Below are 58,862 nucleotides of genomic sequence, written 5' to 3'. Positions count from 1 at the left end.
GCATTTTGGTCCTCAAATTTTCAAATTGACCCTACACTTTTTCATAAATTATAATTTGACCCCTCAAAATTTTTGCAAATTTATCCCTAATTTCAATTTTCAAATTTGGTCCAAAAATGATGACAATGAAATTTTTTATTACTTCATCCAAACAAAAGTATTGATAAATGAAAGTAATTTAATTGAATCATTTGAATTACCTAAAATTCCAAATTCTTTAAAATTTCTCAATTACATAATCCAAACACACTCTAAGAGTCTAACTCTGTTTTCTAATTGTTTAGACATTTGATTGTATATCAACTGTAAAACTGAACAATCTTTTATTTGGTTAAGTTAGATTGTTAGAAGTTCTTACTTGTGTGCTTGAGCATTTGGAAGTTTCTTGTTTGTGTACTTGAGCATAATTTGTAATTTTAGTGATTATAGAGAAAATCTCTTGGAGGTGCTAGGGGATTGTACTACTCTCGGTTTGTGAGAGAAACCAATATAAATAGGAAATATTTATAGTAGTTACTATTATGTTACTACAAAATTTCAAATTAACAATAATCATCAAATCAATATCCCGATAATAAAAAAAATAAAATAAAAATAAAATAAAAAATTGAACCAATCAAATTTTGCAATCCCAAATTACAAACTCATATCAACCTTTACTATAATGATTTTTTTTTTAAGGAACCTTACTATAATGATTGATAACTTGGCATAGAAAACTCTTTTATTTCTATTTATTTTCACGTAAACATAAATCATTTTAAATAGAAAATCATTGAAGTAACTCTTATGTTACGACAAAAATTCAAATTACAAATTGTCATCAAATCAATAACTCTTATCTGCACATAAGTATCTAAGTTATATTTGAAAACGCACACTGTTAGGGTTTCTAGTAGGAGCGCCGGTCTTCAAATTTCATCGGGTTATTGATGTCTTCCATAGATTGTGTGCCATTCATTTGACGTTTTCATTTTGTGCCATTCAAACGTGATGAATTTTTTCAAATTTCATCACGTTTTCATTTGACGTTTTGAAATTGGACGTGTCAATTTCATCTCCAAAATTGAATTACGGTGGAGGCTTTTTCCATTGATCTTTCAAATTTGGATAAGCTTTCGGTGCTTATTCAATTTGCATCGTGAAACATAATTCTGGTATCGCGAAGCATTGTTGGATACGCTTCACTTCATCATTCGTATCGTATCTGACCATACATATTCAATAAGGGTTTCATCTTAGGCATGGCTTTCGCCTATTCCTTAGCCATGTGTAGCAGATAGCACCACAACTCTCGTTTGCTCAGGTGGTTAATAGTTAATACCCTTCAGCGGATCCTCTACCCCTCCCAGCCGTAAAAGTGATGCCTTATGTATTAAAATCACTCAGGATATGTCAAAGGTCTCGAAGCTTGCAAGCGCAACGTGCGTGGAAGACAATTTTTGAACAAGGGAGACAAGCCTTGTTCTTCTAGGGATATTAGAGAGAAACTTTTGAAACAATGGAAAACGTCTGGCCCCAGGAAGATGATCTCACTAGGACTCATCTTCCTAGGCAGGCCCGGCCCTGGGGGTGCAAACAGCTCAACAGAGCTGGGCCTCCCCCAGTCATGGGCCTCAATTTTTTTTTAATACCCCCAGCCATTTTCTGTCTCTTGTTTTAGCCTTTTAGGCCTATTAGAATTAGGTTCTCTTGCTTTTGGTGTTAAGTGGGGGTATACGGTAGTCATTTTCACCTTTGGGTGTACCGCATATATACAGCACCTTGTATTTATCTTTTAAAAAATATAAATAGAACATTGCTCTTTTAAAAAAAAAAAAAATACGTTTTGATTTTATCACTGGCCTCTTTTCATTCCCAGAGTCGAGCCTCCGAATTCTTAGGGACGGCCCTGTTCCTAGGAGTCCTCCGCGCCTTTCCCAAAGGACGAATGACTTCAATGCCTGTATTCAATGTTAGACGCATGCTCAGGTATGGATTCGTTTAATGTAATTACCCCAGGAATATTGGCGGGAGCACACTTTGTGTGAGATTGCAAGTGTTGTATGTACACTATTCATCATTGATAGCGTCACTCAAAATAGATTATTTGGTCACTACATGTGCATGCATGTAGATATGTATCTCTCACGTCGCCTATTTTATGAAATACTTGTGGAAAGAGATGGTTTTGCTTTTAATGTGGAGGTTTAATATGAACGGTAGCCGGATTTTTGTTTTCATTGCAAAAATATTTGCCACAACGTTTCTAAATGGTGTTGGCTGCATCCTCAGCAAAACGAAAAGGTCGACAATGAAAAATCACTGAAATTGGACAAAGGGAAACAACAAGAAAAAATTCAGATGCAACCAATTCAGGTTTAGCAAGAAAAGGATAATCTCACAGGCATCAGTTCATATGAAAAACCGATTGATAGCAATGACGATGTGATTCTGTCAAAAACAAAAGGAATGATTATGTGAATTCTCAAGTGACCATTTACTCTAAAATTTATCAATTATTTCCTTTTTTGAATCCTTAACAAGTACTCTAGGAACACTTATTAGCAAGACCCTTTTATCAAACATCTTAACTTTACATTCATAGGACCAACAACTATTAGATATGAGAGAATTCAAATTGAAACAAATTAGCTAGGGTTATAAAACTATGAAATTAGCACCTAGAAACTTAACAGAAGAAGCTGATAGATTCATCATCTTTGCTTCAGCACAAACAATGCTTCGAAATATATTTAATTTCATTCTTCTTCCGTAAACATGAATGATACTATTTTTCTTCTAATGTCTTCAAAGCACTCTCAAGATAAGAGAGTTAAAAAAAATGTATTTTTCAACCTCAAATAAAATTTACCTTGTTTCATTTGCTTCAGTTCCCATTTTATAAATTTTATTTTATTGTTTTGGAAAATTTCAAACTAAATATATATAGTTAATGATTAAAACATATCTCTTGTCTCAGCCAACAAATCTAATAGAAAAATCTGCATATTATCTCTTCCAAAATTTATCAAAACATTGATCCTATTTATTACACGATTTTAGCATAGATAACTTTGAAAGAATATATTATAGGATTATATTATACAACATCTATTGTTTATGTTGATCTCTTTTTAAACGACATTCTTCATTTATTTTTATAAATGAAGATGATCTTTATTCGAAGATAGACGCGCATGGAGAGTTTGGACACATTACTTCCTGATTCTGACATGGAGATAACTGTAGAGAGAAGAGAACACCGTTCCTCGTTTGAGGTTAGACAGACCCTCGCGCATGTCACGCTACTTGTGAACAAACACACCGTAACAAAAATACAACCTCAATCAATGTCACCTGATTCAGCATGAAAATTGGGTCCCTCACCGTTCAAATCATAACATGTGGGTCCCATAAGAAACTTCCCTGATCAACGGCATTAGCTGGCCGGCAGTAGTAGTACGACAAAACTTGCAGCACAACACACACCACAGTATAGTACCCTCACACACATACCACGTGGTCTCTTTTCAAGGATTGTTCTTTTCTTTCTATTTATTTTTTTGGAAATGAAAGTTATGTTTTAATAATCAATTTCGAGTTTATTTCTAATACATTAAAATATAATTTTGTGAAAACAAAATAGAACACGAACTAACAAAGTGATTGAACTAACTTGTTTGGGTTTGTATGATAGGGTTGATTTTAGACTTGGTAGTGTGCTCTCTTAAAGTTCCAGTTTTGATTTCACTAGTGTCAATTTTAGTGAACTAGTTTAACTTCTTAAAAAGAACAAAATGAAAATGATTGAGCCCAAGTGGTGTTATCGATTTTCATGTATGAGGAGGACTTCACGAAACTAACTTCGATTCCCACATCGAGAGTCATGAACCTGATGTGTGGGTTTATGTAGCATTGAGCAATCCTCCTCTTTGAGCTATAATTTTGAGATGAAGTTAGGTTCAATTTGTATCAAATGGTTAATGAATTTGGCTAAAAGGCGGATTGTTTGAAGGAAAAAAAAACCATATAGAATACTCCATCCGTCTCATTTTAATAGTTGTTTTAGAGCTATATACGGTTTTTAAGGAAATAATAAGTTGATAAATTTTAATAATAAAATTAGTATAGTTTACTAAAACACCCTTATTAACTGTAATTAGTGGGGTGAAATTCAATAAATAAGGATATATTAATAGAGAAAAATAATAAATGTTGTATTTATATTCTTATATTACAATTATTTTAAGACATTGAAATATTGATAAAGTGGTCGTTAAAATAGTACAGAAGGAGTAATTTTTGATCAGACTTTTCTTAAACTCTAGGTTATTAGGATTTCTTAACCTAATCCCTCAAAAAAAAAAGGATTTCTTAACGTAGTGAAAATAGTTATCACATGAAAATATGAGTTTGCAAGGGTTACGTTAGACTCAATCAAAATCCGTATTTTTACGATACCAAATGCAAATGCAAGATTCATTATGATATGACAAATTTAGTGTGATACCAAATACGTATGTAATGTGTTATATAAGTTTTCATTCATGCAACATGGTATGAACCATGAATTTCATGGGAAAGATCGTATATTTATCTAGCTTACACGTTATAATTTTTTTTAGGGGAGCTTACACGTTATATTGTATCATCAAACAAAAGATAAATCATTTTTAACTTTGCCATTACAATTTCATAAATATATTTACAAATTAAGAGATTAATGCTATGTAATGAAATGAATGCTAATTGAAACAACCAAGCTGTTAACATGTGCGTGTGAGAAGCATGCAACAATGGAGAATAATGTATTACCTTGTTCTTTAATTTTAGAACCACACCAAACTTACTTGTGAGATAAGGACTCTATCTATTTATAGGCCATCTTATTTTTAATGTACTCTTAACACATTCTTTTACGTTCAATATTATTGGGTTGATGTTTGGACATAAATGGTAAGTGACCCGATATTAGAAACTTGGTCGTATATGCTCTAATGTATCTTAGAAGATGTTTTAATATTATATATTAAAATTTGTAGCTGAATCTAATACAACTTCACAAAACCAACTTATAGGATAAAAATTATCTTTGTTTATAAATATTCATTCATGATCTCTTAACATCTTTACAATACACTAAAGTTTCTCATTTTAGGTATCTAAACGTGTCACATGTGTCAGACTAAATACTATGGTGCATGGACACACTAGAAATGAGTCACAAATAAACATGCTTAAATTGATCTGATGATGTCGATTAAGAACATTAGCGTGTGTTCTTCCTTAAGGTTTCACGGTTTACTCTCATGCGAAGAAAAAAAAGTGAGTCACATGGAAAGCTCCACACAATATATAAATATATAACTCTCCAATATATAAATACTGAAAATAAACCAAAAACGTGGACTCAACGGTCCCTTTTCACTCTCTCTCTCTCTCTCTCTCTCTCTCTCTCTCTCTTTCTCTCCCTTCAATGTAGTTAGTTCATCGGAGAATGGCAAACTATCACCGGAACAACGTCGGAAACCTCATTCTCGGCCACCACCACCACCACCACCGTTCCACCAAAACACCAACATTCTCCCACCACTTCCGTCTCTGGAACTCTCTCTCCATCGCCTCCCTCCGTCGTCTCATCTTCCACGCCGTCAGCTGCGGTGGCACCACCTCCCGTTACAATCACCGCCGCCGTAGAACCTTCAACGAATATGACACTGAAGACTTCTCTTCCTCAGCTTCCTCCTTCGACAAACGGCAACAGAATCAAACTTCAAAACCGAATGTGAAATCGGAGAAACTCTCCGATCTTCTGAACATGGCGGAGATGGAGACAGAAGAGGAAGCGAAGAAGAAGGAAGAAGCTCTAGAGAAACTTAAGAAGCTTGTGAAGGATTTGCATGAGGAAGATGATTCGGTGAAGCGGCGTGAAGCTGCGACCACCGTGAGAATGCTCGCTAAGGAGAATTTGGAAGTAAGAGGAACACTTTCAATGCTCGGAGCGATTCCACCGTTAGTCGCAATGCTCGATTCAAAAGACGTTGATTCTCAGATCGCTTCTCTCTACGCATTGCTCAATCTTGGAATCGGAAACGATGCGTGAGTTTCTTCATCTTCTTCGCTTTATTTTTATTTTTTTTTGTTTTTATATGTAGACAAAGTGATAAACATCGCATGAAACTCATATATACATACAACTGTAAGATCACGGGTTCGAAGTCGAGTTTAGCAATATAGACATTGTCAGTTGAATTTGTGTGTTATATTGTTAACTTTCTTTTTTTGTGGTTAGGTAATTTTGGTGGTAATTTTGATTGATTATGTCATTTTCATTTAATAATTATTTGATTATGATTATTCTCTTTGTATTAAATTGTTAAAATGACAAGCATGTGATTTTAATTTTGGTAGTTATATATCATTTTTGTTTTTATTATTATTAATAAAGTTGTTCTGTTTTGTAATTTTTTTTTAATGTTAATGTCTATTTCTACACATGATGATGATGTGTGTTTTCATTGTTTCTTGCATATGTATGATTGTGATGTTAGGAGAATAGTGGTAAAAAGTTCATTTTTTTTATTTGGGTTTTTTTTTTGTTATTACAGAAATAAAGAAGCCATTGTTAAAGTTGGTTCTGTACACAAGATGCTTAAGCTTATTGAATCTTCAGATGGTATTGATTCGGCGGTTTCTGAAGCGATTGTTGCGAATTTTCTTGGATTAAGTGCTTTGGATTCGAATAAACCGATAATTGGGTCTTCAGCTGCAATACCCTTTTTAGTTAGAACTCTTCAGAATAAGAATTTAGATAAGAAAAGTAGCAATCAAGTTAAGCAAGATGCTCTTAGAGCACTTTACAATCTTTCAATCTTCCCAGCCAATGTTCAGTTTATTTTGGAAACTGATTTGGTACCGTTTCTGATAAACTCGATTGGCGACATGGGAGTAACTGAAAGAAACCTTTCAATCCTTAGCAATTTGGTATCAACTAGAGCAGGTAGAAAGGCAATAAGTGCTGTCCCGGATGTGTTTCCTATCTTGGTCGATGTATTGAATTGGAATGATTCACCTGAATGCCAGGAAAAGGTTTCGTATGTTTTGATGGTTATGTTGCATAAATCTTATGGTGACAAGCAGGCCATGATCGAGGCAGGGATTGTGTCGTCGCTTCTTGAGTTGTCGCTTATTGGTACTACTTTGACTCAGAAACGGGCGTCGAGGCTATTGGAAAGTTTGAGAATAGATAAAGGGAAACAGGTTTCAGGGAACTACAACGGAAATTTAGGTGCAACTGTCTCTGCCCCAATTTGCGGAACTTCATCGTCGTGTGCAAAACCAGATGGAGGAGGAGGAGGAGGAAAAGAGTGTTCGGAAGAAGATGAAGATATGATGAGCGAAGAGAAGAAAGCAGTGAAGCAATTAGTCCAATTGAGTTTGCAAAACAACATGAGGAAAATTGTGAAGAGGGCCAACTTGCCTCAAGATATAGTCCCATCAGATCATTTTAAGTCACTCACTTCAAGTTCAACTTCAAAGAGTTTACCATTCTGAAGAATTTTCGATGTGCAGTGAGTCTAGGTTGAAGAGAATAAACCATAATGTATGTTAGTCTTTATATCATAGTTTTATTTAGCTTTTAAGCTTGTATTGTATGTAGTAGTAGTTAACTTCTTTACTATTAGACATTGCTTGTCAAAATCTTAATAGATAGTTGTAAAAATATATTTCTAGTTTAGGTTTCTTGATAATAAGATTGCATTGTTTCTGGTTAATATTTTGTTTCTTTTACATTGAGTAGGCTCAATCTTTCTAAAATGAAAATGAGAACAAGATTCCATGCTAAAGAAATGGACACTCCCAACTGAACTATATCAGTTTTATGTCTATAATGTATGTACTATCATTGTGTAAGGATGGCTGGCTTCCAAGGGCATGACATGCAAAATTGGTTAATCTTAGGGATGCTAAGGTCAAAACATTGTCATGAGTGTCCCTACATTCATGGAGTCACTTTCAAACTATAGTACAAATTTGTCTTCATTTGGGTCCTACATCATGTTTTATTATGCTTTAATCATCTTATTGGATCTAATGTGAAAGAGGGTTGTCGGTCGTTTTCATCTCTCGTTTATATAAACAACAGGGACTATTCATTGTTATTTTCTATTTGAGAATCTTTCCCCTGTTGGTATGTCAATTCCAATTTCCATGTGTTGTGTTTCAAGATTCTAATTTGGGTGAGTGAGTTTATTGAAGTTTTGTTATAGTATGAATTTGTAGTGAGATTGTTATGTACTTAGCTGTTAAACTCAATTTTTTTGGTAGTTAAAATGAATTTATTAATTACCATGTGTGTTTAATTAATGCCACATGCATTAGTTTACTGAATTGTTTTTATTTTTCAACTAGTCATACAGATCCAAATGAGAATGGAAGGATTAAACTTAGATCTAGTTTGGCATGGAAAGCTTAGCTGTTAGTTGCAGATAAGGGCATTTTGACCCCACTATGTAAATGCTGTATCATGTCCCTTGTAGGGTACTATAATATTTGTAATGTTATCTTCTGGTGATTCCTTTAATTATATTGACTTTAGTGTAAATATTCTAATGTTAATGAAGTTTTGTTTTTTAAAATCTAGTAACAATTAGGTCACTCTTCCATCATGTACCAATTAAGGGTTGATTTTCTTTATTTTGCTTGAGACCAAGATTCCATAAGTTTATTGTGCACAACATGTTCCAAAAGCTACAGTGTTTTCTGCTTGGACGGCAATAAGTTGAGAATTTGTGGCCCATACAATAATGTTACATGTGTAATTGATGAATATCCATTTTTGATACCCATTGAAGTTTTCAACCTAAATTATTTTCATTGGCCATAATGACAAGTTTTGTATACATAGTAGTGAATGTATGAAAGAGGTGGCTAGTGCAATATGTGTTAGATACGAAGAAGAAATGTTTGGAACATGTCATTCATGGCAAGTTGGCCGGTAAATCTATGTTTGTCTATTTTACTGCTAAGGCAGTTCAGCTAGCTAATTTTGGAACTATTTTTTTTTTTTTTGACAAAGGCAATGAGTTTGGTACTTGTCATTTATAGATCTTTCTGCTAAGTGGGGTATGCAAAACTCGTGGCTTTAATTTTTCTAGTTAATGTTTGTATAGTAACATGCATTTGTTGAGTCAGTACTACACCATATCAGAACTAGGAAGATTAACTTCATCTAAAACACAATTAAGAGATGTCAAGAGGTCAAATCCTTAATCACATGTTTAATTTACACATACATTTGGCTGCCAATATCAAAGTTAGTATGCATTATTCATATATGGACCACGCACCTTTCTATTTGCTTTCAAAAAACTGTCCCAATTACAGACATTGATGATTATGGGCCTGTTTGGTTTGGCTTCTGAGAAGCAATTCTAGCCAAAAACAACGTGTTTGGTTCAGCTTTTCAGAATTACTTTTGTCCTCCAAAAGCAATTCTCCATGAAGCTACAAATCCTAGCTTCTAGCTTTTCTAGAATCAATTCTCCTTGAACAACGTGTATAGGTTTGTATATTTTATTATTACAACACGTTATTTTACTTTATTGCCCTTTATCAATTCTCATTCTTTATCAATTCTCCTTTAGCTATGTCTATTTTAGTAATTATACATTCAAAAGCAATTCTACATAATTGCATCCAAACATAAATCATTTTGTTTAATCAATTCTACATAATTGTATCTAAACATAAATCAATTCTCTCAGAATCAATTCTGTCAGAATCAATTCTATCAGAATCAATTCTCTCAGAATCAATTATATTCAAAACTGAACCAAACGGGCACTATACAGTTTTGAAATAACTGCACTGCGTTGATGGTAAGGATTTAAAATTTATCTACAAAATTCTATCTTTATTAGTACCATTAATTAACAAACAAACACTCCCTATAAACTATTTTAGAAAAACACCCCAAAGTAATTTTTTTAAAAGGACTAAGTCGTTGTTAGTCATTATATTTAGTATTTTTCGTCTTCGTTAATATTTGAATCTTTTAACTCCTCCAATTCTTTCAATTTTTAGATAAAAACTACTCCCTCCGACTTAATTATATTCAATAAACGATATCATTTATTCAATGAATTTAAAAAATCCAAATTTTCTTATAATTAAGGCACATACAGGGAGTATTACTAATAACCCTAATACATGCCCCCTATCATTTATTAAATAAATCTAAAAAATCAACATTTACTTATAATTAAGACCAGAGAGTACTACTCATACATGGTGCACCATAATACATGCCCCTTATCTTTCTCTGACATCAAGGCAAAATGTGGTATGGACCAATTTTTTTGGCCAGTAGCTCCCTATCTTTTTCTGATTTCACAGCAAAACATGAGCACTCCATGTTACTATTTTATAGTTGCACTAATTACTCCTCCTTGAACCTTTTTGTAAAGTGGAGATTCATATTTTTATGGGATAAAGTGGAAAATCATTAAATGCACATATGATTGCGCTTACACAGACACATATATTCAAATTGGAAAACATTAACAAAAAAAGCAGAATAAATCAAAGTAATGAGAGTATACGAGACAATTGTGAGAGATAATAGTGATTATAATAAAACAGATGATTGCTCATATGACATTTTGTATTGTGGACACTCACTATGTGGAGCTGTGAAATGGTTTTATATTTTTCATTTGAGTGTAGATAGAGGTGGTGGATCATCATAAATATGATTGTTAATCTGATATCTAAGTTTTATTTGTCCTATTATTTGTTAATTACATGAAATGATGTATACTTTATATCGTGTATCTCTCAATGAGGAAGTAGTTTTTCATCACACTAGGTCTCTATTCTATTATGTTTTCATCATATGTCCATTAAGGTGGTACCTAACTTGAAAAATAAATCTCTACAATTGCATTTTTTTTTTTTTGTTGACAAATCTCTACAATTGCATGTTGGTGATAATCGATATGTATACACAACGAAAAATAATTATTTATTATACTCCTTACGCGCACATACACATAGATATTTCTCGTATTGGATATGAAAAAAACTCGTTTCGGCTATTGTCCCATGCGCTAGGCACATGGACTGTTGACTGCTGCCCTATGTGCAACCTATTTGAAGTTACTAATTGTCCTGCTCCTTGTAGTTGCGCTTCCAAGTACATTTTTATTATCTTACCGTTGATTGGGCAATTAAATTTTGCTTTGTTGAGTGAAAAATGTGCAAAGGCAAAAGAAAGGGAACGTCTTTTAATAGGAAAAAAAAGGTTAGATGATAATTGCAGCTACCACATTTCACAATCAATTTTTCATACAGACCCTACATCATACGTGTGGCATAACTTCGGTTTAATTTTTTTAAGAGAAATGATATTTTGACAACCACTTTTTGACAACTTTCTCTCTCATACTCACATGATGTTGTTATCCTCTCTCTTCCTTTTTCTCTATCCATTATTTTTGACCAATAAGAAGTGAGAAAAACAAGGTTGTCAACAAAGTTGTCATCAAATGGATGTCAAAATATCATTACTCATTTTTTAATTCAGAGATCTTGTCCCTAGTGCTAGAGAAGTACTTCACCTACCATTCAATTACGTAATTACACAAACAAAATTAAAATCACTAGCTCATTAGCTACCATGTAGTTTTGAGAGGATGTTGTGCTGTATTTATTCCATCATTGAAATTGTATGATGAATGTTTGACAAAAATATTGTTAGCATCACTTCAATGCCTAATAATATTTAACTCAATGACTCATTTCTATATTGACAATTTGATTTTGAATAGATCGTATGTATTAATAGACATTTCTTATCTTCAAGTTTAAGCACGTTGTATCAATTGATAATTTTACACTAATATGATTTTGCAATAGATTCTACAAGTAACATAGCCTTTTAATCTCAAAGTACTTATAATTTCAAATTTGATTCAAATATTGTTGTAAAATGATTGCTATGCAATACTATGCTCCTAGCAATTTGACACCATTCACCATTAAAATAATAAGTGTATGTTTGATACAGCAGCGTTAGTAAAACGGTGTTTGATAGAAATCACATCAAAAAACCACATTAGCAAAGAAACTATAGTAGTTAAAGCTCTTAAAAATCACGGCAAAAATACATTGGAAAGCGTACAAATATGATTTTATGTATTGCAAACGGGAAACCAAACATAGACTAAATCACATTCATTTAAAAGAGGTAGTTGAAGTTAAACTATAGAAGTACGTCAATGCCAATCATTGTAGAAGCCGTTTGATGTACGTGTTAAATACAAAAATCCATGTGTTAAAAGCATAAAATGATGTCTTATTCTAAAAGTTTTTGAAATTAATCATGTACTATATCTATGATAAAATGACACCGACATATCATAAACATTGAAATAACCCCAAAAAGTTTGGTGTTTGCAATAAATATATCCGACACATTTCCTTTCTACACAACCAATATTTGACCAGTTGAAAACATTGAACTTTATTTCTTGTGATTAATCAACAGGTGGCATTTAGGGTGGGTGAGGAAAAGAATTCCCCATCATGAAAAAGTAAATTTTAACCATTAGATCAAATGAAAAACACACTTTTATCATACACCCTCAACATAAAATTATTTTTCCTTTGTCTTCAACCTCATGATCATGAACCAGACACCAATAAACGCACCACTACCACTTGCCCCGCTCAACCACCACCACCGTTATGTTCCAAGAAAATCAGTTCAGCAATTTAAAAAAAAAATCAAGTTATTGTTATGAAGGAACGACAGTAGTTACCACCACTGACTCTCCCTCGCCGTCCTACCGTCGCCACCGTTGCCGGATTATAAGCCTGGATCTATGAATGAAATAACCTTTTCTCTGATCTATTTTCATTTTCCAGGTCTTGTAATGATGATGAATGTTGTTGTTTTCAGATTAAAAACTCTTTCCCTGGTCTATTTTCATTTTCCATATCCAATTTCAGGGTCCATTTAGTTTGCACCACCTATAGTTTGGGTGCAACTTGAACCATTGAAATGACTCACTATAGAAGGTTCTCTTTAGGTAAAAAACTACATTCCACACTAAAGCCAAACACATTATAGCAAATCCTTTTCACTAAATTTAATAAAATTTAAATATATAGAAAAACCAGTTTTTGTGTGGTTGTTTGTGTTTTTGCTTATAACAAAAATGTATATGTTTTAGTTTTCAATTAAACGGTTGCTAAATAAATTTTAAATATATACAACAAATTATTTTCCCTCAAAAAAAAAACAAATTATTTTTAAATAAAATTTATATATATATATATATATATATATATATATATATATGTTAGTAAATTATTTTTAATTCGATTTGAATATATCCCAACAAATTACTTTTAGATCATTTATCCCTTAAAACAATAGATAAATTTAAATCAGTCTCAATAAAAAAATTGACTAAATCAATCTCAATAAATTTAAGAAATAATACACACAGTACATTTTTGAATTTAAGTTCTCCAATTACAACAATATTACTTTGTTATTTACTCAAAAAAAAAAATTAACAAGGCAACATTCATAAAAACGTATGTATTCCCTAAAAAAAAACGTACGTATGTTAAATATTTTTTTTAGAAATGTATGTTAAAATATTATTAACACGGCAGCACTCTAACAAAATTTATTAACGTTCCTAAAAAAAACAAAAAATTATTAACGCTGCAGCTTTAAATGAAATGATTCGGTGTCACCAAGGACAAATGAATATTGAAGGATGAGCAACTTGCTATAAAGGTTGATTGGAAGTAATCTAAACCGTTAGACTTTTTTTCTAACAAATCTGTGGTTTAGATTCAACGGGTCCAAGTTGGACCCAAAGAGTTGGTGGTCCAAATTAAAAAGAACCCCAATTTCATTTACTACATGCTTGTGTTCTTGAAGTGTTTCATTTGTTATAACAGCACATAATTTATGGAGTTTCATCTTATTCCTCTGAGAGTTCTACTACAAGCGTTGTCTAGTTCATTTCACTTTTTTGTTTGTCAAAAATCAAGCTGAACTATTTTTTGAAATGAGATGTACCAAAAGTAAAATGTTGGTGAGGACTGGGAGGATTTAGCAGCACAGAATTTGAATTCCAGATCTGTGAAAAAAAGTCAGTATTCGTGGGGTAGAACACAATATGAAAGAGAAAGAAAAAATATATAATATAGGCAGACCATGATAAGATCAGTACTCCTCTCTAATCTGATGGTTAAAAAAAACTTTTCCATAGTGGGAAATTCTTTCCCTCACCCACCCTAAATGCCACCTTTAGTCAACATTGGCATTTTGTGTGTGAGGCCATGCAAAACCAATATACTACTATTATTGATTTGATACGCAGGCTGAACAAAATCTGCTGGCAAATTCATAAGGAAGTGAGTGAGAAAAGTCACCAACCTAAAAAAGCACAATATTCGGTGAATGTTACCTTCACCAACTATAAGGAATAAGCACAATATTCTTTATGAGACTCAATCTGTTTTCATATGTTATTGTTGTAATTGGTCTTCCAAATAAGCGCGCATTCTTTTAGTAATTTGAAGTTCAGATAGAAAGTAAACAGAGTCTGGTTACAAATTGTTTTCATCAGATTCTGCTGAACAATTTATTTTGTGAGAGTTGATTAACCACTTGAACTCAATCATTTTGATATAAACTGTTTTCATATGGGAGAATTTAAATTCACATTTACCGCTGTAATTGGTCTTCCAAGTAACACATACTATTCTTTATGAGAAAATTGTGTGTATGAATGCGATATTGGATTGCCACATTATGAGGCCAACAAAAGGTACCTTTTTTTCAATTCTTTCATCTCTATGAAGGGGACCATTGGCACATTATTATATATCATAAGATTTGGCACGTATCTTCACTGGACCATAAGAAAATCTGTTTCCTCCTCATTTGACTTTCGAGGATTATACCAATCTTTTCTATAATATTAGGAAATTTCAGTAAGCTGCCATACTTTACCCTAACACTTGACCACACTTTATATTGATACTAGAGTTCTACATCTTTACCAAGGTTTTGCATCTATTAAGATTTTTTTCTTGATGACAGAACTTTTACTTTTGTCATAATGAAAGACAAGGATATTGGAACTTGACATCATTCAAAGTTTTCACACCTACATCCTCTGATCTCAGATATAAACAAAAAAACTGATCAAATATATCAATTTTCTTTGATCAAATTTTACTTATATTTGAGGCCGCGAATAGGGAGTATTTCATTTTTAGGTTCTGTTTAGATAAACCGTTTAATTTGCAGCTTATAGCATAAAAGTTTATCTTAAAAGTGCATATGTATAAAATAATTTTATAATAAAAGATAAAATAATGTTAAATTAATTTCATATAAGCTGTTTTCATATGTTTTCTTGGAACGTGCCATAAATTGTTTTTATAAATTCACCAAAACAATCTCACAAATACTTACGCTAATATATAAGTTGAAACAAGTTAATCAAACTAGACCCTTAGTGGTATCAAGAAAGAAAACAAAAGAAATGAAAAGAAAGGGAATAATGTTACTCGCAAAATAGCTATGATTTTATTCAAAGTGAGTTTACTCGCACACCCTTAGAAATCTTACTCATAATACTATAATTAATCAGACACTAATTGAGACGACATTAAACCCGTCACAAAGATAAATAATCTGTCACTAACGATCAAATAAAAGATAACATTTATGTTTGGAATCCCATCACTAATTAGTGAGGGAACCAAGGATCCGTCACTAGTTCGTGAGGAACATATTTTGTCACTAATGAGTGAAGAAACAAGTGTGATAGTAGCTATGACCTATGAAGGAGCTAAATAAAAACAAAGATGGTGCACCCAAATAAAAGTTCAACTCACGGGACCAACTAATTAAAATGCATAAAAACACTCTGCAAAGGAAAACCAAAGCAATGATAGGAACTGCATTCCATTGAGCACTTACTTAAATTAGAGGTGATGGACCAAACTTTACCGCACGGCACCATCAAAGATCATAATACTAAAAAGAGTACTTTTGCTTTCTTTGCAAAAGGATGTGGTCAAATTAAAAATAAAGAGCAATGATTAAACATTCAATCCAAGCACTTAAAATGAAAATTTACCAATGAAAAATCTTACTCGATACATGTCCGTTTAAATTGTATATATTGACTATAAGCTTTATAGCCAAATAAGGGTGTGTTTGATCGCTAGGATATAACAAATATGATAGAATACAGAGTTAGATAAACATATATGATATGATAACTATTTATCTAATAACGTATTTGATACATTATTATATTGTGTAGGATATTTGCAAGAATGAATCCTCGCATGTATGATTTTAATATTAGATTAACTATGAAATATGTTAATAGTACACGTTATGAAAAGTATTGTCTTTAGTTTTTTTTTTTCCAGAAGAAATCATCTCATTTTTTTTATAAGTCATGAGCAAAATGACATCCAAATGAATAGTGTTCAACTAAGTTGAGACTATACTCTAAAATGTTGTCAATTGCTCATAAATATTTATTAAAAAAAGGAAAAAATACATAAAAACTGGGGGGACATAAAACCTGGCCTAGTCAACAACCCCAACGGGCAAAACAAAAATAAAAAAATCCACAAAATGGATCCAACCCTAAAGAATCTAACAGATAAGCGCGGGTCTAAAATTTGGCGAATGAATCGATCGTCAACACGAAATCGAATCACGTACCATCAACTCCCTGCAACAATGGCAGCAAGCATTAACAACCCTTTCGAGTCCACACAGTCCCATGTCAATCAAACAGATGAATAAGATACGAAACCACCAACAAATTCTTCAGAGTGTGAAGTGGATCCGACCGCCAGCACGGTAACTAACAAATCCACACACACATACCATTTGCTGCGACAAACCACAACAAATTAATAGCCATTTCTGACCCAACATTCATCTCATTTCATTAACAACATTGGTTTGTAATTGTATACATGTAAGAATTTTAATAAAGATACGGAAACCAATTTTTTTTAGGGAAGACGGGACCAGTTAAAGATGTGACCTTCCTAAAAAGATTATGAACAACTTAATTAATGTGTCACCTAATGAACTCAACATGCGAGTTTATAAAGAAAGAAGAGAAAGTGCTTCAACCATCTCATATGATAACACCAAAATTCTATTCATTACTTCTAGTGCAATTAAAGCTATCAGCTATTTTTTTTATCCATTGTAAAGCATAAAGCAAACCCATAGCTTCACCTTCTTCCACACCAAGAATTGAAGAGATCCATTCTGTTTTGGCTAAAATAAAGCTTCCATAATCATCTCAAATGCACATTCCTATCACTTACCCATTCTATTTTGTATATTTATTGACAACACTTATTAACTTATTTTACAAGCAAACCCCATTAAATCATGCAAATATAAAGTCATAGCACTATTTTTACTTATTTCACCTCAATTGTATAGGTTTTTGTGCTTCACGACCAAGAGATGATAACATTCAGTGGGCGAGTCAAATCAAACCAAGAGTGAATCAGAATAGAAAAACTTGAAGTTGTAGGACAAGAAGATTCGCTAGACGAGCAGAAGCAAGCTCAAAACAAGGGATTCTAGATCATTTAAAGGGAGATGCACTAGCAAATTTGTTGGTCGAGCAACATTGTGCTAGCAAATTAAGACGGTTTTAGTGACTTGTTGTATGGACTGTCATCTCCCTCGTTCTAAAGAAATCTCATATTTGCTACGTGAGTCAGATTCACCTAGCAAAAATCCACTTATTAGAATTCTATTAATGGAGGCCTCACTTCTATTCAAGGTATAACATACCAAACACCGCATATCCAAGGTTTGGTTCAAAGAAGAGGAGATTAGAAACATAGAAAGAGGGAGAGAGAGAGAGAGAGAGAGAGAGAGAGAGAGATTGATCTAGAGAAGCATGTTACGGCGAAGGAGATCGAAGAATCGGCTTCGACGACGAATCTAATTTCTTCTTGCTTTGTATTGTAAGGTTATGTTTAACAAATCCTTTCTATTGTTAGGATTAGGTGTAGTTATTATGAATATTATGTAAATACTTGATCTTTGCTAGTTATATATATTACTTATATTTCATTATATTGATATTTATTTATTTATTTTTGGTACAACATTATATCGATATTTCTAATCTCATTATTAATGTTTTTTTCGACGTGCAATTCAAAAATGATATTTTGACTTAGGAAGTGTTAGATAGACTTTCTCTATGAGAAATATGAGTAGGAGCATTTGTGGATGTTTGTTGTGAAACATCAGACTAGGTTTACAATCACAAACACTATCTAAATATAATGTATTTGCGACAAACTTGTATAAATCATTGCAAAGTGCAATAGGCCGTCAATCTTTCTTGGAAGTTTGTACATCTCCTTTCAGGATTACAGCAATATTTATTGAATTCAGTCTTTGCAGAAAAATCCAGCTTCAAACCACGAATAGCCAGCTTTGAAGAATTCTAAGCCAAAATTATTCTGGAAATTTTGATAAAAGCATGGATTAAATCCATCTGGTCCCAAACACTTATCAACATTCATGGAAAAGGTTGCTTCTTTGATAAAATAAAGGGTTAAATAAGTTTTTTGTCCCTATAAATATAGCGAATTTTGATTTTAGTCCCTGAAAAATTAATGGCCACATTGTGTTCATGTGAATGTTAAGATTATAACACTTTTATGTTCAAATTGTATCCATATTATGTTTGTTTATTATGCTCAACCTTCACATATTCATATTATGTTAAAAAAAAATGTCAAAAATATGTCAAAATTATATCCATTAGGGACCAAAAATAAATCAAAAATTTTGTGATGATGAAAACATCTCATTTTATTTTTTAAAGACTAAAATCAAATTTTGATATATTTATAGGGACGAAAAACTTTTTTAACCCTAAAATAAAATAATCACGAAGAGCGGTACGTTTTTTTTAAAAGAAAGGAGCAACATGTTGCCATACATGTTTTATAGGATGTAAATACTTTTAGAAATGATTGCAACTTTCAAGGATATGTATTTCAATCTATTTGTAAAATATATATATATATATATATATATATATATATATATATATATATATATATATATATTTTAAGGGTGACATTTGGGTGACATAACATTGGTGATATTGGCCAACCACAACCTGACATTATGATTGGTCAATGCCACCAATGTCACCCAAGTGCTACCATATAAGCTACATTCTACTTAACAAACTAAACCATAGCCCGTAGGTCCTTTCAAATTAGATTCCTTCTTTTTCCATCCTATTGATTTCTCGTACGTCTTATGTGGTTCAGATTATATAATCTGAACGACATAAACACCCCATAAAAATCTCCAAAACACGTTAAAAAAATTGAATTTTAATATTCTAACAAGACACGTAAGAAACTTATTGCTACAAAACTCCACACCTAATTTCAAAAATGAACTTTTTTATATATATGAAAAATCTTAATATGAAGGACCCTTTTGGACGTTGATGATATAGAATGTCCATTTTTCTGTATAAAAAAATATATAATGGTCTTGAAATATACTTCTAATCAGTGATAAATCCAAAAAACTATCAAACGAAAAGCTGGGAAAAAATTACATATGTATTTTAAAATTTTAGTCCCTCTAAATGTTTATCAATTCTTAGAGTTCTTACATTTTGACAATAATGTGTTTTTTTATCCTTTGACCGGAGATTGAGTTTTAAAAAATTGTATTTTTAGTCTCTAACTTTTATAATTAAAGCGAATGTTTCTAATAACTAAAGCGTCCATTTTCATAAAAATAAAATAGTTATTAAAAATGATAAAAATATTTAAAGGGACTAAACTCGAAAAACTCATAAATTTTTACTAAGTAATTTAGTGACTAGAGCTCACACATTTAAAAAAATTAGATGCTATTCTCGTTGAATTTAGATATTGTCTTGATCTTTTATGGAACAATTATAATGTGGAATTTTCTATCAAAGAGACCAATATGATTGCTCATTGTCTTGTTAAATCAGTCACTTTCAATATTAGTTTAAACATTTGTTTGTTTTAATGAAATTAATTATATTTATAAAAAAAAAAATAGAGGGTAAAAACAACATTTGAATAACTATTTTTTTCTAACATACACAAGTAAAATGATCTTGCTCTTTCTAAAAAAAAGTAAGATGGTCTTGTTTTTTCGATATTGAATCGATAAATTGTATTTTATCAAGTAAAATGGTCTTGTTTTTCAATATTGAATCGATAAATTGTATTTTATCATATTTGATTTAATGATGTGATTTTTTTTTGTAAGGGATTTAATGATGAGATTTATTAATTGAATAGTGAAAACTAATTTATACATGATGTAAAATTTGTCTTAATTATGTATCATAAAACTCTTCATATAATTATCTTTGAAAAACGCTAAGTCGTAAAAAAACACGGGATAATAGTCATTTTGATCTTGAATGTGTATCGAACAGTCACAATACTCTATAGATGTATCGAAATTCCAAAATAGTTAATGATTGTACATTTTTTTAATCAAAATAATCCTTCATATTAAAATATTCTGTTAATATTGTCATGGCAATCCCTCAATATACTTACTTATTATCATATAAATTTTTATAAGTACTTATTTATTATTATCATATCAATTTCTATAGCAAAAATAATTATTATCAACATTGAAGGATTGTTTTAACATCAAAACTACTTTTAGTTATGCAATACACAATGAATATTTTTTTTTTAGAATTTTGATAATTAAGGTACCATTATGACTATTAGGTTCATAAAAAAAATAAAAAAAATTTCTACTATATACTCCCTCCGATAACATTTATAAACAAAAATTCACTTTTGAGGTTCATTAATACCTAATGTATTTGGTCTATGAACTTAAAAAATGATTTTTTGTTTTTTTTTTGTGGTGACCAAAAAATTTAAAATAATAAGTTTGTATTGAAACTTGTACATTTTACATAAAAATTTATTTTTTATAAATTGTAATTGTTAGATTTCAATTAAAAAAAATAGTTATTTACTTATTTGAATTCTTTTAATAACTTGTGCAATATTCCTAGTCCCTCTGGTCACTATTATAAGTAAAAGTTCACTTTTTAAATTCATTCAATAAATGATGTATGTAGTCTATATATAAACTACATGTATCATTTATTAAAGGGTTAATTAAGTTTTTAGTCCCTATAAATATTCACAGTTTTGTTTTTAGTCCCTACAAAATAAAATCACACTTTTTAGTCCCTGTGACATTTTTCTTAAGCATTTTAGGGACTAAAAATGCTGATGGAAAAATTTTATAGGGACTAAAAACTCTGTTGGAAAATTTTATAGGGACTAAAAATGTTGATGGAAAATTTTATAGGGACTAAAAAGTGTGATTTTATTTTGTAGGGACTAAAAACAAAATTCTGAATATTTATAGGGACTATTTACTTAATTAACCCTTTATTAAATGAACCTAAAAAGTCAACTTTTGCTTATAATAGCGACTGGAGGAAGTAGTTGCTAGGACAAACTCAAACACAGAATATCCCTATGAAGCCCGGATACTCCAAAATGGAGACGTACCCGTATCGGATACGTATCGGATACCGATACTTCACGGATACACTCGTATACGTACCCACGGAGTATCGAAATTAATTATTTTAATTTAAAATATAAATTTTATCTGATACTTATAAGATACTCGACAGATACACACATATACTTATAAGATACTTCACAGAGACGTATCCTTGAAAAAAATGAAGTGTAAAAAAAATGAGAATGTGTTGTAAAAATTCAATGGAGATATATATGATTCAATTTAAGATATGAATCACTATGATTGTTTTTTGATAACCAATTAAAAATTATGTTTTTGGTGGATGAAAGTAACTAAAGAGAGGAGATAACCTAACATATGAATGAAAATATAATATTCGAAAATTTTACATTTTTTTTGTGGTGGTTGGTGTTCGAACCCTTTGTGGTGGTTGGGGTTCGAACCCCAGACCTTGCATATTTTTTATGCATTATCCCTACCAACTGAGCTAAGCTCACCAGAACAAACATTTTTTATTTTGATCACATGTATTATTTTTTGTAAATTGTGACTTTTATGATTATATAGTATCAAAGAGTGATCAATGTTTTTTTAAGTATTTTACATGCATATAAATTTTAGTATAAATATTTTGTTAACGTATCTTAGCCGTATCGTATCTTAATTTTAAAATTTTTGCATATCCACATACCCGTATCGTATCGTACCCGTATCCGTAGTACATATCCGGGCTTCATTGGAATATCCTGAGTCGTTCTTTCACAAAACAACAGGAGGGAAACGAATTACATTACCATTTGCCTCCGCCGCACAAGGCGGAACCTAAGTAAACGCCGGCGACCGGAGTAGCTATAATCACATCCTTTTTCCTTTCTTACACTCTCATAGAGCACCATTGAAATTTTCACAATAGAAACCAAATCAATCCTTTCACAATCCATCCAATCATAGAAAACCCAATTTTCATCCTTGAATTTTGCTTCCAAAACCCTCAATATTCAAAAGAAGTAAAAGGGTCAATCCATTTTCTATCACAGTGAAAAGTAAATCACTTTGGGTCTCTTAAAGTTTCGATTTTTAAGCTATTTTTTAGCTTTCACCTATTGATTCTGCTACCCTTTTGCATTTATTTATTGTATCTATTGATGTGTAGTTAAATGGATGCAAGAAAACTAATACCCCTTTTAAGGGCTTGTGTGAATTCCAAGTCATTGAAGCAAGGGAAGGTTATACATCAAAAGGTTGTAACTTTTGGTTTGCAGAATGATGTTTATTTGTGCAAGAGTTTGATTAGTTTATATGTTTCTTGCAATTTGTTTGATTATGCAAAGCAAGTTTTTGATGTAATTGAAAACCCTTTTGAGATATCTTTATGGAATGGTCTTATGGCAGGTTATACTAGGAACTATATGTATGTTGAAGCTCTAGGGCTTTTTGATAAGTTGATGTGTTATCCTTACTTGAAACCGGATAGTTATACTTACCCTAGTGTTCTTAAAGCCTGTGGCGGGCTTTGTAAAGTTGTGTTGGGACAAATGATTCATACGTGTTTGGTAAAAGAGGGTTTAATGGTGGACATTGTAGTTGGAAGCTCTCTTGTAGGTATGTATGCGAAATGTAATGAGTTTGAGTGTGCTGTAAAGTTGTTTGATGAAATGCCTGATAAGGATGTGGCGTGCTGGAATACAGTGATTTCTTGTTATTACCAAAGTGGGAAATTTGAAGAAGCTTTACGGTACTTTGGCATGATGAGAAGATTTGGATTCAAGCCTGATTCGGTTACAATCACAACGGCTATTTCGTCGTGTGCTAGGCTTTTGGATTTGGAGAGGGGGAGGGAAATTCATAAGGAGTTGATTAATAGTGGATTTCAGATGGATAGTTTTGTTAGCTCTGCTCTTGTTGATATGTATGGAAAATGTGGTCAGTTAGAAATGGCTATAGAGGTTTTTGAGCAAATGCCTAATAAGACTGTTGTTGGTTGGAATTCCATGATAAATGGATATGGTTTCAAAGGTGACTGCTTTTCCTGCATTCAACTTTTTAAGAGGATGTACAGTGAAGGAGTCAGGCCAACTTTGACTACTTTGACCAGTATATTAATGGCTTGTTCACAATCAGCGCGACTATTAGAGGGAAAGTTTGTTCATGGATATATAATACGCAACATAATACAGCCTGATATTTTTGTTAATAGCTCACTCATGGATCTGTACTTCAAATGTGGAAAGGTTGAGTCAGCTGAAACTATCTTTAAATTGATGCCGAAGACGACAGCGGTTTCTTGGAATGTTATGATTTCTGGATATGTAACTGAAGGGAAACTTTTTGAAGCCCTTGGCCTCTTCGGTGAAATGAGACAATCATTTGTTGAACCAGATGCTATTACTTTCACCAGTGTTTTAGCAGCTTGTTCGCAACTAGCAGCACTAGAGAAGGGTAGAGAAATTCACAATCTGATTGTTGAGAGAAATTTGGGAAACAATGAAGTGGTTATGGGGGCTCTCCTTGATATGTATGCAAAGTGTGGTGCTGTAGAGGAAGCATTTGGTGTTTTCAAATGTTTGCCAGAAAGAGATCTGGTGTCCTGGACTTCCATGATTACTGCTTATGGGTCTCATGGTCGGGTCTATGAAGCTCTGGAACTTTTTGCTGAAATGCTGCAGTCTAATGTGAAACCCGATAGAGTTACTTTTCTTGCCATATTGTCTGCTTGTAGCCATGCTGGATTGGTTGATGATGGATTATATCGTTTCAATCAAATGATCAATGTTTATGGTATCATACCTAGAGTTGAACATTATTCATGCTTGATTACTCTTCTTGGACGTGCTGGAAGATTGCACGAAGCGTATGAGATTCTACAAAGCAACCGTGAAATCTGTGACGATTTTCAGCTGTTAAGCACCTTACTTTCTGCATGCCGTTTACACAAAAATCTTGATTTAGGGGTTGAAATTGCAGAAAAGCTTATTGACAAGGATCCTGATGATTCATCAACCTATATTATCTTATCCAATATGTATGCTTCTTTCAGTAAATGGGATGAGGTACGGATGGTCAGATCAAAGATGAAAGATCTTGGATTAAAGAAGAATCCGGGGTGTAGTTGGATTGAGATTAACGAGAAGATCGTGCCTTTTTTTGTTGAAGACAATTCACACTATCATCTAGAAGGGATTAGTAACTTCCTTTCATATCTAACTAGTCACATGGAAGACGAGTGTAAACCAATTTATATATCAGTTTGATGTTGAAGCAAAACAATTTTACTATCTCAAATTAGCAAAACGGGATAAGCTTAGAAGATGGACAGAATGAGGATCCTGAGACAATGATCTTTGGTGTGTGTAACTGCTCTTTTAATTTAACTTATCAAAATCCAAAATGGCTCACAAAATCACAAAGAAACTGACTTTCCTTTGTTTGATTGCAGATTTCACCAAGGCTTTACCAACTCAATGGATAATTGGCTATCATTCATAACATGTGGAAGAAAATGTGCGTTATGCATATTGCCCATTCATCATATACAAACTTGTTTTTTTAAAAGAGCAGGTGCGTCTACACATAGAAATACATCCATACACTCACGTGACGTAGAGCCTTCTCTCAATCTATATTCAATGTACTAAAGGAAAATAGGTTCAACATTAAACTGGTAGTCTGGTATGATTGCAGTTGCTAAACATAAGTTTGAACCATAGCAGTACATTTCTGCACATAACTTAAATTTTTGACAATATGGTGAGTTATACAGCAAAGAAAATGACCAGTTATTTGATCCATATGGTATCTGATCAGTATACAGAACAAGAGATATTGGTGCATATAATAAAATAATAGTTGGCCCTTTGAGGTATCTTTTTGTGAATTTGATATCATAACCTTCCCCAACATGTTAAATGTACTTATTTGACTTAAATATTGTAGGCATATTTACAGTATGACATATCTGAGAATTATGATATGGCTGCGGTACTAATGCGGTAGGCACTATAATCTCGCTCATGTTCTCAGTATTTGTTTTTTTCTTGAAGAACAATTTATTCAAAGTAGCAAATATATTGCCCGTCCTCTTAACTCAATTGATTCTTCTTATAGTACTAATGCTCAAATGAGCAGCATCTTGAAGGAATAGAAGTTAATATCCATGTCTGCCACAGACACTATTCAATAGCTTCATAGGGAAACAATGTTGTGTCATAGAATCCAACAGTACAAAGCATCCAACCAAGCAGGTATACAGTACACAAACAAAACACACCATAATTAAGTCCAAAATTTTCACATAAACACAACACACCATAACATGAGAAGTGGTTGCAATATTCATGCTATGGCGTATTGGAACTCTCCTCTCTTCTTACCTTCCTCTCTTCCGGGGCTTGATATGATCACATGTTCTGGTTCTGATTCTTTTGACCATACAGCCTATTCTGTTCTTTGACTGGGAAGCTGTTGGTGATGGAACAGCTGCTAGTGAGCCATCAAGATTTACTAGACACAAATCTAGACTCATCACAGTCACAGATGTGCCTAATGAAGATGCAGAGTTTGAATCAATGATGAATGATATAATATTGACGTGGTAGAACTCAGAAGACGTAAAGATGAGATAGACGCGGCAACATGATTTTGATTACCTGTAGAACTTGATTTTAGTGGGTTATCATTTGGATTACTTTTTGTTGACATAAGTCATTTTGATTACTTTTAGAACTGTAATTACTAATTAGTAGTTAAGTTATATTGGGTTTTGATTTTTAATGTTAGTGAAAAATGACCAAAAATAGTTATAATTATCAAGTATGATTCCCTTTCAATTGTATTTTTTTGTTTCCTTTCTAGTTTGTGTATTGTTTTAAGTTTTTACACTAGCTGCTATCTTGCTATCCGCTATAGCAGCTTTTGGGGTCCAGCACTTTGCGCCGCCATTTGATATGAACAACATATACAGATATATTTCATATATGGTAGAATTTCCTGCAAATGATTAACTCAATTTGATTTCTAGATATAATAAATTTTTGTTATATCAATTTCTAAGTTATTTTTAGGGTAGACATTTATATTTATTTATAATGTTATACATATGCATGAAAGAAAAATATCATGCAAAAATTCAAACTTTATCACTTTTTGAAACCCTTGAATACTTTCAAACAAATTTTGACAGTATAATCCTGGTAGAGTTAATATCCGCCTCAGCCTTTTTTTTTCCTCGGTTCTTTAAATGTTCTTTCCATTTGTGGCGGATTCTATTTGTGACACTGTCAGATATTAATTGTAAGCAACTCCTTTAGTTGGGACTCACATTTTAGTTCGTCATATTGTGAGAGTCTAAGTCATTCCGCTTAACTCAACCTATGGTCTATTCTTTCAACGTGTGGAAGTGTCTTCAATGAAATGTATTTTTTGAAATAAAAAAAGTGGTAACCAGCGAGAAGTCAAACCATTAAATAAGAACATTGTATTTTACTGTTATAAACTTTGAAGTGAGAATAAGAAAAATAAAAATGCATGATCTATGCAATAGTTCCTCTGATTCTTTTTATAAAACAAAAATAAAAAAGATTATTGATCGCAGTGGTAAAGTTCTGTGTTAATCAATGGGATGCCCACCAGATGTAGTTCAATGTTTGAAAGAGAATTAAAATATATATTAGTCAGTTAAATATAAATTAATCATACATATACATATGTCATATAGTTTTTTCTTTAATTTGACTGGAACTAATGTTCGTATACTTGTTACATATAGTTTTTTTGAAATATTTTAATTTTCTTATTATATTAAATGTGATATTTTAATGAGTGTATAATTTTGTTGTATAGTGCTTATAAACTACTAGTATTTGATGAAGGCAAAGGACATTTGATGTGTTGAATTGCGAGTTCGAATCTATAATTCTTCACTTCTTTATATTTATATTTAATATATGAGATTTTCACAATGAGGTTATTTGACGAAAAAAATAATATATACAATTGATGACTATTTTCTTAATCAGTTGCACAGAGTATGCCATGAAGAGCACGTTAACCGGTCAAGGACTGAACTAGACTAAAATAGTAATACCAGGTAAGTGGGAACTAACAACATTTGTAACAGTTTATTGACCCGGTATAGTAGTAGAACACAGATTTCTAAATTCTAATACTTGTGAGTTGTGACATAGACATTATTATAAATAAATTCAAAATTATGACAATGAATACTATGTACTCTTCTAATAAGTAACCACGTGTTACTACATAGTTTTACACACACATACACACATATCATCATCATATTCATATATATTTAAAGTCCAAAGTGTATAATCAATTCAATTCCAAGCAAATGGCAGGGAGTGGAATATTTGCAGAGATTATAGATGGTGATGCTTTCAACTACTATGCAGATGGGAAGTGGAACAAATCCTCCTCTGGAAAATTTGTTCCTATCATCAATCCAACCACCAGAAAAATCCATTTCAAGGTCCAAGGTACATGACATATTATATATTTACCCTTTTTCCCTCACCCAATCAAAATTTACTTTCAATCTTTACTCTTTACCGGCCAATTCTATAATGCACAAGTGAGATAAATCTTACACCGCGCACAAGCTTATTTCCACTATTTGATCAATAAGTCTAACTATGGATCAAAAGTGATATTGTGTGAGTTATTGATCTAATGGTCGAAAATATATTTGTGCATGCTGCAAGACTAATTGATATCATGTTCAAAATTAAATACATATCTTGATTTTACTGTTTTCTTGATGTAATTCAAAAATAATATATATCATGGTTAATGTTGCTGATTTTTTTTTAAAGGTGTTACAATTTTTTTTTACTATCTGGAATATTAATTCTTTTTAATCCAAATGAAAAACAGCTTGTACACAGGAAGAGGTTAACAAAGCCATAGAATCAGCAAAAGTTGCTCAAAAATTATGGGCTAAAACTCCACTTTGGAAAAGAGCAGAGTTGCTTCACAAGGCTGCAGCAATATTGAAGGAACACAAAGCACCTATTGCTGAGTGTCTTGTCAAGGAGATTGCAAAACCAGCCAAGGATGCTGTCACTGAAGTATGTATAAACAGTTTAACTTTTCATTTATTTAATGGTTGTAAAGTTTTTTTTTCTCTTTCATGCTTTATTTTTATTGTTAAAAGAATACATGTTAGTGACAATTTATAATTTGTTGTGTTCGGTTATTGAGTAGCAATGAAGTGTAACAATAAATTACAGAATCACATTAGACATACATCAATATTTTGTATTAGATGGCTATGTTGTGCACAAGTTTTGAAATTTCAGTTGTTTCAATATTCTTGATGTTGCGGAAATTTACGGTTAAATACAGATGATGCAGCCACAATGCGCTCGCATAGACATAAAAAACCTTTACGTCGTGAACATATTTACAGTTGCGGACAGTTGTTTAAAACATCTATTGTTTCTTAGATTTGGTCATTTGAGTCTTCAATTATGACTATTATGTAGGTTGTTAGATCAGGGGATTTGGTGTCATATTGTGCAGAGGAAGGAGTTAGAATTCTCGGAGAAGGAAAGTTTCTGGTCTCTGATAGTTTTCCAGGCAATGAAAGAACTAAATACTGTCTCACTTCAAAGGTATTGATTGACCTGTCTGTTCTTACATAGTTATTTAACTAAACTAGTTTTTTTTTTTCTCTCTCACAAATTTTGTGTGCGCAGATTCCACTCGGAGTTGTTTTAGCCATCCCGCCTTTTAACTATCCTGTTAATCTAGCTGTTTCAAAGATTGCTCCAGCTCTTATTGCTGGAAACTCCATTGTCCTTAAACCACCAACCCAGGTATACAACTATTCATAGACCATATACATCATAATAACTATAGTTGTAGAAAGTACTTTGATATATTTCAAAGTAGTGAATAGAGTGAAGAGCGCAGATGCAAATACGTTTATATATATTATTCTAATCTAACTAATCTAATTAATGGACCGAATGCAATTGTTACATATTATTACAAAATATACGCTATTTACAACACTATTTTTCGATTATTTAAATAAAATCTAAAGTACCAAATGTATTATGAATAGGGTGCTGTAGCTGCGCTACATATGGTACATTGCTTTCATTTGGCTGGCTTCCCCAAAGGTCTTATAAGCTGTGTGACAGGAAAGGGTTCTGAGATTGGTGACTTTCTTACAATGCATCCAGGGGTGAACTGCATAAGGTAATATTCACTTCTTCGGCTATCTTGATATCATTATTGACCACTTTTGTTTTGGTTTTATTATACAAAAATTCAGAGTAAACCATCATTTTGGTCCCTAAAATGTGTGAGGCAGTGTCATTAAAGTCAATGAATGTATTGAAATTAGAAAAATATCCTTGAGTGTGTCTTTTGTTAGCAATTTTACGGACTAGACTGACTAACGAAAGACACGTATGAGAACTAAACTAACCAACAAAAGACAAATATGAGGTATGTTTTTGTAAGTTTGATACACTCGGGGACTATAGTGACACCGCCTCACACACTCAAGAACTAAAATGACAATTGTAGTTACAACTTCCAACAAGAGGCTCAAGCAAGATACAAAACAACATGAAATACTTTGTATACTAAATAACGAATAGAGAAAAATTCTTAAAAAATTTCTTACTAGAGAGGTGTTTTATCATAGCAAGTGAACATTTTTTGATCTAATTCACATTAATCCTTAGTTTCACTGGTGGGGACACTGGAATAGCAATATCAAAGAAGTCTGCAATGGTTCCTCTTCAAATGGAGCTTGGTGGAAAAGATGCTTGCATTGTTCTTGAAGATGCTGACTTGGATTTGGTAGCTGCTAACATTGTGAAAGGAGGGTTCTCCTACAGGTAACAGTAGCACATATATAGTACCATCATTATTATCTACTCGGGTGTCATTTAGATACGCAGACTTGTAGTTTCTCGCAATATTTCCACATTTTCTTGATTTCATAACTTTATTGACGAGAACTGACTTATACATAAAAAATTTCTCATTGAAATTTTCTTTTGATATGTCAGTGGTCAAAGATGCACAGCAGTAAAGGTTGCTTTAGTCATGGAATCGGTTGCTGACATACTTGTAAAGAAAATCAAGGATAAAGTGGCCAAACTAACTGTCGGTCCTCCTGAGGATGACTGCGACATCACACCGGTCATCACAGAATCCTCTGCTAACTTTATTGAAGGGTTGGTAATGGATGCTAAGAAGAAAGGAGCAACATTTTGCCAAGAATACAGAAGGGAAGGAAATCTCATATGGCCACTTTTGTTGGATAATGTTCGTTCCGATATGAGGATATCATGGGAAGAACCATTTGGACCGGTTTTGCCTGTTATCAGAATAAATTCCGTCGAAGAAGGAATTCGCCATTGTAATGCAAGCAATTTTGGCCTTCAGGTATAGTATGAGTGTCAGTGCATCACTTGATCAAAATGCATATATTCAAAAAACAATTAGCACCATCATAGGAAAAAGGATGCACTTTATGCTTCTCTAATACTCCCTCCGTACCGGAATATCTGACCCATTTACTAAAAAAAAGTGTCCCAAAATAACTGAGTCATTTCAATTTTCAATACAACTTTCATCATTCCCAATACAATATAACTCTAATTAATACTACTTTCATCATTCCCAATTCAATATATTCCATTTTCCCCTTTATTTATACATTTTTCTTAATCTGTGTGAAAAACCAAACTAGCTCATATATTCCGGGACGGAGGGAGTATTCTATAATCTATATACATGTAAAAGAAATTGTCACTTATAATCAACTTTTTATTCTAACACCATTCTCTCCAAAACAAAAAATATGATTTTATAAATTACTTTACTTGAGAGTGTCACAACATACTCTTCACTGCATTCTCTGTCGAACGGCATTAATATTTTTCAGGGCACAAAAAATTATATCATTATTATTTTATTTTGCATGACACAGGGGTGCGTGTTTACAAAAGACATAAACAAAGCAATGTTGATAAGCGATGCAATGGAGACAGGAACAGTTCAAATCAATTCAGCACCAGCTCGCGGACCTGATCACTTCCCTTTTCAGGTGCAATATTTTCCCTCCATCTTGCTAAGTTGCCATAAAATTTCATACCTTCGAACTTCAACCCTAATTATATATATATTCCTTAAGTTGTTCTTAGGAAGAAAAAAAATTCAAAGGTTTCTGAAAATTCATATGCAACATAGTTGATCGATATGATAGCTTAACCACCAAGATATTAAATTGCAGCTACATACTTACAGTCATGGTTGCATCTCAAGTCCTTGTTAAGAATAGATATGAAACCATGCAGATTTATGAACATATTTTAGTGAATATCTTTGAATAGTTAATTTTTTCCATGTCTAAACTGCCAAAGTATGATTTGTTGCAGGGTTTGAAGGATAGTGGAATTGGTTCTCAAGGAATCACCAACAGTATTAACATGATGACCAAGATTAAGACCACAGTAATCAACTTGCCAACACCTTCTTATACAATGGGATAAGATGCTTAATAAATAGTTAGTCATAGTAACAATTTTCATATTGATATGATATGCTTCCACTTTCCTATGCTTCAGTTTAGTCTAATAAATTTAATATCTGACAATCTTTGAGGGATATGCTTGCATATAAATAATGTTTTGTTACATGTGGTTTTTTTTTTTTTTTGAGATATTGTTACAATATAGAACTCTTTTTTCTTTAAATTTTGTGTAACTATGTGAATGTGCCCAAACATATTTTATTTGGGTTCAGATCTGCTCTAGTACCTATATGCTCGAGTTTCCCAGTTTGCTTCATCGATTTGCGACATGTTGCAAAATAATTTTCAATGGTTCAGATTAAAAACTCAAAATCAATATTTGTTAATAAAAAATTAAACAAATTAAACAATTTATTCTTCTTCTCATCGGGCATCAGGTCCTCCGCCGAAAAACCGTCACCACCATCATTCAGCACTTGTACAAAATTGCAAGCCACGTTATACAGAGGTTACAATCCAATTTACCCAGTTCGGATAAGTTTCAAGTCACTCAAACCCACAATATATCCTAATAGAAAACAATAAAGAAAGCTTTTCGATACTTTCTATAATGAGATATCAATCACTACTCGTGTTTGTGAAGTCTTTCCCAAAGACCATCAACTCGAAAATTATCAAAGACCCACAAAAAATCGCGCAATGATTTTCCTAGATCGTGCCACGATTGAAGCTCATACACAATATAGTATATTGAACCTAATCCTTAAAATCACGCTATGATTTTCTCCCTTCGTACCACGAAAAAATGTGAAACAAACCTCCAAAAACTGAAACAAAATTGCGCCACGGTTTCTCCAAATCTTGTCACGGTTTTTGACGAACTTCAACATCGATTTTGAGTCAATTTCAACATATTATGTTAGAATAAAAGTTAAATTGTTTTAAAATTTAAAAAGAAACTCTTAAATTTGTAAAAATATCAATGACTGAATCGAACCAAACTATTTTGTTCTTCATTAGATTGTGTTGGTTAGAATTTATTGTAAAAATTAAACAAAACAAAACTAATTATTTTTTATTTGTTTAGATTTATTTTTTTTCTATAAACTAAATGAAACTGATACATTAGAGCCTCAATTTGGATTCTCTGCTGTAAATGTACGCAACTACAGCTGTACGGCATCTAATCGAAATAAACGTCCAAAATTATTTTATTGCGAGAAACTTTAAAATTTAAATTGTTCAATCTCAAATCAAGGGTCAGATCTGTTACAGCATGAAACGGCGTCAAAACTTTATGAGTGAATCCAGGTTCATTCAATTAGAGCTCTAAATCGTGACCCATGGACTTATATGGTGATTAGACCCAGAAAAAGTTGTGGCATGATCTGCCTAGATCGTGCCACGATTGGAGCTTATATACAATATAGTATTGAACCTAATCCTTTAAATCCTGCTATGATTTGTTCCCTTCGTAGCACGAAAAAATGCAAACCAAACCTCCAAAAACTGAACCAATTCACCCACAGTTTCTCCATATCGTGTCACAATTTTTGAAAAACTTCAACAATAATTTTGAGCCAATAACAACATATTATGTTAGAATAAAAGTTAAATTGTTTAAAAATTCAAAAAAAAAACTCTTAAATTTGTAAAAATATCAATCTGACTGAATCGAACCAAACTAGTTTGTTCTTCATTAGATTGTGTTGGTTCAAATTTATCGTAAAAAATAAACAAAACTAAACTAATTATTTTTTGTTTGTTTAGATTTATTTTTTCTTTTTTTTTAGATTTATTTTTTCTATAAACTAAACAAAACCGATATATATTAGTCTCGATTTGCATTCTCCACTGTAAATGTACGCAACTACAGCTGTATGCCATCTAATCGAAATAAACGTCCAAAATTATTTTATTGCGATAAACTTTAAAATCTAAATTGTCCAATATCAAATCAACGGTTAGATCGGATACAACGTGAAACAACGTCAAAACTTTATGAGTGAATCCAGGTTAATTCCATTAAAGCCCTATGTATTTTTCCTCGTGAGCTTAGTTCAGTTGGTATGGACAATGCTCTTGTGTTCAAACCCCAGCCACCACCAAAAAAGAAAAAAGCCTATGTATTTTTCTCCTTTTTGACCGTACTAATACAAAAACACCCATAAATTGCTTTTTTTCATTTCAAACACAAATATCTAAATTGTTAAATATCAAATCAACGCGTAAAACTGCATCAAAACACTTTATGAGTGAGTCCAGGTTCATTCCATTAGAGCCCTATGTATTTTTCTCCTTTTCACTAATACAAAAACACCCATGAATTGCTTTTTTCATTTCAAACACAAACTTCACTCTCTCTTTGAACCACAAACAATGGCTTCAACAAAGAAGAGAACTATTGTTTCAACAATGGTTTCCGCTGATAAGAAGCTCGAGAAGGAGCTGCTAGAAGCTGGAAACAAGCTCTTGAATCCTCCTTCTTCCGTTGATAACCTGCTTCGTCTTCTATGCGTAAACACTCTTCTTTTTTACCTCTCATTTTGCTTTCTTTTATTTTGTTTCGTTCATGCATGTAGTTTTTCGTTACGTTTTCATCAATGGATGATTTTGCATGTTGTTGTTGGCTTGATTTTTTCCATAGTTGCATGGATTCTGAGTTTTTTAAATATTTGAGTTTTTATTTTTACAATTGGTTTGCATGTTTGTTGTCTCAAAATCACGGTGAGCTACCGTAATTTTGTAAAAGTTACAGGTGTGGCTTTTGAAACTCATGTTGTCTCACGGTGATACCCGTCATAGGTTAAACCTAACGAACGGGTGAGTCTCGCCGAAAGTTGATTATGGAAGGTGCATAATCACAGGCGGTATGTCATAATCACGGTGATCCACCTTATTTTGTAGAAGCTACAGAGTTAACTTTAGGAAAATCTCGGTGGGTGACCGTGATACCAAATATATGCAAAATTGATTACGGAGGGATTTTGGCATATTCGCCGTGATATCAAATACAGGAAAAATTGGTTATGGAGGGTGCAGAATAGATTTAGAATTCTACTTCGTGTATTTTTTGAAGAAAGAATCCTACTTCGTGTATGTTTGGTTCCACTTATCAAGGCATCATATTTGATTCTAGACCGTGCAAAATTGATTATGACATATTTGGTTGGTTTCGAATAGAATTGATTTTGCTTTATAATTGATTCTACTTGAACTTAGGATTTGTAGCTTTTGATTCTAGAATTGATGTTTACACACAAATTTATGGTTCAACTCACTTTTACAGGAATGTATCCAAACACATCACTTTATATTCAACTCGCTTTTATTGAAAATCAGTTTATTTACAAAATCAATTATTGTCATCGCGGAACCAAACATACATTAAGGAAACCTAGGGAACCTCGAACACCGTGATACTGATTGATAAATGTCCACATTTGGTGTTTGACATGCCTCGGACTTTGAGGAAGCCTATGAAATAAAAAACAGAAAGAATTGTTTATACCCCGAGGCTTTTTCACTTTGTTGGATAGTCACTCTGTTGTAGAAGTAGGTCTCAAGAGGCAAAACAATGGTTGACCAAAATATTAATCACATGTGCTTGATATTGCATTTTTTTTTCCTTGGAACTGCAGCAAGTTGGAAATAGCCTATCAAAGGTCGAACAATCACCTTCCAAGTCAATGCTAAAAGCACTCTCTCCATCATTGAAAGCATTGATTTCTGATAAACTTATAAAGCATTCGGACGTTGGTGTCAAAGTTGCCCTTGCCTCCTGCTTGAGTGAGTTAACAAGAATCACTGCACCGGATGGTCCTTACGATGATCACCAGATGAAGGTGTGCTTGATCATTTTTGTTGTAAATTAATTGTATTATATTATTATCATGTTCTTAACAAGTTATGTCTGTTGAGTTTTATGGTGTCATTTTCTTTCAGGAGGTCTTGAGATTAATTGTATCTTCATTTGAAAATATACATGATATGTCAAGCCGTTGGTATGAAACGAGGATTTCAATCCTTGAAATAGTCGCGAAAGTCAGGTTAGGTGTGGTAATGCTGGATCTTGAATGTGATGCCCTCATTTTGGAGATGTTTCAGCTTTTCTTGAAGACAATAAGGTAAGAACTGTTGCATACAGGACTAAAGGTCTAGCATTATAGCTTATGTATTTTATCTTTGCATTTCTAAGATTTTACATTGAACTTAATTGACCCCACAAAACCGACTTGTAATATGAGGATTAACCAAACTTTGTAAGCAATGTTTAGATATGGGACTTGGGCATTTTCTCGACTAGCAATTTTTTATAGTCATACACGATATATTGTCTTAAGATGCTTGTACTGAAGAATCTGCTTTTGACCGAATGGTAGGCTTGGTGCTCCAAATGGTTATGAATTTTAATGAACTATATCATTATTGGTTCAAAGTATTAATAAATGATTTTGTTTATGGGTTGAATTTAATATGAATCTATCACTAGAAGCTGTCGTGATTGTAATTGTAGTTGTAATGTGTTAGCGGTTGGATGCAAAATGTGTGAACATACTTCTTATCAGCTCTGTTTGAAACTTTCAGAGAATATCATCCAGAAATTGTTTTCTCGTCCATGGAAGCCATAATGGCCCGTGTTATTGAGGAAAGTGACGATATGTCTCTTGGCTTACTCTATCCAATCTTAGATTGTGTAAAGAAAGACACTAAGGTTGGTGTTTGGAAATTTAATCTCATTCTTTTTAATAGATTGTGATTATGAAACTGAAACTTATTTCATTTCATTATGGAATGCTTACAATTGTCGTGATCACTATCATTATGATTCAGGTAGTTTCGCCAATTGCTCGAAAGTTGGGGAAAAGTGTTCTTCAAAAGTGTGCAACAAAGCTTATAATACCTATTTGCGGCATGCTGTGAATGTATTGGGTACTATGGTTGATGTTCTTGCCTCAGTACAAATGATGTATGTTCTAATAGCAATCATGTGGTGAACTTTGATGCTTTTGGCTAAGAATTTTTTGTGCCAAATTAGTTGTTTATCTTTAAAAATATTTACTATTTACTAGTTAAGACCAAACTTCGTATATGTATGTTTATAGATATTGCCAAAAGTCTTTGCTTGACTATTCTAAAAGGTAAGTTGCATATGCAATTCATCTAGATAATATTCTAAGGGTTTTGCTAACCCCTAAGGACAATGGTTAAGGAATTCATTTGTAGAAATTTTGTCTTGGAAATGCAAGTTTTTATATGTCTTATTTTATAGTCTTATTTTAGTACTTATTTTAGTACTTTAACCAATGTCTCAAGGGCACTCATTTGCATTCTTCATATTCTAATTACATTCTATCGTGACTATTATAAGCAAATAAATCACTTTTTAGGTTCATTGTAGGTTCATTGTTTAACGAATGTGTCTAGTCTATACCGTTATTCAGTGACCATAAAAAGTTTTTTTTATTTTTTTATAATAATGGATGGAAATATCTAATGTATCAAAATTAACATGTCATTTTTAAGTTTTTATCTCAAACTGTGGCCTTGTTGTGAACAAAGGGGTATTTGTTCCATTGTTGTGCTGAATGGTAGAATATTTTTATAGTCTTTGTAATGAATTATAAAAAATAAAAAAAATATATCAAATTATACATATTTGACCATATTTAATAGGCAAAATTACACTTTTAATCCTTTAACTTTATTTCAGGTAACAATTTGGTCATTTATCTTTTTTTAATTTCAATTTGTCCTTTTAATCCATTTTCATATGGGTTTTCAAGTTTAAAAGTTAATATTCTTATGCAAACATAGATGAAGACCATGAATTTGAAGCTTAAAAATTCACATGCAAATAGACCAAAAGGAGAAAACTAAAATGGAAAAAAAAATAAAGGATCAAATTGTTACCTAAAATTAAGTTAAGGGGCTAAAATTATAATTTTGCCTATTTAATATATACACTTTCTAGTTACAAATTATGTTTGGTTTCATGGTAGTGAGTCAATCTTAATTATATAATCATTTACTTGATTTTAGAAAGTATTTTTTTTTTACTAACTTAGAAGAAAATAAATTGAAAGGTTAGAGAAAAAACATTCCTCCTTTTTACCAAAATATTCTTTAACACGCATCTTTTAACACAACTTTTTTTATTAATTAAAATTCATACGAGACTTGCCAAATTTATATTAAATCTACAAGATTTAGTGGGACATGAACAATTTTAACTAACAGAGACTATGTTGTTTTTGGTGGTGGCTGAGATTGGAACCCCGGACCTTACATATATTATGCATTTTCCTTACCAACTGAGCCAAGCTCACGGGGACTATGAGAGACTATGTTGTTAACACTCTCGAAATTTAATTTTTAAAACCTAGAACCATTCAAAAATATAGTTATTTTGCCCAACATATAGCAAATTCAAACATGTACTTGGCTATTATGCATTATTAAAAAAATCTATGATGTTAGAATTAGAACAAAAGTTAGTTTTTTTAAAAATTTAAAAATAAACTCTTAAAATTTTTAAAATATCAATCTGATTGAACCAAAAGAAACTATTTTGTTCTTTATTAGATTGTAAAAATTGAACAAAAGTAATTTGTTTTTTGCACAACCTAAACGAAAACAATATATTATACTGCCCTAATTTGGATTCTCTGTTGTAAATGTACGCAACTACAGCTGTATGCCATCTAATTGAAATAAAAGTCTAAAATTAATTTATTGCGAGAAACTTTAAAATCTAAATTGTCAATTTCAAATCAACGGTTTGATCTGTTGCAACGTGAAACGGTGTCAAAACTTTATGAGTGAAACCAGGTTCATTCCATTAGAGCCCTATGTATTTTTCTCCTTTTTGACTGTACTAATACAAAAACACGCATAAATTGCTTCTTTTCATTTAAAACACAAACTTTCAAGTCACTCAAACCCACAATGAATCCTAATATAAAACAATAAAGAAAGTGTTTTGATACTTTCTATAATGAGATATCACTACTCAAGGTGTTTGTGAAGTGTTTCCCAAAGACCCTCAACAACCTTAAAATTACCTCATTTGGTTTCCCAAGATTCTCTCTCTTGAAGTTCACTAAAACCAAGATTCTCTCTCTTGACGCTCACTAATAAGTTGAAGAATGAAGCCTTATATGGTGACTAGGCCCACGAAAAATCCTGCTATGATTTGCATAGATCGTGCTACGATTGGAGCTCATGCACAATATTGTATTGACCTAATCCTTAAAATCACACAATGATTTGCTCCCTTTGTACCCCGAAAAAATGTGAAACAAACCTCCAAAAACTGAACCAAAATTGCGTCACAGTTTCTTTAAATCGTGTCATGATTTTCGACGAACTTCAACATCAATTTTGAGCCAATATCAACATATTATGTTAGAATAAAAGTTAAATTGTTTTAATATTCAAAAAAGAAACTCTTAAATTTGTAAAAATATCAATCTGACTGAATCGAACCAAACTAGTTTGTTCTTCATTAGATTTTGTTGGTTCGAATTTATCGTAAAAAATAAACAAAACTAAACTAATTATTTTTTATTTGTTTGGATTTATTATTTATTTGTTTAAAACTGATATATTAGAGCCCCGATTTGGATTCTCTACTGTAAATGTACGCAACTACAGCTGTATGCCATCTAATCGAAATAAACGTCCAAAATTATTTTATTGCGATAAACTTTAAAATCTAAATCATCCAATATCTAATCAACGGTCAGATCGGATACAACGTGAAACGGCGTCAAAACTTTATGAGTGAATCCAGGTTAATTCCATTAGAGCCCTATGCATTTGTTCTCGTGAGCTTAACTCAGTTGGTATGGACAATGCATAATATATGCAAGGTCTGGAACCCCAGCCACCACAAAACAAAACAAAAAGCCCTGTGTATTTTTCTCCTTTTTGACCGTACTAATACACCCATAAATTGCTTTTTTTTTTCATTTCAAAGACAAAAATCTAAATTGTTAAATATCAAATCAACGGTCAGATCTGTTATAGCGTAAAAGTGCGTCAAAACTTTACGAATGAGTCCAGGTTCATTCCATTAGAGTCCTATGTATTTTTCTCCTTTTCACTAATACAAAAACACCCATGAATTGCTTTTTTCATTTCAAACACAAACGTCACTCTCTCTTTGAACCACAAACAATGGCTTCAACAAAGAAGAGAACTATTGTTTCAACAATGGTTTCTGCTGATAAGAAGCTCGAGAAGGATCTTCTAGAAGCTGGAAACAAGCTCTTGAATCCTCCATCTTCTGTGGATAACCTGCTTCATCTTCTATGCGTAAACACACTTCTTTTTTCCCTCTCATTTTGCTTTCTTTTATTTTGTTTCGTTCATGCATGTAGCTTTTCGTTATGTTTTCATCAATGGATGATTTTGCATGTTGTTGGCTTGATTTTTGCCCTAGTTGCATGGATTCTGAATTTGTTGAAAATATTTGAGTTTTTACTTTTTACAATTGGTTTGCATGTTTGTTATCACATTGAGATTATCAAAATCACGGTGAGCTACCGTAATTTTGTAAAAGTTACAGCTGTGGCTTTTGAAAATCATGTTGTCTCACGTGATACCCGTCATAGGTTAAACCTAACGAACGGGCGACTCTCGCCGAAAGTTGATTATGGAAGGTGCATAATCACAGGCGGTGAGTCATAATCATGTTGATCCACCTATATTTTGTAAAAGCTACATAGTTAACTTTAGGAAAATCTCGGTGGGTGACCGTAATTCTTCTGAGATATTTATCGTGAATCTGTGATACCAAATATATGCAAAATTGATTATGGAGGGATTTTGGCATATTCACCTTGATATCAAATACAGGCAAAATTGGTTATGGAGGGTGCAGAATAGATTCAGAATCCTACTTCGTGTATTTTTTGAAGAAAGAATCCTACTTCCTGTATGTTTGGTTCCACTTATCGAGGCACCATATTTGACTCTAGACGGTGCAAAATTGATTATGACATATTTGGTTGTTTTTGAATAGAATTGATTTTGCTTTATAATTGATTCTACTTGAACTTAGAATTTGTAGCTTTTGATTTTAGAATTGATATTTACACACAAATTTATGGTTCAACTCACTCTTACAGGAATGTATCGCGATCCAAACACATCACTTTATATTCAACTTGCTTTTATTCAAAATCATTTTATTTACAAAATCAATTATTGTCATCGCATAACCAAACATACATGAAGGAAACCTAGGGAACCTCGAACACCGTGATACTGATTGATAAATGTCCACATTTATAGTGTGTTTGGGGTAGCGTTGCCTTTTTGAAAATCACGTCTAAAAATCCCGTTAAAGTAGAAGCTTGGTTTTCCAGCTTCCTATTTTCACGGCAGCTTTGGTTAAAAAAACGCACGTTTCAAAGTCCCCCCGCTATACCACCGTTATACCTAGAGGCTTTTTCACTTTGTTTATTTCGGCCTTTGTTGGATAGTCACTCTGTTGTAGAAGTAGGTCTCAAGAGTCAAAATATTAATCACATGTGCTTGACATTGCATTTTTTATCTTGGAACTATAGCAAGTTGGAAATAGCCTATCAAAGGTTGAACAATCACCTTCCAAGTCAATGCTAAAAGCACTCTCTCCATCATTGAAAGCATTGATTTCTGATAAACTTATAAAGCATTCAGATGTTGGTGTCAAAGTTTCCCTTGCCTCCTGCTTGAGTGAGTTAACAAGAATCACTGCACCGGATGGTCCTTACGATGATCACCAGATGAAGGTGTGCTTAATCATTTTTGTTGTAAATTAATTGAATTTTATTCTATTATCATGTTCTTAACAATTTATGTCTGTGGAGTTTTATGGTGTCATTTTCTTTCAGGTGGTCTTGAGATTAATTGTATCTTCATTTGAAAATCTACATGATATGACAAGCCGTTGGTATGAAACGAGGGTTACAATCCTTGAAATAGTCGCAAAAGTCAGGTTATGTGTGTTAATGCTGGATCTTGAATGCGATGCCCTCATTTTGGAGATGTTTCAGCTTTTCTTGAAGACAATAAGGTAAGAACTGCTGCATACAGTACTACATGTCTAGCATTACAGCTTCTGTCTTTTATCTTTGCATTCTTAGATTTTACGTTGAACTTGACCCCACAAAACTGATCTGTAAGGTGAGAATTACCCAAACTTTGTAAGCAATGTTTAGACGTGGGACTTGGGGATTTTCTCGAATAGCAATTTTTTATCGCCATACATGATATCATCTTAAGATGCTTGTACTGAAGAATCTGCTTTTGACTGAATAGTAGGGTTGGTGCTCCATATGGTTATGAATTTTAGTGAACTGTATCATTATTGGATCAAAGCAATATTAATAAATGATATTGTTTATGGGTTGAATTTAATTTGAATCTATTACTAAGCTGCAGTAATTGTAATTGTAATTGTAGTTGTAGTTGTAGTGTGTTAGTGGTTTCTTTACCTAGTTGGATGCAAAATGTGCAAACATGCTTCTTATCAGCTCTGTTTGAAACTTTCAGAGAACATCATCCAGAAATTGTTTTCTCGTCCATGGAAGCCATAATGGCCCGTGTTATTGAGGAAAGTGACGATATATCTCTTGGCTTACTCTATCCAATCTTAGATTGTGTAAAGAAAGACACCAAGGTTGGAGTTTGGAAATTTAATCTCATTCTTTTTAATAGATTGTGATTATGAAACTGAAACTTATTTCATTTCATTATGGATTGCTTATTGTTGTGATCACTATCATTATGATTCAGGTTGTTTCGCCAATTGCTCGAAAGTTGGGGAAAAGTGTTCTTCAAAAGTGTGCAACAAAGCTTATAATACCTATTTGCGGCATGCTGTGAATGTGTTGGGTACTATGGTTGATTATAGTGAACTTTGGTGCAAATGATGTATGTTGTAATAGCAATCATGTGGTGAACTTCGGTGCTTTTGGCTAAACATTTTGTGCCAAATTAGTTGTTTATCTTTAAAAATATTTCCTACTTAAGACCAAACTTCATATATGTATGTTTATCTTGTCAAAAAAATATATGTATGTTTGTAGATATTGTCAAAAGTCTTTGATTGACTATTCTAAAAGGTAAGTTGCATATGCAATTCATCTAGATAATAGTCTAATTACACCTTAAGGTGACTATTATAAGCAAAGAAATCACTTTTATGTTCATTGAATAACGGATGTGTCTAGTCTATACCTTTCGGTGAACATAATTTTTTTGTTGTTTATAACAATAGTTGGAGGGTGTATATATTACAACGATTGTTACAATACCTAATGCATCAAAATTAACATGACATTGTTGCTACTTTTCTATTGACTGCACCTTGTACTTGATCATCCCATGTTGTAGTTCGCAAACAAAACTGTAATTATTATTATTACTTATTTTGGTGCCCCACCCGAGTTTTTTATCCTGGCTCCGCCATTGTGCATATTCACAAGCTTTGGATAGACATGAGCCATTTAAGATCATTTCGGATTATATAATCCAAAATTAGGATTATATAATTCAAGCAAATGGTATTTTGGGAAGAAAAAAAAATGGACGTGTGAGTAACGTAATGTCTAGAGTGTAAACAGTAAATAGAATAAGCATTTTGGTGACCTCCTTGATAAAAATAAAATAAAGAAAAGGTTACAATTCAATTTTTTTCTACACGTTCCCTAAAGAGCAATGTGAACATTGGTCCATATAAATGTCATTGCCATTATTGTTACTCCAAATGGAAATCACGAATTGACGGTGCGTTTCAGTTTACCAAAACATTCCTTAACACACATCTTCTAACACACTTTTTTTTATTAATAGAGACTATGTTGTTAACATCCTATAAATTTAATTTTTAAAACCTAGAATCATTCTAAGTGACCCATAGTTCATGCAAAATTATAGTTATTTTGCCAAACATAAGGCAAATTCAAACATGTACTTGGCTACTATGCATTATTAAAAAAAACTATTATGTTAGAATAAAAGTTAATTTTTTTAAAAATTTAAAAAGAACTCTTAAAATTTTTAAAATATCAATTTGATTGAATCAAACGAAACTATTTTGTTTTTCATTAGTTTGCATTGGTTCGAGTTTATTGTCAAAATTGAATAAAACTAAACTAAATATTTTTTATTTGTCCCAAAAAAAAATATGTATATATATATATATATATATATATATATATATATATATATATATATGGGGGCTGTTAACTTACTCCCACCTAAAAACATGAAGGAGTAAGTTAGCAAGCCTACTCCCACTTATCTTTTACTAAAAACTCCCTTATGTTGTTAATTGCCACTAGTTTAATGAATGGACATAATTGTAATTTTCTTTTATCAGTTTTTTTGTTCGAAACTTTTTTTTTAATGTTGTTGCTGCTTGCCACGACACCGTTTCCCGTTCTTATGTTTTCGTTTTCTCGTTGTTATGTGGAATTTTCTGGAGACGCACACAAATGCATCACATCCAATTGATTTTCTCAACCATGGAAGTTGTAACAAAAAAATAAAATTTTAAGGGTAGTGTTAACTTGTGCCCTTAGGGCACATGTTATGGAATCCAAAAAAAGAAATATTCCCTTGAATTTTGTGCATTCAATTCATTAAAACATTAAAGATTAAGTTTAATGCAAGCATTCCAATATATTATTTCTACATTTGCCTTCTAAACCTGTGTCTTAAGGGCACAAGTTAACATTTCCCAAATTTTAATAAATAAAACCATAGAAGTTCCACTTAATCATTTATTTGATACATCTTATAAATAAAATGATCTTAATCATGTTTCAATATTTTCAAGAACGATCAAATTAAGGTCTCACTGTAATCAGGCATATGCATACTACCATGTAATCAGGCATGCATACTACCAACGTGAAGAAAGAAACAAACATTAATTGGGACATTAAAATCTAATTTATGCAGCAAAAAAAATAAAAATTAAATGAGGGTTAACAGACATTTATTGTTTGAAGATGTGTAAATTACACTAGTACCCCCATATTTAATTAGTTGTTAAAAAGAAAGGCTTGGGTTTTTAGTAAAAAGCAAGTGTGAGTAGGCTTGTTAACTTACTCCTTCATGTTTTTAGGTGGGAGTAAGTTAGCAGCCCCCTATATATATATATATATATATATATATATATATATATATATATATATATATATATATATATATATATATATATATATATATATATATATATATATATATATTATTTGTTTAGATTTAACTTTTTCCAAAAACTAAACTAAACCGATATATTAGAGCTCCGATTTGGATCCTCTGCTATAAATGTACGCAACTAAAGTTGTATGTCTTCTAATCAAAATAAACGTTCAAAATTAATTGATTGTGAGAAACTTTAAAATCTAAATTTTCAAATTTCAAATCAACGGTCAGATTTGTTACAGCGTGAAACGACGTCAAAACTTTATGAGTGAATCCAGGTTCATTCCATTAAAGCCATATTTATTTTTCTCCTTTATGACCGTACTAATATAAAAAACACGTATCAATTGCTTTTTTCATTTAAAACACAAACTTTCAAGTCACTCAAATCCACAATGAATCCTATTAGAAAACAATAAAGAAAGCATTTTGATACTTTCTATAATGAGATATCACTACTTAAGGTGTTTGTGAAGTGTTTCCCAAAGACCCTTAACCCTAAAATTATCAAAGACCCTCAACCATATCACCAAAGAAACTCAACCCTAAAATTACCTCATTTGGTTTCCCAAGATTCTCTCTTGAAGCTCACAAAAAAGTTGAAGAATGAAGCCTTATATAGAGACTAGGCCCACGAAAAACCGCGCCATGATTTGCCTAGATCGTGCTACGGTTGGAGCTCATGCACAATATTGTACTGACCTTAATCCTTAGAATCACGCTATGATTTTCTCCCTTTGTACCACGAAAAAATGCGAAACAAACCTCCAGAAACTGAACCAAAACCGTGCCATGGTTTCTCCAAATCGTTCAACGAATTTCGACGAACTTCAACGTTACTTTTGAGCCAATATCAACATATTATGTTAGAATAAAAGTTAAATTGTTTTTAAATTAAAAAAACTCTTATATTTGTAAAAATATCAATTTGACCGATCTGAACCAAACTATTTTGTTCTTCATTAAATTGTGTTGGTTCGAATTTCGTAAAAATTAAACAAAACAAATTATTTTTTATTTGTTAGATTTATTTTTCTATAAACTAAACGAAATCGATTTATTAGAGCCTCGTTTGGATCATCTACTGTAAATGTACGCAACTACAGTTGTATGACATCTAATCGAAATAAAAGTCTAATATTAATTTATTGCGAGAAACTTTAAAATTTAAATAGTCCAATTTCAAATCAACAGTCGGATCTGTTATAGGTGTAACCGTGTTGTCAAAACTTTATGAGTGAATGCAGGTTCATTCCATCATAGCACGTGCATTTCTCTTCTTGAGTAGTGCTAGCAACACTCTTTTAAATACGGTCTATAATACTTACTTTTTTATTGGTTAAACTATTATGAGTTCACACATTGAAAATAAAACTCATACAAAATGGTGAGACTACTTCCAATAAAAAAAAGTGAGTGATAATGAGAGGTGTTCAAAAACTACTAGTGTTGCTGGCGTTTCTTTTCTCCTTTTTGTTCGTACTAATACAAAAACACGCATTTCATTTCATTTCAAAAAACACAAACTTCACTCTCTTTGAACCAATGGTTTCAACAATGGCTTCAACAAAGAGAACAGTGGTCTCAACAATGGTTTCCGCTGATAAGAAGCTCGAGAAGGAGCTTCTAGAAGCTGGAAACAAGCTCTTGAATCCTCCTTCTTCCGTCGATAACCTGCTTCGTCTTCTATGCGTAAACATACTCTTCTTTTTTTCCCTCTCATTTTGCTTTCTTTTATTTTGTTTCGTTCATGCATGTAGTTTTTTCTTAGGTTTTCATGAATCAATCTATTTTGCATGTTGGTGTTGGCTTGATTTTGCCCTAGCTTCATGGATTCCGACTGAGTTTGTTGAGAATATTTGAGTTTTTACTTTTTACAATTGGTTTGCATGTTTGTTATTGCATTGAGTTTATCAAAATCACGGTGAGCTACTGTAATTTTGCAAAAGTCGCTATTGAAAATGATACCCGTAAAAGGTTTACACCTAAAAAACGGGTGAGTCTCGTCGAAAATCGATTATGGACGGTGATCCGCCGTGATTTTGTAGAAGCTACAGAGTTAGTGTTGGTGTAAGCCCTAGAGGCCAATAATTTATGTTAAACTTATCTTATGTATCATGACTTTTATTATTGAATAATATATGGCACTCTTTATTATATTTATGTAATGTTAATAAAGTCCTTAGAATAGATAGTTCGTGTAATAATATAATTAAGTGTGACTTAATCATGAGATTACATTATCATAAAGAACGCTATTCTTAAATGCATCCGTAGTCAAAGCTTTAATATGAATAAAGGATAATAATAAAGCATCGAGACTATTATGTATGTAGACTGATGACCGCATCTCATGGGTCATAGATATGAGATATTAAGTCTATACATAGGTATAAGTATTAGGAGTAATATTTATACTGGATTGACCCACCGTGAGAATACTACATAGTATGTTATGATATTGTCATAAGATATTCTCACAATGATAATAATGTATATCGCTCTTAGACCTGAAACCACTATGATTCCTAGATGTGGACTCAAGTGCTTTGTTGCCATTCTAACATTGTCTGTAACAGGATAACCATAACGTTGGTTGATGGGTACTTGATGAATCATGCTGAGGGACATGAGTGTCCTAGATGGGATTTGTCCCTCCTCATAAACAGGAGATATATCTTTAGGCCTCTTGATGAAATATGACTGTAAAACTGCATGGCCATGCCGAACTAAGTCAATATAAGATATTGGACTTATTCGTTATTCAGTATATTTTGGAATCAAGAAATATAAATATTGATCTATACAAGGGTGACAAAATATCTATGCCTTGGGATCAATAAAGATATCGAGACAAAGGAGTAAGTGTACACATGAGTATTATCATGGAAAGGTTTCGTCAGATCACTTGACATTCTTGTCACTTGGGTAGCAATGATGTGTTGCTAGATACCGCTCATTGTTTATAATATTAAATATTAGATTTAATATTATTGCCAACGTGACTAGAACCTATAGGGTCACACACAAAGAACAGTCAAAAGAGAAATACATAAGTATGACTTATATAAGGGGTGCGTTTAGTAAATAACGCTAATTAGTTAGCAAAATTACTAAACTCGTTGTTGGGCTTACTGAAGCCCAATAGTGACTTCTGACTTGCAGAGCACACTAGAAGTTCTATAAATAGAACTCTAGTGCTGAAGTTTTCGGTTACACGTTTTGAAGCAACCCTCTTCTCTACACTTCTGATTCCTTGGCTAGCACCGAGTTTTGGAGGAGCACTGTTCGTGTGGACTTGCTAGAGGCTTTGCTGCTTGCTGCTTGCTTGGCTGTGATCGAGATTCCAGTTTCCAGTTTTCAGCTTTCAGATTTCACACTTCGAGGTAACAATCGAATCACTGATTCATGTTTGAATTTCGTAATGATCCAAGGAAAGAAAATCGAAATTATTCCGCTGCTTCTACTCCATTCTTTTATTCGATTTTCCTTCAGTGGTATCAGAGCCAATTACGAAACCTTGAATCGGATTGCTTTGTTACCGCTTTATGTTTTAATTTGATTAAACATATTGAACGAAATTAAATAATAAAGAGAATTAAAAATTGGCATCGTATTATATTATGTTTTCTGTGCATGGCTTTTCGATTTGATTCGATGTTTCAGAAACCGTTTCTGGTGAAACATCGACGTTTCGATTATACATATCGACAGGAACATAATTGATCGATCATAAAACGCAGTTAATAATAATATCAATCACGTCTATGTGCATGGCTTTTCGATTTGCTTTGATGTTTCAGAAACCGTTTCTGGTGAAACATCAAACCTTTCGATTATACATATCGACAGAAGCATGATTGGTAAATTCTGTATAACAACAGTGTATGTGATATACTGGATTTGATCATAGTTTAAATAAGTCAGATGATATTTGTTTATATTAATTGATCTGATGTATGGAGCTTCGTAACCGATTCTATGTACTCTGGTGAAGCATCCTAGACTCGATCATGATATATGAATAAACAATCAGAGTACTTGTTTAATAAGATCAGATTGTTATGCGGGATTAGGGTAATCAGAAACGTGTCAAGTGTTGATGCGAAATACGCAATCTAGAATATTTTGGAACACAATCTGAGATATTTTGGTATGCAATCTAATATATTTTAGTACTTGATCTGAAATATATTTTGGTACATAATATAATATATTTTGGTACTCAATAAAATATATTTTGGTACATAATATGAGATATTTTTGTACTTAATATAATATATTTTTGTACTCAATATAATATATTTTGGTACTCAATTAAACCCCCAACTAATCTGCGTAGTGTGATCATATGTCAAATTTTAATTTAATTTATTTTAATTATAAAGACCTTAATAATAATAAAAGTGTGTTTGTTATTATTATGTGTGTGAATGATTATGGCCTTAGTCCTTTTTATTTTATTTTGTTTGGATTTTGAAATACGGCCTGCGTGTCGTGCCTCTCTCTCATATTCTATTTGTACATTCTCTTCTCATCCACTCCCTCGTATGTAAAACGAGTTTCTTATTATGTGATGTAAATAGAATACAAGTAGGTAATAGGGCTGAAGGCGTTAGGATAGTCCTGGAGGTCCAGCTTGGAGAAGCACGGTCGTTTCTAGGATTAGTTTAGATTCTCTCATTGGCTTGAGAGAGTCATAACGTTAGGAGGCCATAATCATGTCACTTTTATTATTGTATAATTGTTATGCATGTTATGATTGGAGTGCGAATATATGTGATATATAAGCCGTGGTGAGGTGAGATCAAATTTAATAAAAATCCTTCAATTCAAAATATTAAGTTCAATGCTTTCCAAAAGTTTAACACCCTTCAAGACTAATATCGAATATGTGGGTTTTGCCTCCGTAAAGCGCATATTTTATACTAGTAAGTTGCGGTGCGGTAATCCAATTTACCCAAGTGTTATTCTTTTGGGTCTAACTTAACTAAATTAATTTTAATAAGATTAGAATAAATTTAGAAGCTATAATTAGGTAATGTCTATATGATAGATTTGAATAAAGAGTTATTCACCTAATTGATTTGAAAGTTGTATATGATACAATTGGAAATGTTCCTACCTAAATAGCTGAGTTTTAAGTACAGCCCCCGTTGACTTAAAGCAAGGTGAAATAAGGATTTCAATCCACTAGAAAATCTTCCAACGGGATTTTCCGAGTCAAATGTTTGAAGGTCATTTGATTTGAGTAAAATAGTGGGAGCGTATTTAATTAAAGGCCAAATTAAATATGTTATTTTCATGATACTTATTTTGTATATTTTAAAAATTGTAGATGGCCAATAACGCTTCAAACAACATTTTGCGATCACTCATTGAAAAGGAAAAATTGACTGAAACAAATTTTATTGACTGGTACCGTAACATGAGGATTGTCCTCACCCACGAGAAAAAGCTATATGTGCTTGATGGACCCGTTCCTGAGGCACCACCTGCTGGAGCTCCTGCGGCTCAAAGAAATGCTCATACCAAGCATCTCAATGATTCCGTAGAAGTCTCTTGCATCATGCTAGCCACCATGACTCCCGAGCTGCAAAAACAGCATGAAGGGATGGCTGCGTTCGATATGATCGGACATCTAAGGACTCTTTATGAAGAGCAGGCTAGGCATGAAAGGTTTGATGTCTCTAAGGCCCTTTTCTCTACCAAGCTGTCAGAAGGAAGTCCCGTAGGACCTCATGTGCTCAAAATGATTGGGTACTCTGAGAACCTAGCTCGATTGGGATTTGTCCTTGAGCAGGAACTTGTTGTTGATCTTATCTTGCAATCGTTGCCTGAAAGCTTCAGCAGTTTTGTCCAGAACTTTCTCATGAATGACATGGACAAAACACTTCCACAGCTTGCAGCTATGTTGAGAACTGCTGAGAAAAATATGAAGGGAAAGGGAAAGGCTGCTGCCGTTTTAATGGTTAATAATGGCAAGTCCAAAAAGCACCATAAGAAGCCTAATAAGTCTAAGGGAAATGGCAAAGGCAAATCTGTTGCCAAGCCATATACCAAAGCTTTGAAGCCTACTGGAGGCGTGGCTAAGGAGGGCAAGTGCTTCTACTGCAACAAGCAGGGGCATTGGAAGCGTAACTGCCCAAAGTATCTGGAAGACAAGAAGAATGGAAATGTTCCTACTACTTCTGCAGGTATTTTTGTTATAGAAATTAATATGTCTACTTCTACATCTTGGGTATTAGATACTGGATGTGGTTCTCATATTTGTACTGATGTGCAGGGCCTGAGAACGAGTAGAGCATTGGCAAAAGGCGAGATCGATCTTAGAGTTGGCAATGGAGCAAAAGTTGCTGCTTTAGCTGTTGGAACTTATGTATTGACCTTACCTAGTGGTCTTTTAATTAATTTAGAAAACTGCTATTATGTACCTGCCATTAGCAGGAATATTATTTCAATTTCTTGTTTGGACAAGGCTGGTTTTTATTTTACAATAAAGGACAAATGTTGTTCCGTTTATTTGGATAATATTCTTTATGCTAATGCAATTTTGATTAATGGACTTTATATCCTAGATCTTGATATGCCTATCTATAACATTAATGCTAAGAGGATGAAACCAAATGAGTTAAATCCGACTTACCTTTGGCATTGTCGTTTAGGCCATATAAATGAGAATCGCATTTCTAAACTCCATAAAGATGGAATTTTGGACTCTTTTGATTTTGAATCATATGAAACATGTCGATCTTGTTTGTTAGGGAAAATGACAAAGGCTCCATTTACCGGTCAAGGTGAAAGGGCTAGTGATCTTTTAGGTCTCATACATACTGATGTGTGTGGACCCCTAAACATAACTGCTAGAGGAGGTTTTCACTACTTCATCACATTCACTGATGACTTTAGTAGATTTGGATATGTGTATCTAATGAAACATAAATCTGAATCATTTACTTTATTCAAGGAATTTCAAAATGAAGTAGAAAACCAACTAGGCAAGAAAATCAAAATGCTTCGATCTGATCGAGGTGGAGAGTATTTGAGCTTAGAGTTTGACAATCATCTAAAAGAATGCGGGATCTTGTCCCAACTCACACCTCCTAGAACTCCACAATGGAATGGAGTTTCCGAAAGGAGAAATCGAACCTTGTTAGACATGGTCCGATCAATGATGAGTCATGCTGAACTTCCAAACTCCTTATGGGGATACGCCTTATTAACTGCAGCTTATACACTTAACCGAGTTCCATCCAAAGCGGTAGAAAAGACACCATATGAGATATGGAATGGTCGAATACCCAATGTGGGACATTTAAAGATTTGGGGTTGTGAAGCTTATATAAAACGACTTATGTCTACTAAGCTTGAACAAAGATCTGATAAATGTTTCTTTGTGGGATATCCTAAAGAAACTAGAGGATACTACTTTTACAAACCTTCTGAGGGAACAATTGTTGTTGCCAGAAATGGAGTCTTTCTTGAAAAGGATTTTGTCTCCAAAAGAATCAGTGGGAGCAAAGTAGATCTTGAAGAAGTTCAAGACCCACAAAGTGAAGACATACCGATGGAGGAACAGGAACAGGATACACAAACTGTTGTGACAGAAATTCCTATTCCAGTAACACAAGAACCACGTAGGTCTAGCAGGATACGTCAAGAACCCGAGAGATATGGGTATCTCATATCAAAAGAGGGTGATGTATTGCTCATGGACCAAGATGAGCCTGTGACTTACACAGAGGCCATTACTGGTCCTGAATCTGAGAAGTGGCTTGAAGCCATGAAATCTGAAATGGATTCCATGTACACAAATCAAGTTTGGAACTTGATTGAAGCACCTGAAGGAATTAATCCTATAGGATGCAAGTGGGTTTTCAAAAAGAAAATCGACATGGATGGAAAGGTTAATACCTACAAAGCACGATTGGTTGCTAAAGGTTTCAAACAAATTCATGGTGTAGACTATGATGAAACCTTTTCACCAGTTGCAATGATTAAATCCATTCGGATCTTACTTGCTATCGCTGCATACCATGATTATGAAATCTGGCAAATGGATGTCAAGACTGCTTTCCTTAATGGAAATCTTCTTGAGGATGTGTACATGACACAACCTGAAGGATTTGGTGATCCTAAAGCACCCAAGAAAGTATGCAAATTACAGCGATCAATCTACGGATTGAAGCAAGCTTCCAGAAGTTGGAATCTTCGTTTTGATGAAACTGTACAACAATATGGATTCATTAAAAATGAAGATGAGCCTTGTGTTTACAAGAAGGTTAGTGGGAGCATAGTCTCATTTCTGGTTTTATATGTGGATGACATATTGTTAATCGGAAATGACATCCCTACATTACAAGGAATCAAAACTTGGTTAGGGAAATGCTTTTCTATGAAAGACTTAGGTGAAGCCTCCTATATATTAGGAATCAGGATCTATAGAGATAGATCACAGAGATTGCTTGGCTTAAGTCAGGGTACATATATAGATAAAGTCCTGAGACGTTTCAATATGCATGATTCCAAGAAAGGATTCATCCCTATGTCGTCAGGTATAAATCTATCAAAGACTCAATCCCCTTCGACTAACGAAGAAAGAGATCGAATGCGTGATATTCCATATGCTTCAGCAATTGGGTCTATCATGTATGCTATGTTATGTACTCGACCAGATGTCTCGTATGCTTTGAGTGCTACGAGCAGATACCAGTCTAATCCTGGCAATGATCATTGGATTGCTGTCAAGAATATCCTTAAGTACTTGAGAAGAACTAAGGATACTTTCTTGATCTATGGAGGTCAAGAAGAGCTCTCTGTAATTGGTTACACTGATGCTAGTTTTCAGACAGATCATGATGACTTTAAATCGCAATCTGGATATGTGTTTTGCTTAAATGGCGGTGCTGTGAGCTGGAAGAGTTCAAAGCAAGAAACAGTCGCTGATTCTACAACAGAAGCCGAGTATATTGCTGCATCTAATGCCGCAAAGGAAGCTGTTTGGATTAAGAAATTCATTTCTGATCTTGGAATAGTTCCAAGTATTGTGGATCCCATTGAATTACTATGTGATAACAATGGAGCAATCGCACAAGCCAAAGAACCTAGATCTCACCAGAAATCCAAACACATACAAAGGCGCTATCATCTTATTCGAGAGATTATCGAAAGAGGAGATGTTAAAATATGCAAAGTACCAACATTAGAGAATGTTGCTGATCCACTTACTAAAGCTCTTGCCCAGCAGAAGCATGATGGTCATACTAGATCTATGGGTATTAGGTTTATGCCTGATTGGCTCTAGTGCTAGTGGGAGATTGTTGGTGTAAGCCCTAGAGGCCAATAATTTATGTTAAACTTATCTTATGTATCATGACTTTTATTATTGAATAATATATGGCACTCTTTATTATATTTATGTAATGTTAATAAAGTCCTTAGAATAGATAGTTCGTGTAATAATATAATTAAGTGTGACTTAATCATGAGATTACATTATCATAAAGAACGCTATTCTTAAATGCATCCGTAGTCAAAGCTTTAATATGAATAAAGGATAATAATAAAGCATCGAGACTATTATGTATGTAGACTGATGACCGCATCTCATGGGTCATAGATATGAGATATTAAGTCTATACATAGGTATAAGTATTAGGAGTAATATTTATACTGGATTGACCCACCGTGAGAATACTACATAGTATGTTATGATATTGTCATAAGATATTCTCACAATGATAATAATGTATATCGCTCTTAGACCTGAAACCACTATGATTCCTAGATGTGGACTCAAGTGCTTTGTTGCCATTCTAACATTGTCTGTAACAGGATAACCATAACGTTGGTTGATGGGTACTTGATGAATCATGCTGAGGGACATGAGTGTCCTAGATGGGATTTGTCCCTCCTCATAAACAGGAGATATATCTTTAGGCCTCTTGATGAAATATGACTGTAAAACTGCATGGCCATGCCGAACTAAGTCAATATAAGATATTGGACTTATTCGTTATTCAGTATATTTTGGAATCAAGAAATATAAATATTGATCTATACAAGGGTGACAAAATATCTATGCCTTGGGATCAATAAAGATATCGAGACAAAGGAGTAAGTGTACACATGAGTATTATCATGGAAAGGTTTCGTCAGATCACTTGACATTCTTGTCACTTGGGTAGCAATGATGTGTTGCTAGATACCGCTCATTGTTTATAATATTAAATATTAGATTTAATATTATTGCCAACGTGACTAGAACCTATAGGGTCACACACAAAGAACAGTCAAAAGAGAAATACATAAGTATGACTTATATAAGGGGTGCGTTTAGTAAATAACGCTAATTAGTTAGCAAAATTACTAAACTCGTTGTTGGGCTTACTGAAGCCCAATAGTGACTTCTGACTTGCAGAGCACACTAGAAGTTCTATAAATAGAACTCTAGTGCTGAAGTTTTCGGTTACACGTTTTGAAGCAACCCTCTTCTCTACACTTCTGATTCCTTGGCTAGCACCGAGTTTTGGAGGAGCACTGTTCGTGTGGACTTGCTAGAGGCTTTGCTGCTTGCTGCTTGCTTGGCTGTGATCGAGATTCCAGTTTCCAGTTTTCAGCTTTCAGATTTCACACTTCGAGGTAACAATCGAATCACTGATTCATGTTTGAATTTCGTAATGATCCAAGGAAAGAAAATCGAAATTATTCCGCTGCTTCTACTCCATTCTTTTATTCGATTTTCCTTCAGTTAGCTTTAGGAAAATCTTGGTGGGTAACGGTGATTCTCGCATATTTACCACGATACCAAATATATACAAAATTGATTGTGGAGGGATTCACCATGATATAAAATATAGAGGAATGCTAGCAACACTCTCTTTTAAGCACTCTCTGTAGCACTCACTCCTTTATTGGGTGAAATCAATGTATGTCCCACCATTTTACGTGGGTTTCATTTCCAAAGTGTAGGTCCTACATTGATTTCATCCAATAAAAGAGTGAGTGTTAGAGAGGGTGTTCAAAAGAGAGTGTTGTCAGCACTCCTCTAAAATATATGCAAAATTGATTATGGCGGATGGGACGCATAATGGATTCAGAATCCTACTTCGTGTATGTTTGGTTACACTTATAGAGGGGTCAAAATTGATTCTAGATGGTGCAAAATTGATTATGACATGTTTGGTTGTTTTCGAATAGAATTGATTTTGTCTTTAGAATTTATTTTAAAGTTAGGATTTGTAGCTTTAGATTTTAGACTTGATGTTTACATACAAATTTATAGTTCAACTCACTTTTACATAAATATAATCCAAACACAAATCATTTTATATTCAACTCGCTTTTAATCAAAAGCATTTTATTTACAAAATCAATTCACTCAAATCAATTATTCTCACCGCAGAACCAAACCTACACGAAGGAAACTTAGGTAACCTCAAAAACTGTGATACTGACCGGTAAATGTATCCACAATTAGTGTCTGATACGCCTCGAATTTCGAAGGAGCCTATGAAATAAAAAACAGAAAGAATTGTTTATACCTAGAGGCTTTTTCACTTTGTTTCTTTCGGCCTTTGTTGGATAGTCACTCTGTTGTAGACGTAGGTCTCGAGAGTCAAAACAATGGTTGACCAAAATATTAATCACATGTGCTTGATATTGCATTTTTTTTTCTTGGAACTGCAGCAAGTTGGAAATAGCTTATTAAAGGTTGAACAATCACCTTCTATGTCCATGCAAAAAGCACTCTCTCCATCATTGAAAGCATTGATTTCTGATAAACTTATAAAGCATTCAGATGTTGATGTCAAAGTTGCACTTGCCTTCTGCTTGAGTGAGTTAACAAGAATCACTGCACCGGATGCTCCTTATAATGATGGCCAAATGAAGGTGTGGTTGATCATTTTTGTTGTAGATTAATTGAACTTTATTCTATTATCATGTTCGTAACAAGTTATGTATGTTGAGTTTTATGGTGCCATTTTCTCTCAGAAGGTCTTGAGATTAATTGTATCTTCATTTGAAAATCTACATGATATGTCAAGCCGATGGTATGAAACAAGGATTTCAATCCTTGAAATAGTCACAAAAGTCAGGTTAGGTGTGGTAATGCTGGATCTTGAATGTGATGCCCTCATTTTGGAGATGTTTCAGCTTTTCTTGAGGATGATAAGGTAGGAACTGTTGCATACAGGACTACAGGTCTAGCATGATAGCTTCTGTCTTTTACCTTTGCATTTCTTAGATTTTACGTTGAACTTGACCCCACAAAACCGACTTGTAAGGTGAGGATTACCCAAACTTTGTAAGCAATTTTTAGATGTGGGACTTGGGCATTTTCTCGAATAGCAATTTTTTATAGTCATACATGATATCATCTTAAGATGCTTGTACTGAAGAATCTGCTTTTGACCGAATGGTAGGGCTAGTGTTCCATATGAATTGAATTTAATATGAATCTTTCACTAGAAGCTTCAGTAATTGTAATTGTAGTTGTAGTTGTAGTGTGTGAGTGGTTTCTTTACCTGGTTGGATGCAAAATGTGTGAACATGCTTCTTATCAGCTCTGTTTGAAACTTTCAGAGAACATCATCCAGAAATTGTTTTCTCGTCCATGGAAAGCATAATGGTCCGTGTTATTGAGGAAAGTGACGATATATCTCTTGGCTTACTATATCCAATCTTAGATTGTGTAAAGAAAGACAATAAGGTTGGAGTTTGGAAATTTAATCTCATTCTTTTTAATAGATTGTGATTATGAAACTGAAACTTATTTCATTATGGATTGCTTATAATTGCCGTGATCACTATCATTATGATTCAGGTTGTTTCGCCAATTGCTCAAAAGTTGGGGGAAAGTGTTCTTCAAAGGTGTGCAACAAGGCTTATAATACCTATTTGTGGCATGCTGTGAATATGCTGGGTACTATGGTTAATTATAGTGATGTTCTTGCCTCAGTAATCATGTCGTGAATTTTGGTGCAAATGATGTATGTTTTACTAGCAATCATATGGTGAACTTTGGTTTGTTTTGGCTAAGAATTTTTTGGCTAAAAATTTTGCAACTTAAGACCCAACCAATTTCATATATCTATGTTTATAGATATTGCCAAAAGGATAAAGCAAAATACAGCGAAAGAAAATTTCGTGAAACATAGCGAATCTTTTATAGCCATTGGATAGGGAGGATTGTTTTTTGATTTCCATTTTTTCAGCAACTACCTCCTTGTATTCCGCCAAAGAACAAACTGTCATTGGTTAATATTGTGTCGGGAAGCATTCGCTGTGTTTTCTTTCCCACTAAATAGCATTGCTCTTGCCAAAAAGTATTTACTTGACTATTCAAAAAGGTAAGTTTGCATATGCAGTTCATCACGATAATATTCTAATTACATCACAATGATTGTTGCAATATCTAATGTATCAAAATTAACATGACATTTTTTAGTTTTCATCTCAAACTGTGACCTTGTTGTGAACAAAGGTGTAATTTTGTGCTGATTGGTAGAA

General features: G+C 32.9%; 6 protein-coding genes across 16 annotated transcripts; all 6 read left to right on the top strand.

Annotated features, from left to right (window-relative positions):
* The first annotated feature begins 5,366 nt into the window (after window positions 1-5,366).
* On the top strand, window positions 5,367-7,757 carry LOC146952477 (U-box domain-containing protein 45-like). The gene is made up of 2 exons (XM_085702345.1): window positions 5,367-6,081; window positions 6,591-7,757. Exons 1-2 carry the CDS (start codon window positions 5,480-5,482, stop codon window positions 7,534-7,536), a joined length of 1,548 nt encoding a protein of 515 aa, XP_085558471.1. The 5' UTR covers window positions 5,367-5,479; the 3' UTR covers window positions 7,537-7,757.
* A 14,630-nt stretch (window positions 7,758-22,387) lies between these two features.
* On the top strand, window positions 22,388-26,465 carry LOC146952476 (Tetratricopeptide repeat (TPR)-like superfamily protein). 11 transcript variants are annotated; one of them, XM_085702440.1, is made up of 6 exons: window positions 22,388-22,875; window positions 23,027-24,978; window positions 25,071-25,192; window positions 25,568-25,623; window positions 25,739-25,875; window positions 26,068-26,465. In XM_085702440.1, exon 2 carries the CDS (start codon window positions 23,044-23,046, stop codon window positions 24,883-24,885), a length of 1,842 nt encoding a protein of 613 aa, XP_085558566.1. In that variant the 5' UTR covers window positions 22,388-22,875; window positions 23,027-23,043; the 3' UTR covers window positions 24,886-24,978; window positions 25,071-25,192; window positions 25,568-25,623; window positions 25,739-25,875; window positions 26,068-26,465. The 11 variants fall into 11 exon arrangements, with proteins under 11 accessions (XP_085558566.1, XP_085558539.1, XP_085558561.1 ...); XM_085702413.1 differs by having other exon boundaries at window positions 22,388-24,978; XM_085702435.1 differs by having other exon boundaries at window positions 22,388-22,677; window positions 22,788-22,875; window positions 25,071-26,465.
* Window positions 26,466-27,963: 1,498 nt separating this feature from the next.
* Window positions 27,964-32,310, top strand: LOC146952475 (NADP-dependent glyceraldehyde-3-phosphate dehydrogenase-like). Its single transcript, XM_085702458.1, has 9 exons — window positions 27,964-28,125; window positions 28,523-28,716; window positions 29,134-29,262; window positions 29,347-29,466; window positions 29,718-29,854; window positions 30,349-30,504; window positions 30,679-31,057; window positions 31,605-31,721; window positions 32,053-32,310. Exons 1-9 carry the CDS (start codon window positions 27,981-27,983, stop codon window positions 32,164-32,166), a joined length of 1,491 nt encoding a protein of 496 aa, XP_085558584.1. The 5' UTR covers window positions 27,964-27,980; the 3' UTR covers window positions 32,167-32,310.
* A 2,108-nt stretch (window positions 32,311-34,418) lies between these two features.
* Window positions 34,419-37,399, top strand: LOC146952474 (sister chromatid cohesion protein PDS5 homolog C-like). The gene is made up of 5 exons (XM_085702359.1): window positions 34,419-34,664; window positions 35,789-35,992; window positions 36,093-36,274; window positions 36,735-36,861; window positions 36,981-37,399. The coding sequence occupies exons 1-5, from the start codon at window positions 34,470-34,472 to the stop codon at window positions 37,068-37,070; spliced, it is 798 nt and encodes a 265-aa protein (XP_085558485.1). The 5' UTR covers window positions 34,419-34,469; the 3' UTR covers window positions 37,071-37,399.
* Window positions 37,400-40,271: 2,872 nt separating this feature from the next.
* On the top strand, window positions 40,272-43,316 carry LOC146952473 (sister chromatid cohesion protein PDS5 homolog C-like). Its single transcript, XM_085740501.1, has 5 exons — window positions 40,272-40,466; window positions 41,723-41,926; window positions 42,029-42,210; window positions 42,690-42,816; window positions 42,933-43,316. The coding sequence occupies exons 1-5, from the start codon at window positions 40,272-40,274 to the stop codon at window positions 43,020-43,022; spliced, it is 798 nt and encodes a 265-aa protein (XP_085596627.1). The 3' UTR covers window positions 43,023-43,316.
* A 3,591-nt stretch (window positions 43,317-46,907) lies between these two features.
* On the top strand, window positions 46,908-58,362 carry LOC146952472 (sister chromatid cohesion protein PDS5 homolog C-like). Its single transcript, XM_085702332.1, has 5 exons — window positions 46,908-47,042; window positions 57,039-57,242; window positions 57,345-57,526; window positions 57,936-58,062; window positions 58,177-58,362. Exons 1-5 carry the CDS (start codon window positions 46,908-46,910, stop codon window positions 58,264-58,266), a joined length of 738 nt encoding a protein of 245 aa, XP_085558458.1. The 3' UTR covers window positions 58,267-58,362.
* Window positions 58,363-58,862: the final 500 nt, after the last annotated feature.

This window comes from Medicago sativa, chromosome 1, assembly GCF_051527215.1.
Source record: "Medicago sativa cultivar Bolivia chromosome 1, Bolivia_mono, whole genome shotgun sequence".
NCBI lineage: Eukaryota > Viridiplantae > Streptophyta > Magnoliopsida > Fabales > Fabaceae > Medicago > Medicago sativa.
This window is presented reverse-complemented; position numbering and strand designations above follow the sequence as displayed.

What these genes read in the sequence shown, in the direction of transcription:
- LOC146952477 (XM_085702345.1), top strand. Translation starts at nt 5,480, where the DNA reads ATGGCAAACTATCACCGGAACAACGTCGGAAACCTCATTCTCGGCCAC. An exon ending in CTTGGAATCGGAAACGATGC is followed by an intron (nt 6,082 to 6,590) that starts GTGAGTTTCTTC and finishes TTGTTATTACAG; the next exon opens with AAATAAAGAAGCCATTGTTA.
- LOC146952476 (XM_085702376.1), top strand. Translation starts at nt 22,792, where the DNA reads ATGGATGCAAGAAAACTAATACCCCTTTTAAGGGCTTGTGTGAATTCC.
- LOC146952475 (XM_085702458.1), top strand. Translation starts at nt 27,981, where the DNA reads ATGGCAGGGAGTGGAATATTTGCAGAGATTATAGATGGTGATGCTTTC. An exon ending in CCAAGGATGCTGTCACTGAA is followed by an intron (nt 28,717 to 29,133) that starts GTATGTATAAAC and finishes ACTATTATGTAG; the next exon opens with GTTGTTAGATCAGGGGATTT. An exon ending in AATACTGTCTCACTTCAAAG is followed by an intron (nt 29,263 to 29,346) that starts GTATTGATTGAC and finishes TTGTGTGCGCAG; the next exon opens with ATTCCACTCGGAGTTGTTTT.
- LOC146952474 (XM_085702359.1), top strand. Translation starts at nt 34,470, where the DNA reads ATGAATTGCTTTTTTCATTTCAAACACAAACTTCACTCTCTCTTTGAA. An exon ending in ACCTGCTTCGTCTTCTATGC is followed by an intron (nt 34,665 to 35,788) that starts GTAAACACTCTT and finishes TTGGAACTGCAG; the next exon opens with CAAGTTGGAAATAGCCTATC. An exon ending in GTGTAAAGAAAGACACTAAG is followed by an intron (nt 36,862 to 36,980) that starts GTTGGTGTTTGG and finishes ATTATGATTCAG; the next exon opens with GTAGTTTCGCCAATTGCTCG.
- LOC146952473 (XM_085740501.1), top strand. Translation starts at nt 40,272, where the DNA reads ATGAATTGCTTTTTTCATTTCAAACACAAACGTCACTCTCTCTTTGAA. An exon ending in CTTTTCTTGAAGACAATAAG is followed by an intron (nt 42,211 to 42,689) that starts GTAAGAACTGCT and finishes TGAAACTTTCAG; the next exon opens with AGAACATCATCCAGAAATTG. An exon ending in GTGTAAAGAAAGACACCAAG is followed by an intron (nt 42,817 to 42,932) that starts GTTGGAGTTTGG and finishes ATTATGATTCAG; the next exon opens with GTTGTTTCGCCAATTGCTCG.
- LOC146952472 (XM_085702332.1), top strand. Translation starts at nt 46,908, where the DNA reads ATGGCTTCAACAAAGAGAACAGTGGTCTCAACAATGGTTTCCGCTGAT. An exon ending in ACCTGCTTCGTCTTCTATGC is followed by an intron (nt 47,043 to 57,038) that starts GTAAACATACTC and finishes TTGGAACTGCAG; the next exon opens with CAAGTTGGAAATAGCTTATT. An exon ending in ATAATGATGGCCAAATGAAG is followed by an intron (nt 57,243 to 57,344) that starts GTGTGGTTGATC and finishes ATTTTCTCTCAG; the next exon opens with AAGGTCTTGAGATTAATTGT.